Genomic DNA, 72,089 nt, shown 5'->3' with positions numbered 1-72,089 from the left:
TTATGAGTAGAACAGCAATGAACATGGTTAAGCAAATGTCTCTGTGGTAGGACAAAGTGTTCTTTGGGTATAAGCCCGAGTGGTCTAGCTGAATCTTTAGGGAGGTTTTTCCTTAGCTTCCTGCGGACCTGCCACACTGACTTCAGCAGTGACTGTACACGGTTGCACTACTAGCGGCAATAATGAGAATTCCCTTACTCCAGAGCCTCTCAGCATGAGCTGTAATTTGTGTTATTGATCTTGGTTATCCTGACTCGTCTAAGATGAAATCTTGGAGTAGTTTTGATTTGCATTTCCCGAATGACTAAGGATATGGACTAAGCATTTCTTTAAGTGCTTCTCATTGATTTGTATTTCCCTCTGTGAGAATTCTATTTAGATCTGTGCCTCATTTTTTTTTAATTTTGGGTTGTTTTCTTAATGTCCAGTTTTTTTGATTTCTTTATATATTTTGGATATTAGCTCTCTATCAGATTGGTAGATAGTAAAAAAAAAATCTTTTTTCATTCTGTAGACTACCATTTTGTTTGAACAATGTTGTTCTTTGCCATACAGCTTTTCAGTTCCATTGGCTCCACTTATTTCCTCTTTAAGTGTGCACACATTGGTAGAATTTGATCAGAAACACTCACATAGCTAATACCTCTGTCATACTTCTTCCTCAAAAGTTCCGTGTCCTACATTCCTCTCCTACCCTTTGCTTCAAGTTCTCCAAAGGATAAGAAATTCACTGTGTTTGGAGGACAGAGCATGTGTAGTTACGGGATTACAAGGTACAGCATCATATAGTGTGCACTGTAGTCCAGCTGTGTGGGGGTTTTCTTTATCAACTGATTTTCATAACCCTAAAATTAGCAGAGGCCACTGAACCTTGAGAAAAGTTCTCGCCTGCTTAGGATAGAAAACCAAAACCAAAACCAGAAATAAAACAAAACCTTGGAGATAGAACTCCCAAGTTTTACTGCCTCCAAAACAATCAGTATTTTAAACTAGTGCTTCTTGTCAGTATCTATCTTAAGTATGTGTGTAGCTGGCAGTCAAGAGGGATTTTGAAGCCAGGCATAATTATACTTGGGAGCCCAAGGCAAGAGGATTGTGAGTTGAAGGCCAGTCTGGGATATATTGTGAGATCCTCTCAAAAAAAAAATTCAGGCAGTATCATTAGAGTCCCTTGGGCTGTAACTGTGTGTCTTGAATGGTGGAAGAATTTTAAAGTGATTGGTGGTTAGCAGGACCAAAGTGGTGATTATTTCAGTGGCCTAGAAATGAAGTTTTGGGTAAAAAGAAATGACGGTGCATATTTGGGCAGAAATTTTTATTTTTATAACCAAGAACTTTCTAGGTGAGATGTCGGGGGTTAGTAGGAGAGAGATCTTGTACCAGTAATTTTTGTTGCTTTACAGCTTTCAATGTTCCCTGGAGTCAGAACCCTGCCTTGCCGTGGCTGAGTGGATAGCAACACTGTTATTAAACCATGGAAGGGGAAGAACAGGTCTGGTGAGAGGGTAAACTTAGTTCTGGTAGTGTTTATTTTGAGATGCCTGGGGAAGTTCACATCAACTTTTTCGTGGGTACTTAGAAACACAGCTCATTGGCTCCAACGGCAAGTCTGAATGGTAGCTAAAATTTTAGGAACTATCAGATTAAAGGTAACTTGAAGTACAACCTCTAAACTTGGGATTTAATGCTAGCTCAGACACGGTGTTTCCTTATTTGTAAGTGGATACTATCTAACTCAGTATCTTTGTGAGAGTTTAGGGAGAAAAATATATTGTCTGAATTTAGTGAGGAATTTTCTATTACTATGATTAGATTATAATAGAGTTACTAATGAAAAATTCCATTATAACAATTTTCAGTTTTTTAATGTTTGTGAATTTCATACATGAATATAATGCATTTTGATCAAGAGTATTCCCTATTCTCTCCCCTTTGTCTCCTCTCAACCCCCAACCACGATTTTCCTACCAATTTCCTACCATTTGATGTATATATTTTCAGAATGCACTAAGTAGACTTAATGCTGCCAGTATGTACAGGGATGTACGGCCATCGGCTGGACCATGGGTAGCTTCTCAGGCATCCCATCCTGGAAGAAAAGTTTCTCTCCCTTGTCCAGAAGCCACCAATAGCTCTTCAGCTAGGAGGTGGGACTTCATGAGATCCATTGTCTGTCCATGCTGGGGTTTTGGTTTGTCCAATCTTGTGTAGATCGTCACAATCATCCTAGTTCATCTGTGCAAAGCCCTCCTGGGTCCAGAAAATACTGTTTGGCTGTGGTCATCTGCTCCTCTGTCTCTTATGATTTTTGATTCTCCCTTTCTGCAATAATCTCTGAGCCTTGGGTAGAGAGGGTACAATGTCCCATTTATGGCTGCATGTTCCACAGTCTCTTATTCTCTGCATGTTGACCTGTCTGGGATTCCGTGTCAACTGCTCTCCACTGCAAAAAGAAGCTTCTCTGATGAGGTTGAGTGGTACACGAATTTATGGATATAATAAACCTTAGAAGTTGGTTTAAGACTGTGTCTACTTAGCAGAATAAAAATAGCAGGTTCTCCCTTTGGGAATGTAGCTCACCTAGTCACAGGTTCTTGTCCCCACTGACCAGGAATAACTACTGTTCTGTAGAGTGGGCCTTCAGCTCTATCTGAAAGCAGCTAGTTGTGCCCATAGCGTTCATGCCACTATTGCATCCAAGGGACTCTTTTGCCAGGGAAGTTGTTGCTTAGCTTTCACAGCTGACAAACATATAAGAGTGATGATTCCTTTCTCCCCGGGTAACATGTACAACACCTTCTGCCACTGAGAGCTATCAGCAGAAATAAAGCTTCTAGGCCAGTACCAGCTTGATTTCTCCATGCTGTGTGATTCAAGTATGTGGCATGTTCAGCAACATGGCCTTACTGTCAAATTCTGGAGGGCAATCAAGAGCAATGACCTGTAATGCATGAGTTATAAACCACTCAGAACAACAGCTACAAAGAAGTAACTCATTGCTGGCACTGAACTTTTTTTGTTTTTTTGTTTTTTGTTTTTTTGTTTTTCGAGACAGGGTTTCTCTGAAGCTTTTTTAGAGCCTGTCCTGGAACTGGCACTGAACTTTTAATTTGATAACTTATAGTATCTAGGAGGGTTATTATGCTCTTTGTTATAGTGTAATGCCATTTAAATTCTTTTTTTGGGGGGGGTAAAGACTTATTTATTTTTGTTTTACTGTATGGGTATTTTGCCTGCATATATATATGTGTATGCAGTGTCTGTGGAGGCTGGAAGAGAGTTCTGGATCCTTTGGAACTGGAGTTTTCAGCCACCATATAGATGCTGGGAACCAAACCTGGGTCCTCTAGAAGAGCATCCAGTGCTCTTAACCATTGAGCCATCTCTCCAGTCCCTGGTAGATTTTCTTTGTTAGGTTCTTTGAGACAGAGTCTAATGCAGCCTTGGTTGGCTTCAAACTCACTACATAGAAAATTCACCATGTGTTCATGCTCTTTTTTTTAAAAGAAGCATCTGAAAAAATTCTTTTCATATATGTATATGTATATATTTTAGGAATCCTCTACAGTAGTAAGATTCTATATGGTATTTCAAAGGTCTTTAGTGTTAGCTACCCTTTCTCATATTCCTTTCTTTACCCTGTACTCCCATCCCCCACTCTACTTATTTCCTCTTGTATTCTTATCTCCCTCCCTTAGACCATCCCAATGTTCCCTATTTTCCTGAATCCTACGGGTACGCCAATTTAAACATATACTCTAAGATTCTAAAGATTCTTATGGTATACGGCATAAGAGAGAGAACATATTTGTCCTTCTGGTCTGGGTTATTCCACTAAGAATTATTTCTAGCTCTAAAGTTTACCAGCACATTTTCATTTTCTTAACAGCTAAGTAACATTCCATGTGTCAATACACACACTTTTATTATGGCATTCCTAAGTTGATGGATACTGAGGGCTGTTTCCATCTCCTGGCCTATTGCGAATACAGCAACAACGAACATGGATGAACAACTGTACTCTGTAGTAGGAATTAGAGTCCTTTGGGTATATATGCAAGAGTGTTCGAGCTGAATCATTTGATAGATTTTCTTGCTTTTTGAGGAACACCCACATTGCGTTCTATAGGCTGTGGCAACAATTTACACTCCCACCAACAGGGCACTGCGCCCCTTTTCCTATCAACAGTAGCTTTGTTTTCATTTTCTTCTTTTAATTTGGATACCCCGACTGGGGTTAGATGAAATCTCAAAGTGTATTTATTTATTTATTGTTTTCTTTCTACTGAAAATGGATTTTTTCTCACATAAAATATCCTGCTTACGGTTTCCTTTCTTCTATATTCCCAGTTACTCCCCACATCTCTTTCACACCCTCTTATGTCTCTCATTAGAAAACAAATGTTTCCAAGGGATAATAATAAAATAAACTGTAATAAGATAAAATAAAAAAAACTGACAGACTGCACTAGGACAAAAACAAAAAGAAGGAAAAAAAAATCCAAGAAAAGACCCAAGAAACAGAGATCTACTCAAAGGCCCACTCATGCACATGCTCAGAAATCCCATAAAACACCAAACTGGAAATCGTAATATACACACAGAGGAAGACAAGGCTGACCACTCTCTCCATATCTCTTCAGCACAGTTCTTGAAGTTCTGGCTATAGCAATTAGACAACAAAATGAGATCAAGGGGAGTCAAATTGGGAAAGGAAGAGGCCAAATTTTTGTTATTTGCAGATGATATGATAACATATATAAGTGACACCAAAACTCTACCATGGAACTTCTACAGCTGATAAATACCTTCAGTAATGTGACAGGATACAAAATCAACTCAAAAAATCAGCAGCCCACTTATATACAAATGATAAAGAAACAGAAAAAAAAAATCACAAAAACATCACCTTTCACAATAGCAACAAATAACATAAAATATCTTGGGATAACACTAACCAAAAGAAGTGAAAGACCTGTTCGACAGAACTTTAAGTCTTTGAAGAAAGAAATTGAAGAAGATACCAGAAAATGGAAGCTCTCCTATTTTCTTGGATAGGTAGAACCCATATAATAAAAATGGCAATCCTACCAAACGCAGAACTATAAATTCAATGCAATCCCCATCAAAACCCCAACATAATTCTTCACAGACCTTTAAAAGAACAATACTCAACTTCATATGGAAAAATAAAAAAAAAAACAGGATAGCCAAAACAATCCCATACAATAAAGGAGCTTCCAGAGGCATCAATCATCCCTGACATCAAGCTCTATTACAGAGCTACAGTAATGAAAACAGCTTGGTATTGGTATAAAAAACAGAGAGGTTGACCAATGGAACCAAATTGAAGACCAAGATATTAATCCACACACCAGTGAAACACCTGATTTTTGACAAGAAGCTAAAATTACACAATGGAAATAAAAGCATCTTCAACAAATGGTGCTGGCATAATTGGATGTCAACATGTAGAAGAATGAAAGTAGATCCATATCTATCCCCAACTCAAGTCCAAATGGATCAACATCCTCAATATAAATCCAATATAAATCTACACTGAACCTGATTGAATAGAAAGTGGGAAGTAGCCTTAATACATTGGCACAGGGAGACCACTTCCTAATATAACACCGGTAGCACAGACACTGAGAGCAACAATTAATAAATGGGACCTTCTGAAACTGAGAGCGTCTATAAAGCAAAGGGATACAGTCAATAAGACAAAAAGGCAGATCTTCACCAACCCCACATCAAACAGAGGACTGATCTCCAAATATATAAGAACTCAAGAAATTAGACATCAAAATTCCAAATAATCCAATTAAAAAATGTGGTACTGATCTAAACAGAGAATTCTCAACAGAAGAATCTCAAATGGCCGAAAGACCTTAAAGAAATGTTCAACATCCTTAGTCATCAGGGGAATGCAAACCAAAACAACTCTGAGATACCATCTTACAACCTGTCAGAATGGCTAAGAACAAATCCAACCAATGATAACGTATGCTGGAGAGGATGTGGAGCAAGGGAAACACTCTCCTCCAGTTGCTAGTGGGAATGCAAACTGGTACAAACCACTCTGGAAATCAATATTGTGTTTTTAAAGAAAATTTGGAATCAACCTACCTCATGATCCAGCAATACTACTCTTTGGCATATACCCAAACGATACTCAATCACACTACAAGGACAGTTGTTCGCTATGTTCACAGCAGCAGTATTTGTAATAGCCAGAACCTGGAGATACCTAGATGCTCCTCAGCTGAATAGTGGATAAAGAAAATGTGGCCCATTTATACATTATAGTAAAAAATTTTTACTACTGAGTGGCAAAAAAAAAAAAAAAAATCACATCTTGAATTTTGCATGCAAACAAGTGCAAACTAGAAACCACCATCCTGAGTGAGGTAAGCCCAGACCCAGAGAAGATGAACGTGGTATGCACTCTGTCATAAGTGGATACCAGGTTCAATCAAGGATAATGAGCCTATTGCCTATGACCCTAGAGAAGCTAAGCAATAAGGAGAACCCTTAGAAAAAACAGATATAGATCCCTCTGGGAAGGGGAATAGACAGAGACTCCTGACAAATTGGGAGCATGGCAATGGGGCAGAGAAGGGGAGGAATGAGAGGAAAGGGAAGGCGAGGAGACCTCGAGGGAAGCAGGATAGTCAAGATGGAGGAAGAGACGAGATGAGAGCAAGGAAAGAGATATTTTGATTGAAAGAGTCACTATGGAGCTACCAAAAAACCTGTTCCATTCATTTTTAAAAAAATTTACAGTTTCTTTGATGAGTGATCCAGGACTTCTACCTTTTCTTCTTTCTTCAAGTCCTGATATTCTGTCGACCACCTGGATCACTCTGTTGGTGAATTTCTCTACCGAGCTTTTCATTTGACTTACTGATTTTTCCAGTTTTTAGTTTGCACTCAAAACTATTTTATTATATTTCATTTTTCCTACTTTTGTGTCCACTTCAGCATCATACACTACTGAGTTCTCTGAATACATTATAATTGCATTTTGAAATCAGTGTCTTGTTGGGTCACGTAATTTGCTTTGTTTAGGGACTTTACTATGGGAGTACTATCTATTTAAGAGCAGACATAATGCCTTAGTTATTCGCATTGTGTTTTGTGCTGAGACTTAGGCATCTGGAGTTAGGTCACTGGTTGTGGTTTTTAATCTGTCCTACCTTTGTTGGATTGATATTTTGCCTGTTATGACAACTTGTCAGGTAATGGGACAGCTGAGGGGTGGTTGAGTTCAGTCTTGGGGCCACTCAATGATGTGCAAATATGGTATCAGACGTGGTCCTTGCTCAGCTAGGGTCAGGTGGACTTGAGCACAGAAGAGTAAACCTTCGGCAGGTGTAGAAGATTTTTGTTGCCGATCCTCAGAAGTCTGTAGAAGGTTCACAGTGTTTTACAGGTGGTCCTTAGGTGTCAGGGGCTAGGCTCCAAGTGGGAGTGAGTGGTATTACCCAGGGGAGGTATGTATGTATGGAATTGTAACAGAGGTGGGGGTGACTACCTGGGGTACTCAGGCCAGTGGTCCTCAGGTGGCAGATAAGGACCACAGTGGTGTGAGAGTCATTACCTGGAGGATGTGCATTTAATATTCTGTAAACTTTTAAAGTTGTCATAGAAACATGTTTCACTATGGCATATCATAAATATGTATTATTAAATTCTATTCTGGTTCATCCCTACTGCCTAGCTCATCCTATTTCCCTGTTTGGCTTTTGTGTCACATAACTTATATTATCCTCTCATTTTCATAGTCCCCTTCCCTTCAGACTTCATTTTTTATCTCCCCTCTATCCATACCTATCCCTATGTGTGCATGTATTTATATCTATATTCTACACATGAGAAAACATGGGCCAGCTGTTTCATGTAATGATTCCCAGTTCCAGTCTAGTCTGCAACTGCCATTTCATTCTTTACAGCTAAAACACATTCCCATTGCAATATGTACATTTTCTTCATCCGTCTGTTGGTGGACATCTAGGCTGATTCCATAACTTAGCCACAATGCACAGTATCACGAGAAAGGTGATGAACAGATGTCTCTATAATATGCTTAGATTCCTTTGAATATATTTCTAGGAGCGGTATCGGTGGATCCCAAGATAGTTCACTATTTAGTTTTTGTGGAACTTCCACAGTGATTTCAATAGACGGTCCTGGGGAGACTGGACATCCATGTATATAAGAATGAAACTAAATTCATATTTCTCATTATGTACAAAAGTAAATGAAAGAATAAGAAATCTGAAATTTTCAAACTACTTGAGGAAAACATTTCAAAATGCAGCCATAGACAAGAACGTTTTGAAAAGGGCTCCAAAAGTTGAGGGAATAATTACAATAGAATTGCATTATAAAAAAAGCTCTGTATAACAAAGGAAACAATGAACAGCGTGAAGACACAGCCGTGGAACTGAAGAAAAATCTTTTCCAGCTACACATTGGACAGGGACTAAAGTTTAGAATATACAAACAACAACCAGCCAACCAAACCCCAAAAGCCCAAACTCAAATAAGCCAGTTAATGAACCGACAAAACAGAATGAATATACTTCTCAGAATACAAATAAGATGGCCAATCCATACACGAATGCTAAACATCCAGTCACCATGGAAATACAAATACAAACTACCAGGGTTTTCTCTCACCCATCAGAATGAGTATCATTAAAAATAAGAGCAAATGCCGCCGAGGATGTGGGAAACAGGAACCTTACACATTGCTTGTGGCAATGTGCTGGAGGATGCTGGGCTTTTGACTAAAAGCTTGTGGTGGATATGATGTTTCGTAACTCCTGAGGTCCTACAGCTCTCACTGGACTGGACTAGCATGCTGCTACTGCATGAGGAAGTCCACGCTACTCACCTTGAGGATGAAAGGCTCCACTGAGGGGATTCTAGTCACCAGACAGCACTAACAGCCAGCTATATGACACACTCAGTCAAGCCTCCAGATGAGGCTTGGTGACTCAGACAAGGCTAACCCAAATTACTGCTCTACAAATTGAGAGCATATACAATGGCTTGATGCGCCAGTGGTGGCTTGGTATGCAATAATTACATGTGTGAATGTGCCTCAGTGTCTAACACTGAGGATAAGAGTAACTTTAAATCATAAAATATAAGTTGGGTCTTGAAAATGTTCAACATCCTTAGTCATCAGAGAAATGCAAATCAAAACAATTCTGATATTCCATCTTACACCTGTAAGAATGGCCAAGATCAAAAACACTGATGACAACTTATGCTGGAGAGGCTGTGAAGAAAAGGGAACACTTCTGCATTGCTGGTGGGAATGAATGCATGCTGGTATAGCCCCTCTGGATGTCAGTGTGGCAATTTCTCAGGAAATTAGGAAACAACCTTCCTCAAGACCCAGTAATACCACTCTTGGGTAGATATCCAAAGGATGTTCAATTGTGCCATAAGGACATGTGCTTAACTATGTTCATAGAAGCATTGTTTGTCATGGCCAGAACCTGGAAACAACCTAAATGCCCCTCGACTGAAGAATGGATAAGGAAAATGTGGTACACTTACACAATGAAGTACTACACAGCAGAAAAAATAATGACATCTTGAATTTTGTAGGAAAATGGATGGAAATAGAAAACATTATTTAAAGTGAGGTAACCCAGACACAGAAAGAAATTATCACATGTACTCACTCATAGGTGGTTTTTAAACATAAAGCAAATAAAGCTAGCCTATAAACCACAATCCCAGAGAACTCAGACAACAATGAGGACCCTGAGAGAGACTCACATAGATCTAATCTACATGGGAAGTAGAAAAAGACAAGATTTCCTGAGTAAATTGGGAGCATGGGGACCTTGGGGGAGACTTGAAGTGGGGAGGGGAGAGGCAGGGAGGAGAGCAGAGAAAAATGTAGAGCTCAATAAAAAAATCAATAAAAAAATAGAAGTTGGGTTACTCTATAGGATGAATTTCTCGACTTTTAAGAAGGAATACCAGTTTGAGTCAGTGAGATTCTGTCTCAAAAAATTGAGGCTGTAATAATTTATTGTCTAGACCATTCATTGCTGTGACCAAATATCTGATATAGCAAACAGTAGGAGGTTTTCAGAGGTCTCAGTTCACACTTCCTGGCTTCATTGGCTCTGAGACTCAAAACATTACAGCAGCAAAATCATATGGCAGAATCATCTCATGGTAGGCAGGAAGGACAAACCAAGAAACGGACTTGAGACCAGATAGAACCTTCACTGTCATGCCCCCAAAGATCTCCCTCCAGACAGGTCTTGAACCCCGAAGTTTTTACACCTCCCAAAACAAGGTCACCAACTTGAGAGAAAATGTTCAACATCTGGACCTGTGGGGTATAGTTCACATTCATACCTGGGATGGTTTGTGAACATGCTTTATAAAGATAGGGTGATAATTCTTGGTATCTAAAATTTAAGTTTTAGAGCACCGTGAAATTTCAGTGAAGTTCTTCTGAGTTAGCAGCTCCATTTGACTTCATATATGTACAAACTAGTTTGCTTTATTGATACAGGGTCTCATGTAGCTCAGGCTGGTATCAAATTGCTATGTAGGCAAAAAATGGCCTTGAAACTCTTCTACCTTTGTACTCCTGGGATCACTATGCCACTGTGTTCACTGTATCTTGACATATCAGACCTTTCTTCCCAGCTGGCAGGTATGCGAAAGGTCATCAACAGCTATGATGCAGTGGATCAGTACAAAACCAGAGGCTAAATTCCGAGTTCCCATGTCAAATTGTTTCGGATGTTGGCTCAACTGCCTGTCAGCTGCAGTTTTTCTCTTTCTGTGTGTTCGCTGTGGAATGGAAGACAAGGGAAATGTCATTGGTTTGCTGATGCAATTAAAAGGGTTAGTACTTGAGGGCCGGGCGGTGGTGGCGCACGCCTTTAATTCCCAGCACTCGGGAGGCAGAGGCAGGCGGATCTCTGTGAGTTCGAGACCAGCCGGGTCTACAAGAGCTAGCTCCAGGACAGGCTCTAAAGCTGCAGAGAAACCCTGTCTCAAAAAAACAAAAAAAAAAAAAAAAAAAAAAAGGGTTAGTACTTGAAATGAAAACACTTTAAGGACTACACGCATCTTAGATATTACTCCTGTCATTATAGTAGGGAGCTACCTAGGTCTGGAAAGCAGTTATTACTGCTCACATGTTATTTTTGGGTTCTCTGTTTTCCCAGGTACAAAGTAAGGTTTACTAGGTATTTCCCATGGCTTATGTTCATTTTTAAACTCTGTGACCTGGTGTTGAGTATCTGTTTTACTCACATCTCAATTTTGTCTGTACTTTCCCAGATTTTTTAAAACAATTTTTCTCTTAGCAATTCTGTGGCCCTTCTAGTAATGGCCAGTTAGTTGTACCACCGCACTACAGTCACCTGGACCTGGATTTACGAGGTTGTGAGACACAAGTGGGGTGCTGGGACCAAACCCAGATCCTCTGCAAGAGCAACAGGTGCTCTCTAGCACTGAGCCATCTCTCCAGCCTCCACAAAAACACGTTTTAAAACTAATAACCTGGCAAGCACTTAAATTCCCATAATAATACTTTCCTGGCTTATAAAAGTTTATATCTCTATACATGGGATAAATATAATTATGCAAAATTAGGGAAAATACCCTTTGAAACAAAAATATTTTATTTCACATTTTACCACACACTATCTCCAAGGCTGGCAGTTTTGTCTTTCAGTATTTTCACTGCATTTTGAGTGGTATGTATACTTTTGTGCTTTATTGTTTTATTCCATTTCACACAATTACAGCCATTTAAGAGTGAAATTTTAACTATTTACGGAACACTGGAAGAAAAATTAGTTTCCTATTGACTGTTAACTTTTATTAAATCGTATATGCTTCATTCAGACAAAAGCATCTATAATTACAACATTACATTTCAAAATACATTTTGGTTAAAGTATGTTTCATACAGCTAATATTACAGAAGAAAATTTTTGCGCATATATGGATAGGCGGATTGTGTGTGAATAGGTTAAACGTCCATGTTGTATGTCTTCAATTGCTCTTGGGTCTCCTACTGAACCTGGACCGCATCTTTTTGGTTAGGCCAAAATCCCTGGTCAGCAGCCCCGGGATTCTATTGGTTTCCTTAGCATGGGACTGGCAGGTACACTGCCACCACCACTCAGTATTTTTCCCCACATCATTTTATTGACTCTTTGTGATTTCACATCCTGTAACCTCGATCCCCCACATTTCCCAGTCCTGTCCATATCCGCCCTAACACCCTTATAGTATTTTTTCTAACATGGTTTCTGAGATCAAACGCAGTTGTTTCTTGCTTGCTGCACTTTACTGACAATGCCATCTTCCCCCCCAATGTGGTTTTTAGTGGCTGCATAATACCATCACATACAAGTAGCAATTGACCTATAATGGTTTTTAGTGGCTGCATACATACCATCACATACAAATAGCAATTGACCCATAATGGTTTTTAGTGGCTGCATACATACCATCACATACAAGTAGCAATTGACCTATAATGGTTTTTAGTGGCTGCATACATACCATCACATACAAGTAGCAATTGACCTATAATGGTTTTTAGTGGCTGCATACATACCATCACATACAAGTAGCAATTGACCTATAATGGTTTTAAGGTGGCTGCATACATACCATCACATACAAGTAGCAATTTGACCTATAATGGTTTTTAGTGGCTGCATACATACCATCACATACAAGTAGCAATTGACCTATAATCTGCATCGTTTCTTGACAGTGGGGCAGAAGACAATATCGGAATATATACTATGTAGCTGCAGATCATTTTTCTATTCTATTCTATTCTAATTGGCCAGGACCTACCTATGCAAGCGGTCTATTTAACAGTTCTACTGTTGCCTACAAACTCCATTTGTTTACAAACTTTGGTTGGGATTTTCAAAATGGATTTTGGCGATTTCTTCACAAGCACAGATCTGAGTATGGTGGCTAGCCTGTACCCCGGCTTTGAGAAGCACAGTGCAAAGGCAGGAGACTCCCGATGTGAAGGTCAACCTGAACTACTCAAGTGAATTCCAGGCAGCCTGAGCGACTTAGCAAGACCATCCCAAAAACAAAATCCCAAACACATAGAATCTCGCAACTGGAAGCTCAAGTTAGATAATTGTGGTTTTCATTAATCTTAAGATAGATAAGGGCAAAGGGGCGCTCTTAAACTATCCTGACCAATAGCTGACACATACTTGAAGTTGGCAAGGGCAAGGGTTGGGAACAAGGTTGGGCGCAGCAGCTACTCGCCATGAAGAAGCAGCCAGAGGTTTGCAGATTTGACAGAAGACGGTCATGGTCATCTTCGATCTTCGGGGATTTTTGCAAGCAGGATGCTGGGGCCAAAGAAGGAGAGTGCGTGCTAGCCATGTGACCCAACTTCACTTTCAGGTTGGCACCATCAGAACGCTGCGGGGTACCCATCTCCGCCCAATCGTTTTCCTCCTCAGAGCCCGAAGACGTCTCTGGTCTCCCAAGTTCTAGAAGGCACCACAGAAAAACTGCTGGCTAGCCAACACCTGCAGCCTTTTCGGACCGAGTCTACCCTACTTTCTCTCCGTCGGCTTCCCAATCCTGCCTGGTTCTGGCGGGCCAAAGCGCAGCGCGCGAGCAACAGTTTGGTGCCCGAGCGAGCCTGCGAGCGAGCCTGCGAGCGAGCGGCGCGTGCCCGGGGGAAGATCGCGCCCGCGGCTCTCACACCTCGGGACGCACGCGGCTCGGGGCCGGGGCTCCGCAGCCGCCGGGTCGGCGGGAGGACGCACGGGCGCGCGCCGGCGAGGCCCGCCATCCACTTCGGCGCCGCCGGCCCCGCGGTCTCCCCCCGAGGCCGGCCCCGCGCGTCGCCTCCCCACCGGGGCTGCCCGGCCAGCGCATGCGCGCCGCGCTGCCGGGCGTGCCGGCCACACTCCCCCCACCCACTCCGTGAGCTTGTCACTTCCTGCCCTCGCCCCATCTCCGTCCGGGGTCAGTCAGTCGCTCCCTGTCGCAGCCGGAGACTTGTCTGCTTCCCCCTTCCTACCCTCTCCACGGCGGTCGCTCGGGCTGACCGGGGAAGAGGTGAGAACGGGCCGAGAGAGAGCGGGACTTACTTCCCTAAAGTTTCCCGAAGCATCTGCTACCCTCGCCAGGCCCCAGGTGGGGGGCCCCGCGCAGCTCCCCGCCCCTCTCCAAAGCCCGGTGGACCGTTGCAGGTGGAGCGGCGCTGAGTGGGGAGTCCCGGGCCTCGGCGCGGCCGTTGCCCTGGCGAGGGGCGCCTCGGTCCTGCCCGATCCGGTTCCAGCTCCTTCGGCTGCTGCGCCCGGCGGTTCCCTCCTGTCAACTGCCTGCGCCCGCGCGCCCGCCAGCTCGCCGGCCCGGAGCGCCGAGGAGGGCCGCCTTGAGCCGCCACCCGCGGCCCGGGGGACGTGGTAGCTGTGGCGCTTCCGCGTCCGCGCCTCCGGGGACTCTTTGGGTGAGTCGCGCCGGGCCGCAGCCTTTCGGTTCCGCGCGTGCTCCGGAGGCTGCGCCAGGTGGGGCCCTCCCGCCGCGTCGTGCGCCCGGCTGGTGCCGGCGGCCCGCCCGCCCGCCCGTTCCCGGGAGTTGAGTAAGTTGGGCGCACTTGGCGGCGCGGACCCGACCTGCGCCAGGGGAGACCCCCGCGACGCAACGTGCGTGGCGGGAGGGCGCGAGCTTCTCTCTCGGCCGCGCCGGGGCCTCGTCGCGCCCGGCTCTCCGCGCGCTCGCCCGCTCGCTCGCCCGTCTGTCGGCCCCGGCCGGCGAGGCCGCAGCCGCCTGCTCAGCCGGCCAGGCCTTGGCTTTGCGCTGTGCTGCGCTGCGCGCCCGGACGCTGCGTTTCCGGGTAGGGCGATGAACCTGTGCTGGGGGACTTGGGGCTGGAGGCCTGGCGGGCGTCGGTTTTCGTGACCGAGCGGAAGGTGCGGGCCTTGGGGTGGTAGAGCTGAGGGCGCATGGAGTTGATGGTCTATGGTGGCTTGTAGCCACAGCCTCCCCAGGAAGTTCGGGGACAGTGACGGGTTTGTGCTTCTGTCCGCAGCCAAGCCGCGATGAAGAGCTTCTCACGTGAAAAGAAAATAGATCGCAACCCATTAAAATGCCTTTGAGGGACAAATACTGTCAAACTGACCACCATCATCACGGATGCTGTGAACCAGGTAAGTCCCGTTTCCTGCCCGGTGTCTTTGCTCTCCTCCTTCAGAGCTGTCTCTAAGAAGCGTTTCCTTACTAACTCGGGGGGGGGGGGGGGGTGGGTGGGTCCTGTCTCCCCAGCATAAATCTACTTGTAATGCTAAAAGCCTGGACAGACTAGAGGTCTCCCTTGCTTGATCCCCCAGAAGAAAGGTGGCTGCAAAGTGTCAACCCTCAATCATTTCCACGAGATCAGTCAGCTGCCTTTCCTTTTTCAGGCTTCAGTTAGTGGTTTACTCCAAGCTCCGAATGTTTAAAACGGAAGAAAAAGGGAAAGATAGATAGGTGGTTGAATGCCAGCATTCATCTTCATGAAAATTGCTTATCACTAAATTAAGTTTCCCATGCAGTTTTTTTTTTTTTTAAAACCATAGCATGATGCCACCCCCCACCCTCTCAAAAGTTTAGTTTGGATCAAGAAGGTTGGTTGATTGCACTTGTAAGGAAACCGGGTTTTTTACATTTAAAAAATCTTAAAATGGTTTGGATAGAATTTATTGTAGTGTAAATTCCTTGGAATACTTAAGCATATTTAAGGTATTTAAGTTGGAGTGATTTGGTTAAATTTATGATATTAAAACTTTTGATTCATGAAGAACATTTGTGAATTTTAGTTTGATAGACATTGTACTTATAAGCTATTGATGGTTCTAGAACTTTGGCCTTAAAAGGGCATCATGGAAAACATACTGTCACTACAAATAAAGGCTGTTCTATTCCAGTTCAAAGACAGCTGTTTACCACTTTTTACTTTCAAAGTTACCAGAGTTGGCATGCTTTTTTTCTACTTTGGCTTGTTTTTAATTGAAATAATTTAATTATACTCATGTATTTAGATTTTTATCATAAGTTTATTTTAAATAATTTTTTTGAGAAGGGGAAAATTGTGGTAGTAAAGGGGAAGAAACTCCTGTTAAGAAAACGTTGCTGAAAGGGGTCAAGACGGTGATGGTGATACCCATGGAAGCAGCTGACCTGAGCTAGTGAGAGCTCACTGACCTCGGACTGATGGGCATGGGGTGGGGGAGGGAACTCGAGACCTGCGTAGGATCAAACTAGGTCCTCTGAATGTGGGCGACAGTTGTGTGGATGGGGCAATCTGTGGGGCCACTGGCAGTAGGACCAAGATTTATCCCTAGTGCATGAAGTGGCTTTTTGGAGCCCATTCTCTTTGGAGGGATACCTTGCTTATCCTAAATATAGGGGAAAAGGTCTTGGGCCTGCCTCAAAGTGATGTCAGACTTTGTTGCCTTACTCTCTCTGAGGAGTGGGTGGGGGAAGTGGGAAGAGGGGTGGGAGTGGGAACTGGGATAGGTATGTAAAATGAGAAAAGATCATTAAAAAACAATAAATTAAAAAGAAAATGTTGCTGAACATGACAATAACCATTTGGCTCCAGCCTTATGTCTATTGTGTTTACAACAGTAATAGCCTAATAAAACAGGTACCTCCAGGATGGGGACCTTGTTTTATTCTGCTCCTGACCCGGCTGACTTCAGTGCCCTTCCATGCTGCACATCTTGTATATCTGAGGTGAAGATGTATTGCATAGTATGGAGCTGAATAGCATTTACCAGTTTGCTCATTCATTTCTTTAGCAAGTCATTGCTGATCATGCCTTAGGTGCCAGGTAGTACCAAGGCAATGGGGTATAACCTGTGAGAAAGACAGTGCTTTCTTCAGATAGCTTTTGAGTGGGAAGAGATAGATTGAAACAAATAAAGAAGGTAATCCTGAACATGACTTATGGTACACATTGGTAATTAAGTATTTAAAAGGTGTAATGCCTTTAAAATGCTCTCTGGAATTTAATTTTTTAATGCGAATTGAATTTTTTCTTTGCCATTAACAAAAGTAAATATCATTAATTAAAATAACTAAAAGTTACTGCTAATTAATATTTGCTTCCTTAGGTAGAATTAAATACTTTGGGATGTTTATTTCAATGGAAAGCTAGGCATTTGCTGATTTTTAGGTTAGTTCATTGTCAGTATTTCAAGGAAGGTGTGTGCCAAGTGAGGAGGACATTTCCAGGTCTGAAGGAAGTATCACATGGTAGTGATCAAGATGCCCTCAGGTGGAGGATGCTTATTGATGGTTGAGAAATCCCTAATGGGCTTTCAGGGGTGGTCTGCCTTCATTTGGATTATGAACAGAGGGCGCAACCTTAGGTGAGAATGCTCCTGCAGAGACCATTATGCTTTGATGGAATGTGTCAGTTTATAGAGAGAGGTGGCATTAGAAGTTTGTCAGGATATGCATATTCTTAGAAATTTTTTTAAATAGAAGTTTTCAGAAGTTAAAAGTACAGTGGTAGAAAGACTCTGATGTAGCCTCCATGCAGTTAGTCATTTATCTGTACATGGAAAATCTCTTTTCTGCTGTCTTTACCTCCCTACAATCCCCTTTGCTACTCTCCGGCTACTCCCCCAATTTCTCGTTTTTGGTAAGCAAATCCTAGATATCATCATCAGAAAGATATTTAAGAAGCTGTTTTAAGGCCGGCAAGAACTACAAAAACAGATATGCGCTCTTGGAAGAGTATAAAGCAAAGTGTTCTGAAGGTTTGGGTGATTTTTGTTGAGGGAGATAATTTTTTTTTACATGTTTATGACCTGGGTGGGTCTCATCATCTGATCTTGGAACAGACAACAGGATATATAAGAGAACATTTTAGAAAGTTACATATATGTGTCTGTATACATATAATAAATACATATATAATTACTTATACACACATATATCTATTTGCAAATACATTTTAAATGAAAAAGTCTGTTTTAAACAGTGGGAGCTACACTTACAGTCTACTAAGTAAATGTGTCCCGTGCAGAGCCAAGACATCAGGCTTACTTAGAATATTGTCCTCAGGGTGTGTAATGTGCTCTGGTGGAAGTGTCCTGAGGGTGGTTGGTAAGAACTTTGCTCTAACTGAAGCGTGGTATTGTCACATGGCAGTGGAAGTGGTGTATTACAGAAAGTTTCTGGAGCATACACCCAAATGAGGAACTCTGACAAAGTCCGTTTCTCCCCAGAGCTCTTTATTGTTCTGTTATTTATTTTTTTTCTATTCTCTAATTCTCTGCTCTTACCCCTTATAAAGCCAGACCTTAGTTCTCTACAGTTGGTAGATTTTCTCTTTGTAGCTCATTATGTCTTATAGTTATCAATCGCTGTCATCCACAACTACTGGAAAGAGATCCCTCTACCTAACTCAGCACTAACAGACTGCTAATGAACATCTGCTGTTGGTTCTCTTAAAGACTGGTTTGACTTAGGTTTGTGAGAAGGTTGTTTCTGATGCAAGGAAAGCAGTTGTTTGTATGTGATAATGTGGGTGCTGCTATATCCCAGGGTGGGTTCTGATTTAATAATTACAGAGTTCCTTCTTTTGGTTATTTTGTTAGCACCATATTAGAGAAGAGGAAAAGAGACCTGAGTATTTAGTTGTTTAGTTATACCTCAGTAAAGAGCCACACAATTGACATGCAGGAGTATCTTCTGGAGTCTTGAATTCTTTATCACTGCAGTTATTGTCAGTGTTCTCAAACTGAGTTAGTTGTCTGTGTCTATTCTTTTTATGTACCTAAAGTTGGTGAAATGATACAGTCCTGAGACGAGGCTCCTCTTATTTGAGTACTTGAAGTATGAAGGAGAGTCTAAGGCTACATCTGTATGCGTAGCCCTGTAACCTCAGCTCCTCTGTGTTAAAAAATGGGGTTGCTCTCCAGGTCTAAGGTGCAAAGCAGTAGCAGCACACATCGAGCTGAAGGGAATTTGCTGCCCACTCACACTGAGGGAATGGTCCCTGGGTTATGGTGGACATTTTGTTATTAGTGGTAGGACATTATGAGAACTGAATGGCCAGTTTTTCTTCACTACAGCCTGCTGTCTCTCTGAAAACCGATAGAAAGACAGTTGTCCTTGTCAGCTACTGTGTCACATGATCTCGTTTTTCCACTCATCAGAGAATTTTGCAAAGGGGAGTGGGCAATAATGACTACTAGATATGGAAGTGAAAATTTTTAGTTTTCAGATGGAAAAGTTGCTTTACTTGTAAACGCCTGACTTGTGTGTTCTGAAGTAATAGGACTGTGAGGCGAAGAGTAAGCATCGTCCTCTGACCCACCCTGACAGAGCCTTTGCTAAACTCGGGTGTCTTTCCAAGGTAGCTTTCTCTTATCTAGACACATACCCATAGCAGCTACATTTATGTATTTCTGCATCTGCATAAATATATACTAATATAAATAGGTCATAGTCTATATCCTGGTTTTATTATTTAACAATACTGACATCCTATGTTGTCAGTACAGTGGACCTGGCTGGTGCTTTTCAGCTGTTATGTGGCATCTTCATAGCTTTTAGTTTGGTCCCTGTAAAGAGACTTTGAAATTTGAAGTCTCTCTGTAGTTATATTTTGTTTGTGTTTTAACAAATAAAGGTTGCCTGAAGACTAGAGTGTAGAGTTAAGCCACTAGAGGCCAGGCAGTGGTGGCACACACATTTAATTCCATCATTCAGGAGACAGAGGCTGACAGATCTCTGTGAGTTCAAGGCCACCCTGGGCTACACGAGATTGAATCTGTCTAAAGAGAAACAAGGTGACCCCAGCACTTGGGATCTCACGCCTTTAATCCCAGCACTGTAGAGGTGGAGACAGGGAGTGATATGGCTGGGCGGAGGAGGAATATGAGGCAGGAGGAGACAGAAGCTCAAGGCAGTCTGAGGTTTGGTGGAGACAGTTGTAGTCTGAGGATGCAGTCTGAGGACAGGATTGCCCTTTTGGTCTGAGGATTGGGTAGAGGTACGGTCTCTTTAGTGATTGGCTGCACTGCTTCTCTGATCTCTCAGCTTTCACCCACTAATGTCTGACTCTGGGTTTTTATTAATAACAATTAGAATTTGTACATCTCTCAGTTGAGTACAGTGCTACAGAGTACTTCATGAAAGTCTTGCATGCCTCTAATTGTATACTTGTCTATTGCTTTCTTAGGCAGTTGGGTTTGAGTATTGTCCAGGTTGTTTAATCAGGTGATTTTTAAGGCTTTTGGAAGTATTTACTGGATATGGTAAGCCACCATAGCCTTAAGGGTTTTTGTTAAATGAAGGTCTTTTCTAAGGGGAATAAAAAGGCAAACAGTAGATACTAAATGATGCCAAAGCAGTAAGCAGTTGCTGTTAGACCTAATAACTAGTCTTAATTGAGTCTTCAATATTGAGAATGATTGAGTTTTCCCTCCATTGCTTCATTTGTCTTATAAAGACGATGGTGAATTTTACATATATGAATATATATGATGTATTCTCATTATTAACATAATTATGACAAACTATTGTTTGATTCATTAGGAAGTGATTTAAATAACCTTTTTAATTTTTTTTTTTGTGTGGATTGGGTGTGTGTTTGTCTCCCATGTAGTTTATATCCTGGAGCCTGGAGATCCACCTTATTACAGCAACCACTACAGACATCCAAATCTGGTATTCAGCAATAATTGAGTGCTTTCGATCAGGTATGAACATTTTAGTTATTTTTTTTCAGACATCACACAGTAATTAAAAACTATCTAGAAGGCCCTGCCTATTGATTTTCTTTATAGTATACTTTGTCATATTTTTCAGGTGAATGAATAAACATTGGCCTGGTCTGGAAATTATTTTTCAATACTATCTTCTAAATAGTAATTAAAATTTTTTCTATAGTTAGAGGAATCTGGTATATTCTAAGATAAAATGCTGTTACTTCTTAAGGCAGTCAGTTATTCTGGTTCTTTTATAAAGTTGGGTGTAAATTATATTAAGATATGTGGAATATCATTCTAGATTAATTTCTTATTATTTCTGGTTTGTGGGGCTTACCTCCTGCTAAACTCTGGAGTTTTCAGTATCTTTAGTTGAGCACAGGATAGAAAAGAAAAAAAGACATGTTCTAGCCCTGATATCTTCAGATACATTTAATAAGCTTTTGTTTCTTTTTTTTAAAAATTTTATTTTACATGTATGAAATGTTTTGAATGCCTGTATGTCCTGTGTACCACATGTGTGCCTGATGCCCATAGAAGCCAGAAGAGGGCATTGGATCCCTTGGAGTGTAGTTATAAACAGTTATGAGCTGCCATGTGGGTGCTTGGATTTAAACCTGAGTTCTCTGGAAGAGCAGTGGTGCTGTAAACCTTGGAGCTGATCACTGGTCCAAACCCAAGCTTGTTTATGGTAGAGTATTACAGGAAGTTGGCCGTGTTATATTTGTGCAGTTATAGTCAGTGCTTTAAACTAGCTGTTACTCATTACATATAACGCAACTGAGAAGCAAGGACTTCTGTGTCCATCAGCGAGGTCATAGGCTGCTATAATTCTTACAACTCCCCTCATTCATTTTTCATAGATTTATGTTCTGACATCACTGTTCAGTCAAATATCAATAAGCAGATGAATACAATGAATTGGCACCTAATCTATGGATAGTTGGATCTCATCATTATTTTAAAGCTATTGCTTTAATTTTAAATTTAAATTTTAATGGAAATTTTTTTTCTGAGGTTCAAAGGAAAGCATGATTATGGTGTAACTGTGTGAATGGAGTTTTTTGAATTCCTTTGCTTCAAAGTAGTACAGGTGAGGGACGAGAGAGTTGTTTTCAGTGATTAAGAGTGCTTATAACCCAAGGTCAGTTCTCTGCATCCACATAGCAGCTTATAGCTGCCTGTAACTCCAGCTCCAGGGGACCCAACACCCACACCCTCTTCTAATGTTCACAGGTGATTGCATGCATGTGATCTGTATATATGTGTATACACACACACACCACACACATATAGTCACACACAATTAAAATCCATTATACATTGTTTTTTAAAGAAAAAATGTGGGGTGAAATAAACATTTGCTTTACTTTATGATTCAAAGAAGTAGAATATCCTCAGATTAATTTTTCTCTATCTCTGAGAACCATTTGTAGACTCAAACATGGCTTTTATGTCTGTTGTCTTAAGTATTATAATGCCTGTTATATGCCTATCTTTATGCTAGTATCTACCTGATTTTGAATTTGTTTTTTACTTTTGATACCCAGCCTTGATTAACAGGATATCTGTAAGTCAAAGTTGCCTATGATGAATATACAACTTTAACTTGTTAGGAGTGGTTTATATTTCTTACATAAGAGAATAACAATTCATTTTTGTTTGTTTTAGCAGCTTTAAAACAGAGATAAATATTCTTTTGTTCTTTGTAATGAAAATGAGAATAATGGTTTTCCCCCATTAAGTAGTATACCTGTTTTCTTTTAAAAATCCATAATTTAGAGTTAAGGTTATCTTTTACTGCCTTAGTTTATTACCATATTATTTTATATTAAGTTGAAATTGAGTACTTCATAAATGATTTATCTTATAAATTCTTTTTAGAAGGATATACCTATAGTGTATGTGTGTGTGTTTTTAAATTTTGGAAGGCATTCTGTTGCTATAAAGAGACAATCGTGACCATGGCAACTCTTAGAAAAGAAAAACTTTATTAGGGCTCACTTACAGTTCAGAGGTTTGGTCCATTATCATCGTGGGGGAGCAGTAGCTGAGAAGTGCACCCTGGTCCACAGGCAGAGAGAGACAGACATACCACCAGTCAGAAAGACAAAGAGACACATTATACTGGACATGGGTTGGGCTTTTGAAACTTCAAAGTCTACCCCAGCAACAAAGTTTTTTCAACAAGGCCACATTTTCTCCAAGAGGACACCTCCTAATCCTTCCAATCCTTTCAGTTCATGGCACCCCTGGTGACTAAGCATCCAAGTATATGACCCTACTTGGGCCATTCTCATCTAAACCACTACAAAAGGAAAATATTTAAATATGAAGTGAGTGTTTTCTTATTGCACTGTAGTCATCGAGTCTCTGTGTTCGTCAGTTCCTTGCTGTGTTGGTAAAGAATGGGGCAGTGAGATAGGTAATCTGGATTGGTGTCATTCCACAGCTGTTTATCTTTTGAAATGTGCTTGTTTAGTTAGGGATTTTATCACTGTGATAAAATACCATGACTGAAAGCAACTTGGTCAGAAAAGGGTTTATTTCATCTTACACTTTCACATCACAGTCCTTCATTGGAAGAAGTCAGAGCAGGAACCTGAGGACAGGAGCTGATTCAGAGGACATGGAGGGGTGCTGCTTACTGGCTTGCTCCTCGTGGCTTACTCAGCTTCTCTGTTATAGCACCCAGGCCCACCTCTGCTCAGGGAGGGCACCACCTACAGCAGGCTGAGCCCTTTCACATCAATCACCAAGCAAGAAAATGCCCCACAGACAGGCCTACAGACCAATCGAGTGGGGGCATTTTTTTCAGTTGAAGTTTTCTTTTTCCAAATGACTCTAACTTGACATAAACATAAAGTTAACATAAAGCTATCCAGAAGTATTTTTTAAAAACCAACACCTTAGCCTTGTTATTTTTAATATAGAAAAATTATGAAAATACTATAATTTAAATTAGAGATGATTTAGAAATATGCAGTTGTTCAGAGAAACTAATTTTTGGTTATCGTGTTCCATAAATCAGAAATTTTAATTTTGTCAAGACAATAATCTCTTACATATATAGCCAATCTAAAGTCTACTGAAGTAGCTCTTTGTAGTCCAAAGGTGATAAAGGGTAAGGTAAAATGGGCCACATGACTTGGGGTTTAACGTCCATTCTAACCTGAGGTTGAGTTCCTCCCTGACCTAGTCTTCTATAAGCACACCCTCAGTGACTCATCCCTTCCAGCCTCTTTCCACTGTATCTGGGTCACACACTTTGCATTGAGCAAACTATCCTGGTATCTGATTGGTGCTTGACAGTACAACTGTGAAGTCCGTGGGTCTGCTTAGTAAGTGATGGAGGCTAAGTCAGATGGATAGCAGTGCTGTAGGATCTGCGTTCAACTTCAAGTCAGATACTTGTCTTCAAATGCTGTGCCATCTTTGAGTTTCTTACTTTCTTCCTCCTACACTGGATTGTCTGTGAGCTGATACTAATTCCTACCCAAGCTGGAAACCCATAAAGGCCTCTGTGTCTGGAGGAGAAGTTGACTCATTTCACCAGCTCCTGTGTGCTACATTGACTGCAGGACAGTTTTAACCCATTCTTACTGCCTTAGAGTTCAGTGTTTGTGTTTGCTTTGCACTATTTTCCTGGCTTTAAGTTAGAAATTCTTTCTTACCTCTGTTATTTATTTCTATTGCTTGATTTGTAAAACAATTTAAGTAGATTTTTTAGTGGGGGGAGAAATGACATTGTGGATACAGCAGTTTATAGAGCAAAAGTAAGCTTCCCTAACCCTTTGCATAAGTGACAATTGCTGCATAGTGTGCCCTCTTCCTTTTATCCATGCATAGATAAATTTTGTTTCCTCCCAGTAGAAATGGTAGTAGACATACATTCTTGTGTAGTTTTGCTTTGTGGGTAGATTTGGTTGTTGAAATTACCGTAGAGTTAGATGTGGCTATAGATTTTCTGCACTGAACCCTGATGGATGACTTGAAACCTGATGTTTGCTTCCAGTACCAGCTTCTGGTACTACCTCCACCATGCCCTGTGTTTTCCTGGAGTCTTTTCATGCCCGAGTATATACTTGCAGGATCACACTTGGGATGCGATGTCTTCAGGCTTCCCTCCTTTTTCTTAACACATTTAGTTGGTCTTCCTTTCTCACTTTCTTCAAAACACAATTTTGAAGAAAAACCACACAATAACTGTAGATGTTTACTAAATATCTGTTAGGTATTTATTACATTGATTTATTTGAGATTATTATTCTTTGTTAGTCTCTTAGTCATTTTACAGAGGCAAAGAAACTTTAGAATGCCCTAAAGCTAAAACAGGAGAATGAGGGAAGTTGTCCATCATTTAAAACTAATCTTTAATATGAAATTGACATATTAAAATTTAAATGTTAAATTATTATATATATATATATAATTATAGAGAAAAGGTTCTATACATATGTAATATACTATACAACTATACACAGGAACTTCATCCTCCCCAGGAAAGAATAAATTATTAATTTGAAGTATGCTGGTGAAAAATAATAACTATTTTGTATAATATTCTTGTGGTTGTCTTCCTAGATTTACCATCTCGAAGTTACTCTTTTTCTGATTGAAGTAACTTTCATTGAAGTTAGTGTAAACCATGACTGAACTATGATGCTTATTTTTAATTCTAGATAAGCTTAGCATGGAAGTAAGGTCTGTGAGAGATATATAACAGAGACTACTCTGTTCTTTGAGGGGAATCTTTTTTTAATTATTTTTTGTCTCTGTGTGTATATACATACGTGTGTATACATGTGTATATGAATGCAGTGTGCAGTGTCTGAGGAAGCCAGAAGAGGACATCAGATCCCCTGGAGCTGGAATTAGAGGCCGATGTGAGCCCCCCGTCATGGATTCTGGGCACTGAAAGTAGTCATTTGAAGAGCTGCAAGTGCTCTCAGGCCTGAAACTATCTCTTCAGCCTCTGAGGGAATTTTTCTGATTCTTAGCAATTATAGGAAATTGAAATGGACTAGATACTTTTGGATTTATTATTTTTAGCATGCATCTTCCAAGTATGTCCTCTAGGATTATGTTCCTAGAAAGCAGATAGTTGTTCTAGTCTGAAGCTGTCAATATTGTGGAACCACATCCTTCTCTTATATGCTTCCAGTGAATTGAATAATATTGTATGTGATATTTAATAGAAGCTCCATTAAGTGTTTATTAGGGTAAAGTGAAAGATTCATCAAGTAGGCATAGTCTTAAAGCAATTTTATCCTTCTTATACATTTATTATTGTATGTGCCATTATTCCATTAACAAAACTCTTACCCTTTGGTGTTTTGTTTTGTTTTGTTTTCTTTTTCTTTTTCTTTCTTTTTTTTTTTTAAGATCCTGGTTGATGATCTATTAAGCAATTAGCAGTGACTTCTCAGGTGATTTAAGAACCTAAGCAAGAAAGAGAGCAATTTTTTGTTAAAGGAATGGTTCGGAGAAAATCAGCATGATTGTTTCTCAGGATTCAGAGTGAGACAAATTTTATGTTCTGTCTAGATGACCACGCCTTTGTCTCAGGTGAGGAGGAGCTGTAGTATGACAGAGGCTGTGTCTATTGTGACAAAGCAATCAGAAAAATGGTAGCTCATTCTGAATAAATTCTTTCTGTTCTGGGAAAGTATAACACATATAACACCCTAAATGATGGCTAAAACTAGAGGAAATCTTTTAATTTCTGTTTAAGCAATGAGACACACATCTTACTTTTCTTGTTTGTAAAATGTCTTGTATGTATGTGGAATTAGAAAACCTTTGATTATCAAGTCAACTACACATAGATTAAAAACAACGATATTCATAAATATATAGAAAGTTGTTAATGAAAGTCATCAGGCATTGTCCTGAGAATAGGAGTACAGTGGTGAGCATCAAAGATAACTTTTCTCTTAGGTATCTTAGCATAGTAGATACATAGAGCAGTAACTAAGTGCGAGATAGCGGGGAAGCTGGGCACTGACAGTGCATGTGGTCGCATCTTAATAGGAATGTCAGAGAAGGCATCCCGGCAGAAGAGACCTCTTCCCTGGATCTCAAGTGAGTCAGCTAGGGAAGGACATGCTATAGTAAGAATAACATGGGTGATGGCATACAAAGGACAAAGGAGTAAGAGAACATTTGTTGTATTTCTGACCTAAAAGAAATTGGTGTGCCTGAGTCAACAGTAACTGGTGTGTGTGTGTGTGTGTGTGTGTTTGCATTTTGAGGAAAGTGTTTTTATAAAACTGATAGTTTAGAGGAGATACTTCTTTTGATGCCTTTTGGGTATAAGTAACATACTTGCTATTGAATATAACTGTGTAACTAGAGTTAATTAAGAAATTGATGTCTTTCTTTTTCTTTGATTGATATGATGGAAAGATCCTAGTGAAGAAACTGGTTACCTAGTTTAAGTTTTTACTTTTACACTTCACTGTTTTTTATTAATTATAACCATGTTTATATAAGATTGGTAATACTTTAAATTGTTGCTATTTGCTTATTTAAATTTAAGTTGAATTTTAAAAAATTCTTAATTTTTTATTTTTTAAATTATGTCCGTATGTATATGTGTGTGTATGTGTGAGGGAGTATACAAATGAGTGTAGGTACTTGCATGGGTCAGAGATGTTGGAACCTTCTGGAACTGGAGTTGTAAGCAGCTGTGAGCTGAGATGAGGGTGCTAAGAACCAAACTTGGGTCCTCTGCAAGAGCACAACATGCTCTTAGCCACTGAACCATCTTTCTAACCCCTTTAGTTGAATTTCTAGTTAAATAGATTTCTTGGTTTTTTTTCAGCTGTTTTCCCTTCATTGTTCTGAGTACTTTTTAGAAAGATTTATTTGTGTTTTATGTGTACAGGTGTTTTGTTTGCATGAATGTTTGTATACCATGTGCATGCCTGGCACCCATAGAAGCCAAAGAGGTTGTTGGATCCCTTGGAACCAAATATGTGGGTGGTTGTGAGCCTCCACACAGGTGGTGGGAATCGAATCCAGGTCTGCAAGTGCAGTAGGTTCTTTTAACTGCTGAGCCATCTCTTGAGCCTCAAAGGTACAGCTCAGACTGGCCTTGGTCATGATCCTCTTGCTTCTGCCTCTTCAGTATATCCCCCTGCTGGTGTATTCACCACAGTAAGCTCTGGTGACTCTTTGTCGATTTATTTATTTTTATTAATTGATTGATTGAGACAGGGTTTCTCTGTGTAACAGTCCTAGCTGTAGACCAGACTGTCTTTGAACTGACAGAGATCTCCTGTCCCTGTCTCCCAAGTGCTGGGATTAAAGGCATGACCCCCACTGCTCAGCTCTGTTGACTGTTCTTAAAGGCAAGATTCAATCTCCATTTTGGGTATAGTGCATCTTTTAATTTAGAATTAGTATGTAAAATTTTCACTATTTTTCTTCCCACTACGCCTATATTCAGCTACATTTTGTGAAACTAAGTATATACCTATTATAGAGGCTTAACCCAAGTACCTCACATAGTTTGTTAATCACTTTGGGGCTAGCTATGAATCAAAGATAGCTGTCATGAAATTCTTTTGTAATGTGAAATGATTAGTTTTGGTTTGTTTCACTATGATACAAGGTGGTTAAACAAAAAGCAGATATAGCTCTTTAAGATAATATAACTAGATAGGATAAGATTTGTTATCTCTAAACACTTAGTAATGTTCTAATAACCTGTCAAGCGATATTTTGGAACAGAATCTTGAGGGATGGCCTATTTTTAAAATGTTGATAAAATATACTCTCAAAAGTTAATTGTAAATTAAAAATAGATTACTAAAGATTAGGTTAAAAGCATTGATCTTTTATAGCCTCTATAATTTTTTTCTTTTTATATATTCTTCATAAAATACATCTAGACCGCAGCCTCCCCTTCCTCCTCTCCTCCCATTTCTCCCCTCTCACTTCCCTCTCATCCAGATCCACTGCATGGGTCCTCCGTTTCCCTTCAAAAAAGAGCAGGCTTCCCAGTGATATCAACTTAACATGGTATAAAAAAATGCAGTAAGAGTAGGCACAAACCCCCACATCAAGACTGGGTGAGACAACCCAGGAGGATGGAAAGGGTCCCATGCAAAAGAGTCCGAGACATCCCACTCCAATTGTTAGAAATTAAGCAACCACAGCGTGTATGCAGAAGACCTATCGTAGACCCATACAGGATCTGTGATTGTTATTTCAGTCTCTGTGTGTCCGTGAGCCCTGCTTAGTTGATTATGTAGGCCATGTTCTCCTGGTGTCTCCACACCTCTGGTTCCTACAATCCTTCCTCCTCCTCTTCTGAGGGGTTCTCTCAGCTCCATCTAATGTTTGGGTGTGGTAGACCCTACAGTTTTAATTTCACTGTGTTAAGATTTGCATTCGTCAGTAGTACCAGAGTTTTATAGATAGTAAAATGCATGTTAAATGACAGAATATTCAGTACTTATGTTTTTGTAACAGTATTATTTAGGATACCTTGTCAATGAAAATAACAAAATTAAGGTATTTATATTAATTAGTAAGTTACTATAGCAAAGACCTATAGGAGGTAACAACAAAAAGTCTTGTTTGTGCTTTGTTCCTTGTGGATGCTTTAAAGAGTTGATGATTTTTGCCAATTATTCTGCCTTCTTATCTCCCACCAAAATGCTTAGTAGCCCTAGATCAGTAGCATTTCTTTATTACTAGAATTGAACACCTTGTGATTATAAATATGGTAAGCTTGGTTTTGGCTACTTTAAGGATTTATAATCAATGGATAAGACATACTGGATTATAGTAATTATATTGATAAGCAATTGGAATTGGGGTAAGAGTTCTTGTAAATGGAGGTGTAATTTTTCTGTCCTGACCACTCAGTCCCAAATAAACAAACCAAAGCTTATAATAATTACAAAATGCTCAGCCAATAGCTCAGACTTATTATTAACTAGCTCTTACTTTTCAATTAATTAATTTCTATGTATTGCCATGTGACCTGTGGCTTTACTGGTCCTCTGCTATCTTGTTTCTTGGGCAGCTAACTCAAGTCTCTGTCAACTCTGCCCTTCTTTATCCCAGTCGTCAGTTTGATTGTTCCACCTAACCTTATTCTGCCTTGCTATAGGCCAAACAGCTTTATTGCTAACCAATTAACATAACACATATTCACAGCACTTACAGAAGGATCATCCCACAGCAAGTTCTCATGAATAAAGGCTTGAGATATTTAAATTGATGGTGCTATCAAAAAGCCTGAGCAAAATTTTGCTTTATCACAAAATCGCATAACTCCACGTTGGCCCAGAGCCTGATGTAATATAAACTGAATTTTAAAAGGCTGTTCATAAATAATCCTGTAATAAGAATTTAGACCTTTAATGGATTGGGAAATGTGTTCAAAACTAAAATCCAAATCTCTTATTTTTCACTTCGATATTTAGAAAAGAGCTGGCAGAACCAGCAGAAAATTTGCAGGAGTGATGGGAAACATTCCCCCTCCTATCCTAGACCTACCAAGTCAGGCTCTCTAGGGAAGAGTCATGTATACCTTTATTCTCAACTCACTTGAATACTCTCTCGGATGTTAAAACCACTGCCTTTGTTTGTCTGTGAATTGATTGGCTACTGATAGAAAAAGGACATCATTTTTGTCTGTCTTAACTTGCCAAATCATAAAATATTTGCTGAGCATTTATGACTTAGTTAATAAACACTCTGTGGTAGAAATTGACATTGTCTCTATTTTGTTTTCAGAGTAACTGTTTTTGGATTATCAACAGTTGGCATATTTGATTGAAAGTGCAGGTCAGAGTTAACTTGTATGTATTTCTTTTCCTTCCAGGAACCAAACAGCTTAAACATATTTTGTTAAAAGATGTGGATACTATTTTTGAATGTAAATTATGCCGTAGTCTCTTTAGAGGATTACCAAATTTAATTACCCATAAGAAATTTTACTGCCCACCAAGTCTCCAAATGGATGACAGTAAGTTCTAGTCATATATTGTTATACATTTTAGAGTTAAGTATTTTTTTTTACTGCTTCTATGTATTTTTAAAGTGGTATTGATACCAGTTATAGATAATTTAGTGATGGAGAATAAAATGAAACACTTGACATTGTTATATTCAGTTTCCTAGATAGTACTTTTATATCAGTGCTTTCCACTTGAATTTTCCTAATTTATGAGTTTTAATCTGTGAATGTATTTATTTGTATTGAAGTAATGAGGATTGTTTTAGAATATTTATGCAGTTCATATAGTTTAGTTAGTATTTGAAAGTTACAATATTAATGCTGTCTTTAAGGGAGCAGTTTCATAGTATATTTCTTTCAATTTGACAACTTATTGCTAAATATGATCACTTACTTAGATTCTCTTTAAGTAAATGAGAATGCATCCAATAAATAGCAAAGAATGAGTAAATTACTTGATATTTTGGGAATGGCAGAGAACAATTAAAATATTTATTAATTTTTCTAGTGTTTTCTGGATCTTAATTTGAAGATCAGATAGATAAAATAAATATTTCATATTTGTCTAGAATTTTTTACATAAAGAATATAGTTATACTTATGGACAGTCATAAGATAATTCTTAATGATGTTTTATTCATTCTGGCTTATGGGAACTTGGATTGGTTTTGCCAATCTAAAACTTTGAGTCTAAAAATAATAACACTTTTGTGTTTAAATGTTTTTCTTCTTTTTTCTTTTTTGGTGTTTCAAGACAGGATTACTTTGTGTAGCCCTGACTTTCTTGGAATTTGCTCTGTAGACCAGGCTGGCCTCAAGCACAGATATCCACCAGCCTCTGCCTCTCAAGTGCTGGGATTAATGGTGTAGGCTACCACCGCCTGGCCATTTTTTATTGTTTCAGACAATTCATGTGCTTGTATTTGAGCTTATTGGACTCTTTATTATTGAGCTATAAATTAAAAAGTAGTTTAGAGGCATCAGTTAAAAATCTAACATTTTAATTAAAGTAGTATTTTATTCGTGTTCTTCATTGTATTTAGATTGTAGAGGTAATTTGTGTAGTGCAAGTGATAAATGGATCTGCCAGATTATTGTGCATTCTTCTTGGCAGTTCTGCATGTACTTTTATGAAAGTACATGCGTTACTATCTACATAATAATAGTAAAGCTTTACTCTTTACAAAACGAAAAAGGGCTGGGAAAATGGCTTTTGTCACACGAACCTGAGGATCAGAGGTCATGTCTCCAGAACCCACATGCATACAGGGTGGGCATGGTAGCATGCCTGTACCTCCAGCCTCAGAAAATGGAAACAGGAATCCCTAAAGCAAGAAGACAACAGGGCCCATTAGGGAGTTGTAGGTTTGCTTCAGAGAAGCTGCCTGAATAAAAACGGTGATTGATGGAGGCTGGCTCCCAGCACCAGCCTCAGCTCTCCATAGCATACATACCCCCCGCACCACATATGTAAACATACACTCATGCTCCATAGCATACATACCCCCACACGCACCACATATGTAAACACACGCTCATGAAAAATGAGGGAAAAGAAAAGAGGATTAGAACTGTAATGGATCATGTTGTGATTTCTAAATAGTTATTAGATTTAGTATTTGTAACTAGATTTTAGAATTATATGTGGAAATATAACTGATGCCAGCCAGCTTTGTTGCAGCAGACCTTTTGGTTGCCTGTAGAGGGGGTAGTTATTGTACAAATAAGTAAAACTAGCTTTATTTGTAAACTAATAGTTTTTAACCAGTTTTTTTTCAGTAAAATTTTGTCACGTTGAGAAAATTGCTTAAGACTGCTTTTTTTCTTTTTAGCCTTATACTATTTATGTTGACTTGCAGACATTTTTTATTTCTGTGAGATGTTCCAAGTGTCTCAGTAGAATTAAGTTACATTGTTTATTGTATATTAGCTAAAATAATATGATATCATATTAAAAATCATTTATATATAGTCATATTCTTCCTGATATTTTATCCATCCTGGGTTGAAAGAACTTGAGTTGTCTTTGGTACTCTTAAAATTTTCAGACTAAAAATAAATAATAGTATTTTTATCGTTTAGGACTGACCATCCATATGCTTATGTATTTTATAATAAGGGAACTTAGAAGGAGCTCTTCAGATTTTACTTTTCTCATCTGATGGTAAATTAAAGCAAAGTTTTAATTTAGTTAATAACTAGATTTTATATTCATAAAATGCTGAAAAGGAAATAGTGCTGTAAAAAGATACATACATTACTAAAACATAAGCTTCGTTATGTATTTTAAAATATTAGGGTTAGAACAAGTTAATTATTTCAGATTAAAAACCATTGTTTTTTTTCCCCTTAACAGACCTTCCTGATGTAAATGATAAGCAAAGCCAAGCCATAAATGATCTCCTAGAAGCCATATATCCAAGAGTGGACAAGAGAGAGTATATTATTAAGCTAGAACCCATAGAAACCAATCAGAATGCAGTGTTTCAATATATTTCAAGGACTGATAATCCTGCTGAAGTCACAGAATCAAGCAGTACCCCTGAGCAGACTGAAGTCCAAATACAGGAGACAAGCACAGAACAGCCGAAAGCTGTCCCAGACACAGATGCTGACGTGGTGGAAGTCATGGAGCCTCCTCCTGTAGAGACTGTTGTAGATGAAGCTGTGCCTCCCTCTGAGGAGCAGCCCCAGGAATCACAGGCTGACTTGGAAATGTCTGATAGTTCTGACCTTGGTCACCAGTTGATATGTTGTCTTTGTAGGAAAGAATTCAATTCTAGACGAGGTGTCCGTCGTCACATTCGAAAAGTACACAAGAAAAAGATGGAAGAACTAAAAAAGTACATTGAAACGCGGAAGACTCCAAACCAGTCTTTAAAAGGACGCAGTAAGAGTGTTCTGGTTTCATTAAGTAGGAGTTGTCCAGTTTGTTGTAAATCCTTTGCTACAAAAGCGAATGTGAGGAGGCATTTTGATGAAGTTCACAGAGGACTGAGGAGGGACTCAATTACTCCTGATATAGCAACAAAGCCTGGGCAACCTTTGTTCTTGGATTCTGCTTCTCCTAAAAAATCTTTTAAGACTCGAAAACAAAAGTCTTCAAAGGCTGAGTACAATTTAACTACATGCAAATGCCTCCTTTGCAAGAGGAAATACAGTTCACAAATAATGCTGAAGAGACATATGCAAATTGTCCACAAGATAACTCTTTCTGGAGCAAATTCTAAAAGAGAGAAAGGGCCGAATAATACTGCCAGCAGTTCAGAAATAAAAGTTAAAGTTGAACCAGCGGAGTCTGCAGGATCTTCACCTGCTTCTATTAGCCAGTCTCCGCAGAATGGATTAAAGGGAACAAATCATTCAAATGAGAAGAAGAACACACCAACAGCACAGAAAAATAAAGTTAAACAGGACTCTGAAAGCCCTAAACCAGCTAGTCCTTCGGCTGCAGGTGGTCAGCCAAAAGCCAGGAAACCAAAACTTTCAGCTGGCTTTGACTTTAAGCAACTTTATTGTAAACTCTGTAAACGCCAGTTTACTTCCAAGCAGAACTTGACTAAACACATTGAGCTGCACACAGATGGGAATAACATTTATGTTAAATTCTACAAGTGTCCTCTCTGCACTTACGAAACTCGTCGGAAACGTGATGTGATAAGACATATAACTGTGGTTCATAAAAAGTCATCTCGCTACCTTGGGAAGATAACAGCCAGCTTAGAGATCAGAGCTATAAAAAAGCCTATTGATTTTGTTCTAAACAAAGTGGCAAAAAGAGGCCCTTCAAGGGATGAAACGAGACATAATGATTCCAAACATGACGGCACTTCCAATTCTCCTAGTAAAAAGTATGAAGTAGCTGACGTCGGTATTGAAGTTAAAGTCACAAAAAACTTTTCTCTTCACAGATGCAATAAATGTGGAAAGGCATTTGCCAAAAAGACTTATCTTGAGCATCATAAGAAAACTCATAAGGCAAATGCTACCAATTCACCTGAAGGAAACAAAACCAAAGGCCGAAGTACAAGATCTAAGGCTCTTGTCTGGTGAGGAACAGTTACAGAGTTTTGTTCCCCCTTCCCCCTCATCGAACTAAAAAAAAAAATCATTTGGCCATAATTTATAGCTGGTTCCATTTTAACATATTTTCTTTCATAAATCATACAGCAGTAGGGACTGCAAGAGGGATGGATGGTTATTGCTTTTATCTCCCAGTGACCTTTATTCCGGTAGCATGGGAACAAAAGCTAATTTCAGGACTTGCCTCCCACAGGACAATGCAATGTAGTTGCAGGTAGATGACACGGGCCAGTGCTTTTGTTTTAATGTTGTAAAATACATACATTTATTTTGGTCTATGTTTACATAGAAATCTGGTGTTTAACTAACTTGTACAGGTTTAATTTGACTCAGTCTATTAATTTTATTCAATCTACTAATCCTAATGCATTGCAGGAGAGTTAAATAGATCAGAATGAGTTTATGAAGGAGATAATTATAGAAAAAACATTTTAAGACACTGTAATTATTGTAAAAATTTGTAGGTTAAATAAAGCGTAGCACTTAGGAAAAAAAAATCCCCAGTTGGAATATAGAAGAATTAATACTTGTTATTTACTTTTAGCTCACTGCTTCCCTGGGAAGGGGAAAGTTAGTAAACAAAGTGATTTTTTTCTTCTCCTTGGGAGTATATGTTAGTGAGTTTTGAAGGTTTGATCTATAGGGGATAGATTTTTTTTCCTTAGGTACATACACTTTTGTTTCCCTTTCTGTTTAATAAACTTGTAAGTGATCATTTCAATGTAGTTAGTATTATTCAGAAGTGATGGTGTGTGTGTGAGAATGAGAGAGAGAGAGAGAGAGAGAGAGAGAGAGAGAGAGAGAGAGAGGAGGAGAAAGAGGAGAAGGAAGAGGGAGGGAGGGAGGGAGAGAGAGAGAGAGAGAGAGAGAGAGAGAGAGAGAGAGAGAGATTGTGACCAAAAGGAAAGCAAAATCCCTATTTGGAAGAAAGAACAATTCTACTTTTTAAAGAAAGTTTTGGAACAATTAAATGTTTTAAGATGCAGTGTAAGATATGAAGTAGACTCCCAGTACTTGTTTTCATAAGCCTATATATTTTTAAAGTTCTCTAGCAGCGCCTTTGCCCTCACAATTAGACGTCTATGTACCTAGTATTAAATAAGCTTGAGATACAGGCTCTAATGCAAAGGCCTTAGTTGAGTGCTGATTAGCATGTTTTGTGGTTTGATTGTCACATTGTCTTTGTTTGGAAACTTGAGGTAAAACCATCCTTTAGAAGTCATTTTACTGTTGTGCAATTTTAAGACCAAGGTTTTATTGGTAAACTCAAAAGTGTTCATTTATTCCTATTTCTCCTCAGATAACTTCAAGTGATGTACGAAAAGGTTTGGAGTTCATTTTTGTGGAAAGACTTTAAGTTGTTAGAACCACTAAACGTCTTCACATGGTACTATGAGGAAAAAAAGAACATTTTCATAAATTTTCAACTGTAACTGCTGATTTCTGACTAAAACAATAACCATCTAACCAGTTTCTAAAGGCAATGCCCATTCCAGCACTTTTGAGTAGCTGTGATATTATATTTTGACTTCATAGACCTTGTACATATGGTCTACAATTTCTACAAAAATGTTGGGAATTTTGCTTTCCAAATAATTTGTTGATTAAAGTGATCAACAACCTGAAGAAAATAATAGTTTTTAATTGATTGAAACTTTGTATTTCTAGTGGTTTATTTCACTTTACATGCAAAATTTTATCTAGATGATATAGGTAAACATGATTTTTGTAGAAAGTATGTTAGGATCAAAAGACAAATATCAATATATTATGAATATTTAGTAGCCTACTGAATATTTATAATTATTTTGCATCCATTTATATTTGAGTTTTTCTTTAGCACTTAAAATGTTTGAAAGTTTTATTCTAAAATATATACTACAAAGAAAGTTCCAGTTCATTTTATGCATAGATCATTATTACACTTATCATTTGTAAACATCAGAAGTTTTTATGAAAATGAAACATTCCCCTATTTTTCTTTAAATTTTATATAAAGCACTTTAATGGTAGATGCTATCTTATTTCTCAGTTCCTATTTTTTAAAAGAACACATTTACTAATGTTTATATGAAGGTAATAAATAGCTTACTGATATTTTATAGATGCAGACAATCCATGTGCAACCACTTCTTATGTTTCTAGTTTAGTTCTTTAAATGTTGCTGTAAAAGGAAGATAGGGGTGTCCTTCCTAATTTTTTTCTCCCAAGGAAAAATTTTCAATGACCACTTTAGGTAATATTTGATTCCTACTGTAAAATTGAAAATAATGAATTCTTGTCCATCTTTTGTAATCAAGATTTTAGGAAAAAAGAAATACATCTATCTTTATGAAATTTTGGGCAGGTTTTTGTGTATCAATATTTTGTAATTTTAGGGAATATTTTATTTTTTAGTAATTTGTGTACTTATTTTAAAAGGTACTGCAGAAAATATACCGTGTTTTTATGTAGGTTCACAGCTGTACTTAGAATGGACCCTGTCCATCTGTATACTTTTTGTATAAATTTTTAAATGTCAGAGATCTAGAAGGTCATAATAAAATGCTTCTATAGTTAGCAAAACATTTACCCTTCTCAGTGCTTTGCACTAAAATATACTGTGAAAGGAAATTAGAAAGACTGTAATTGTTGCTGGAAATGTTCTATATTGAATGTACATGTTTTTGTTGGAAAAATGTACTATATGTGATGAAAATAAACCAGACGAAAAGTTATTTCAGCTAAATGTGCTTCGACATGGGTACATTGGTTGAAACTTAAATGTTTGATTATCAAACCTACTCAGAGACGATGAGCAGCTACACTTGAATTATATCCTGATAGTTTTATTTTAAGAAGTAATGATTTCTCTTTAATTTAAAAGCAGATAACTTTTTCACAGATGGAAACTTTGTACTTAGAGGTCTAACTTTAATGACTAATAGCATAATATATTTAGGGACCAAATGTGTAGTAGGTGGCATTTAATTTATAAACCATCTTCATTAGTTGCACATTATTAAACCTGTATTTTTGACATTTGCAAGGTGTTATTTTTTGTGCATTCCTACACACAATACATACTCTGTTGACCTTTTCCAGCCTGTTTTACTTGTAATTATTGTAGGAAGGAAAGAAAAATAGCTTGATGTTGGAGGAGGGAAGACACACTGGAAGTTCTTTACTTATGACCCCCTATTCAAAGTATGTTTCCCCCTTAATAATTCTTGTGCCACAGAAGAAGACCTTATAAGAAGAAAACACATGTGCCTTCCACAGAATTCCTCTAGGCCATTATGGAAGAAACTTGCCTAAAGTGGGAGGCCCTCGGTGGGGGCGTTTGTCATGGTAGACAGCAGGCTAAACCGGGGCCAGTTTAGATCACGTAAGGTATTTGAAAGTATTTTTTTCCTGTTCCTTTCTGACCTGTGCATCTACCTTTTGGATTTATTATGTCCAAAGCTTTTCTGCACATAGTCTGTACGAACAAATGTTGTTAAGACTTTGTTAGCACACTGCCAAGTGAGTTAGTACTCATCCGAAACTGATGTGTCCGGTTATAAAATCATATCCACTTTAGCTGCTATTTGATCAAGAGTTTTTTCTAAACCAGATGGTGCATGTCTATAACCCAGCAGTTAGGAAACAGAGGCAGGGGGAATTTAAATGACCGCTTTAGATAACATTTGATTCTTACTGTAAAATTGAAAATGATGAATTCTTGTCCATCTTTTGTGATCAAGATTTTAGGAAAAAACCAGATCTCTTTTTATGATAATTTGGAGGAATTTTTCTCAAGAGTTTATCTTCCTTCCTAAAGACACCTTCTCTCCTCGAGGGTGGGCGAGAGCAGAAACAGTCACACAGTTACACTGCACCTTGTTTGGACTGGGCAGCGCAGTGAGAACTGGATGAGTCTGGCTGACAGTAGGCAGGCGTCCATCGGAATGGACAGCCTGACAAGTGGATTTGTTGTTCTTCAAGAAGAACCCCCTGGAAAACATAAATTATTAATTTTTAATATAGTTTTGTTTGTATGAACTGAGCTTTTGGTTTGCACAGGCTGCTTTTTACTGCTAAAAGTACTTTCACATTTTTTAAAAGAAATTATTATACTGATTTGTAGGCAGGATGCAGCAGTGGAGGGCTGTGCAGTTTGCTATGACTTTGTTGTGAGAACACGGAGCTATCCTCTAGGTCTGTGGCAGATATGTTTGGAAACGGGCAGTATCATTTCCTGTTGTGACACTGCAAATGATCTTCAAATAGCATCACTACTGACAGTGGCATTGAAATGTCCCTATGAGTTAGAAATTAGGTTCCTAGGTTTCTTACTGTGGCCCGCAGGAGTATTTCAGATCCTTTTATTTTGGAGTTGTGGAAGTTATTTCTCTAATGGAATCCATAGTCTATAAGGATTATGATTTAGCCTTGGTTCTGAGAGTTGATCCAAAGCTAAGCTGTAGGATACATAGTATAATGTTGGCTCTGCTCTTAGACAAAAGCCCTCTAGTGCTCTGTGCTTTTCTTTGTACTCTGGTTTTGTGCGCTAAATATGTAAGGATAGACAATCTTAGAAGCAGTCGATTGGTTTCTGAAGCACATGCTAAAATGTACAATGAAAACACGTTTTCTTAAACTTACTAATCAGTATTTTCCCTTTCTAATTTATCTTTCCTCTCTAATTTGTGTCTTTATCTCTTTCTTCTGAGCTTCTAGCTCTTACCTTGCTTTTCCCCTTCAGTTTGATTAAAGGAGATCATTAGTCCCAGATAGCCAAACCATTTTGGGGAGGTAAGGATAAGAGCATGCAGTTCATTTCCTTCTGAAGCGCCCGTGTTTCACACTGAATTTGGGAGGAGGAGTGTCTTCCGCCTTCTCTACCTGTTTTTGATACCACACCTTCAGAAGCAAAGGAGAACTTCAGACCATAGGTGCATCTGGTTAAGGAAAAAGCCCAGAGAAAGCATTTGGTATTTGTGTCTGTTCTGCAATTAATTGGTTTGACTATATATTTTTGATGTCATGGGCCTGATTTGTGCAAGTTCCTGCAATACCTAACAGTATTTTTGGTTTTTACCTTGTAACTGGTGCTGGCCTCACATCCACAACTCTCTACCTTAGCCTCCTAGTGCTGGGAGTCGAGGTGTGTGTTACCATGTCTGGGTCTAGCGCTCTTCATTAGCTCAATATTGGTGAGTTTTGCTTTAGAAAATACTACCTCTACGAAGAGTTTCTGAGAATGAAGATAAGTCTTACTGATCACTAATATTTATGGAATACTTGTGTACCACACACTTGGCTAACACTTTACATGTGTAATGTCTCTAAACTACCAATAGACCTATGACATAAGACCCGTTTCTTCATTATTCCCATTAATACAGAAAGAAAACCGAAGCTTGGAGAAGTTCAGTAACATATTTATGCCGCATAGCCACTAGGAACCAGTGTACACCACTGGTTGACACAACCTCAACATTTGTACATTTTACCAAGTATGGAGTGATTCAGTACGTGGCTATCTTCCGGTAGCTGTGGCAGTAAGCTGGAGCTAGACTGGTTGGTAACATTTTGGATCCACAGATTCCTTCCCTTGTGACCTTTAAAGATCTACTCTGATGTTCTCTGCCTTTGCCATTTCACCTATAAAACAGTACTGGTGTGCTTCTCTGGATGAGTGTTCAGAGGAGATGGAAACTACATGCAGAATTCTGAGAACAGTGCCTGGCATGTTGCTATAAGGGTTAGATGTTATTTCTAGAAAAGGCTTGAGTGGCACAGTCAGCTGGGAACTTTATCATTACTACCAAATTAAGTTTAGATGGGAACTTATGCATTGGAAGAGAACTTTGTTACACACCACATCTGTGGTGTTTGTACCGAATAATCAGATATAAGGAGCTTACCTTTCTTACAGTTTTTTCATTTCTCTTGAAAAGATATTAGGGAGTATTAAAAAAGCATGTTCATTATACACTAAGCTTTGTTTTTATGGCCTTACCCTGTAACCATCCATCTGTTTCAAAAATCTCATTGCCGTCTGTTCTGTCACACGTATGTGCAAAATACTGACTGGGAACAAATATTAGCTAAATTGTTGAATTTTAAAAAATAAAACCTTATAGATATTTTGTACTGTTTGAAAGAAGCCATTCACTTGCTGAAGGAATAGAGTTTTCAGGACATACTGTCTAAGTCAGCAATGTCTGGTGTACAGCTGTGAAGAGATAAGGAACAAGCCCACCCAGTGGCAGTCATTGATTGGCAGCACTGCAAATTTCAGTTAAGGCTCTGCCGTTAAAGTGACCTGCTGAAAGAACTTACTCACAAACCCGACCAGCTTGATCTTGTTTCTGACATTGGAGCTTTCTTTATTATAACTTGCACCTCTGTGGACCTGGATGATCTTTGATCTTAAACTTAAGAAATATGGCTGTTTTGGTTATTTTTGTAGTGGTGCTGGGAATTGAGCCCAGGGCTTTATTAATGTGACACAGGTGTTCTGCCACTGAACTTCCTTTTTAGCCCTTTCTGTTTTGATATAGGGTCTCACTATGTATCTTAGGCTGGCCTGAATCTTATCCCCCTCAGCCTCCTGAGTGCTGGGATTACAGGCTCTTGCCCTTCACGACGATTCTGGTACTCAAATGCTGGTATCAAAACTTGTGTCTAGTATGTGAGGAATATTTATGGCAAATGAAATAATGTTTAAGTGACAGAATGATATGGTTAAATTAGCCACCTCAAAAAAAAAAAAAAAGCCCTGTTTTGGATGCTTAGCACTAATAACCAGCCTTCCACCTTGAATGTTCATATAATCTGTCAACACTTTCAGAGTATCTAATAATGTTATGTTCAGATGAAATATTATGTAAGTATGAACTTTAAGTGCATGTAGTTTTCATTATAATTGGGGTTTTGAATATGGAACTTTGTTACCTTCTATCTGGAAATATACTGAAAATAAATTAGCTTTGAGAAATAGAACTGTATCATTTAGTCAGACATTCTCAGCTCTGCAAATGTCTTTTAGAAATAATTGAGATTCTTGTTCAGTATTAAGGTGCCTTAGTCTTCAACTCAAAGTGTGTGCTAGTTGTGACTGGTAACTTCGATTCTGAATGGGAATAAGAAAGGAAGGAGTATCTCTAAGAGAAAAAGAACTGAAGCAGTAGGCATGATGTGCAAAGGTAACTGGATTCAGCGTGAGGTGGGGATGGGTAGGGAAAGGAGCGTCCTCTAATTTTTTACATAGAGGTAGTTATGGAAATAGGAGTTTCTGTAGGAGAGTTATTTTCATAGTTTTTGTTTATTAAATATATTGAGTTCCATGGTATGCTGCCTACTGGGTATCTGTGGACATCATGTTGAGAATATCTAAGCATGATCGGTTGTGTGACAGGGTTCAGGGTATGAGGTAGGCCAGTAGGTCTCACTTTTCCATCTTCATATCTTCCAGTTATCATTTTTGTGCTTGACTACCTTGACTAACCTATGTTTATTCAGTATGTTTCTAAGAAAAGCAGTTCACTTAGCACACAGTCTTCACACATGCACTTATGCACACATACAGCAAGGAGCTTTTAAAGGAGATAGTTTGTTTCTTGTTAATATTGAAGTTATAGAATTTATAACGAAGAGGTTCTATCTTTTGTGTGTGTGCACTTGTGCGTGCTGGTGTGTCTGTTTGTGCATGTACATATGCAGGCCTGAGGTTGATAGCAGGTGTCTTCCATGACTGTTTTTAGACAGGGCCTCTCACTGAATCTGGCTCTGCCTGCTTGGCTACACTGAAGCAAGCTTAGGGGATTCTAGCTGTTTCCCCACATTCCTGCCCTGTTGCATACACGGGCTGTCATGCCTGACTTTATGGAGGTGCGTGCTGGGAAATGAAGTCAGGTCTTCATGCTTGCACAGCAGACGCTTTACCGTTTCCTCAGCTCTATGTTGTTAAGTTTTAAGGTTTAGCATTCTTTTTGAGATCTGAGACTAGTAATAGGGGTCAGTAACAGTATCTCAACCACAGATGCTGCAAATAGGTGTGGGAATCAGAAGGCGTGGATGGCCAGCTACCGTCCAGTGTGCCAGTGTCTAAGGGTTGGTGTGTGAGTGCGTGTGCACTCATTAAAGTCAGATTCTTTCATTCCTTTTTAGTTGCAAGCACATAATTTTGTTTGACTTACATCTAGTAAGGAGAGAGGCTCTTCTGAAAGTTTTATGTGGGGAGTATAAGGGAGAAGGAAGTGACCGGGCCTTGTGAAAATCCAGTCAAATTGGCTTCACTAGATTTCCATTAGGTAGGTGATACGAAAATGGGGAAAATCAGTGCAACCTAGTGACTGGGTGTTGCTTCTCTTCTTGTAGCCCTTCTAAGACTCACTTAAAACACACACCTCACTCTCTGTCTTCTCAATATAGTTGTAGCTGACCATTACATCTGCTTCCTGCCATTTCTGCACCTTTTAGCTTGTAGCTTGTCAGGCTTTTAAGGGAAAGTGTGATTAGTTAAATTGGGTATAGTTAGCATATTTTTATGTAATGTCAGGGTTCTTCATAGGCTGCTAGCTAGTCTATAGTGTAGTAGTCTTTGGACAGATTTTTTTCTCTGCTGGTCTTGCCATGTGATCATTTTGGACAAGTCAGTGGCATAAAACATGGTCCTGAGCCCAACAGAAGGAAGCTTTTGCTGAGAGTATTATATAAAGGATAGTGCTAGACTATAAGAAGGATCTAATGTTTATGAAGACTAGTTTAAAGGCAGCCCATGTCCTTGATTGCTACATTAATAGTCCTAGCCAAAAAAGAAAATGTAGAAGATGGTCCTTTGATCAACACTGGCACTTCCTTCTAAAGTGTTTGATGCATTTCCATCTTTGACTTTGTAGTGTCACAGAAATCCTGGTATTTTAATGGAAAAAGAGCCCTTGTGTTTCCTATAGCAGCATTTATGTTTATAAAACAAAAATATTAGAAGCTATCTTCTACATCGGTTTGATGTAGGACTTTTATAAACTAATGATACAGTATATCTAAAGACTTGACATTCTGTTGCATTTAATATACTTGGTTTTCTTTGCCTTATTTAATCGTCAGAAACAGTTGTGACTCTTGTAGTGACCCCTGAAGTTGCTATCTGCTGAAGTGCTCTCTAGCACCAGTTTCTGTGTTATCTTCCCTGGCCATTTGTTGTTCATTGCCTTTTGAGGGGGCATTACTCTTAACTGTTTGTGAAAGGTCAGATGTGATATCTGTGGTAACGCCAAGATACAGAGCAGTTGTTAGGTTAGAGCAAACCATTATTTTATAGGGTGGAGTGTGGTGGAGTGCTGGAATTTGATGACATTTTCGGCAGAACCACTTGTTAGTTTGGTTCTTTTTTTATTGATTTTTATTGAGCTCTACATTTCTCTCTGCTCCCCTCCCTGCCTCTCCCCTCTCCCTTCAACCCTCCCCCAAGGTCCCCATGCTCCCAATTTACTCAGGAGTTAGTTTGGTTCTTGACTGTTATCTTATTCAACAATGTATCTTTCTAAGTTATGATCTCGGGAAAAGCCTTCCCTCACTTCATCCCTTGGTCCCGCCTTTCCTTTCTTTGTCCCTCCCTTTGTCCACTCAACATTCCCACTCCTTTTTCTTGGTAAACATTAGGCTGTAGGTGTATGAATATGCTTACAGACAAGTGTTGCCTTGTCTTTGTGTGACCAGTGTTTTGTGCTATACCTGGCACATAACAGGTGTTGAAATGGTTGAAGGAAGAACAGAACAGGACATCATTAATTTCTGGTTTACCAGTAGTCTACAGTCTATCTTGGCTTTCACACCATCATCTAATTCACACAGCTTCTAACCATGAGTTGCTATTCAGGTCTGCTGCTGTGACTTCCACCTACATTCTTTGTAGTCTTTGTGAGTCTCCCAGTTTATGCCATTGCTATTAAGTAATGGTCACAAGTACAAACATAGAGAAGAGCCATATTGACTGCTGATCTTGTAATTAATTGCAAACTGTGAGTATGCTTTTAATAATTTTTTAATAATTTATATCTATTGAGTTTTATAAAATACAGCTCACTTTTGCAATAAATGAAACTTATCGTCTCTTTTGAATAGTTTTCATATCTGCTCTTCCCGTTACCTGGCTAATCAGAATCCTGGAAAGTATTTTGACATTTCTTCCTTACACTCTTGATGCCATCACTGATCAGTGTCTCTCTCTCCTACTCCTGAAAACTTCACATTTGACTCCTGCTATCTCTCCCATTAGTAGTGTAGTGTAGACCTTGTCTCTTACATTCTCTTTAGTAATAGCCTTTTAGCCATTCTCTTTTCCCACTTCCTCTGTGCTGGTGCCAGAGCTGATTTTCTAAAGCAAAAGTTCCTCTGTGCTGTATGTCTGTCCACTGCTTGACTAATCAATGTTGCTTCTCAATAAAATGTCTCTCCCTGAAGTTCAGTATCCTCTTCTTTTCCTAGTGTCCTCTAATATAGAGTTTGTAATCAGCTTATATTATGGATCGATTTGTTTATTGTATATCTTTCCATTGAAAAGATTGATGTAAGTTAGATGTACACTTCCATGTTTAGCACAGTAGTTGGAACATGGCAGTGCTTAAAAAAGTGGGTGGATGAGAACTTAAGACAAGAATATTACAGGATCCTAAACTCTTCACAATCTTAAGACCTTGGTTTTAATGCTGCCCTTTCTGATATAATATGGACCCTTTCCTAACCATAGGTCATGACCCAGCTAAGGCAGCTCTAGAGTCACCTTTGTTTCATTCAGGTAATTCTCATTTCTGAGGAAACTCAGGCAGGTAGCAGGTCATTAGATACACTTCCTGTGCATTTTCTACAGAAATCTTTATGGGATAGGCAGTTTTGAAGATGGGGCTTGAAATACTTGTGTCTGTATAGGAATTCTGTATTCCCTAAGGTCAAAGAACTCACACAGGGCACACAGTGTGTACCTTCAATTTATTTAGCATCTTAGGAGATAATCCATTTAGTTTGTTATTTCTGATGACAGCTTTCCCTCAAGTTCTAGGGTTTAGTGGTGAAAAGGACTGAATGGTGACCTTTTCAGAAATGCACTTCCTTTATAAGCTGTGTTCCTCCAGGATCATTGCGAGTAGGTGAAGCTTAGAACACACAGAGTAGATCAGTGTCAGTGAATGCATGCGTTCACTTCAATGATTAAATCTACATGGACTTTTATTAAAAATTCATTTCCTGGATAATTTATTTTTATGAAATGTATATGGGTTTTTTTCTGAAGTATGTTTGTGTACCATGTACATGCCTGGTATCTGCAGAGGTCAGAAGAGGGTCTTGGATCCCTTGAAACTGAAGCTAACAGTTGTTAGCTGGGAATCAGACCCGGGCCCTCTGGAAGAGCAATCAGTGCTTTTAACCATGGAGCCATCTCTCCAGCTCCTCTTCTATTCTTCTCAGTACACTTTAGTGACACTTTGTGCCAAGAGGACTGTGCCAAGCATTTTAGGGGCCAAAAAAATGACACCATCTTGTTATTCACAACAAGTTTAAATGTAGACTTTTTCATGGCTTTCATCTGGGCTGTGCATTCTAAAGGATATTTTCATATTATATTTCTTAATCATATAAATTTTGAATTATCTTCCCTTTAAAACTTTATTATTTTTATATCCTTTGTTACAAAGATATCATTCCTGATTATTCACCTTAGAAATGAGTTGCCTGACCTCTTCCTACCTGCAGACCAACATTTCCGTTCTCCACCTGCTCTACCCCCTTACCATCCCGGTTCTGCCCTTCCTTTCCTGATTTGGGTCACCTTTGTGCACTAGCATAATGACTAAGGTGATAAAACTGTTCTAATGAGCTGTTCTGTGTTTACATGGTGACCACCTCAGACTGGAGCCAGAGGTTTTCTAAAGTAGGAAGCTCTGAGCCATACTCTTTCTACAAGACACTGCGGCCTCTTGTTTGGAGTTTCCCTTGTATTACCTCCCCATCTCCTCTTTGAGGACTTGCCTTCCCTGCCGTAGTAGATGTCCCTTCAGTGTATCAATCCCATTTTCTAATTTTTCCTTTATAGCAATTACTGTAGTGCTTTATAGCTACGTGTGTGGTGAGGTCTCCCTAACTACTGAAAAGGCCATTTGAGGGGGCCACATCCATTTGTCCCATGTCTTAGGTGCCCAGTACAGCATCTGCTACACAATATGTGACCAACAGGTAGTATTTGTGCAGGAAGTGAGTTTTGGATAGAGACCATCAGTTTAGTGATCTGCAGAACTGCTCCAAAAATATCCCATGACCATTTATTATTGAGAGAGGCATTGCTAAGCTGTATCTTTATGACTTAATTTAGATTCTACATACATTTTCATACTTAGATTGCATGACTCCAATAACAATCTGTGAAACTGTTTTCTCATATTTTGGTTGAGTAGTATGAATAATATTTCATTATTGGATGATTCTTACCATGTTGTTAAAAAAACTCAGAAATTTGTGCTTGTGGGACCTTGTGATTTAGAATGTATTTTTTTCCAACAAAGAGTCAGTGTGGATGGATCTCTTTAGAGCAGTGGTTTTCAACCTTCCTAATGCTGCAACCTTTTAATACAGTTCCTCATGTTGTGGTGACCCCAACCATAAAATTGTTTTATAACTTTATAATTTGGTACTCTTATGAGTTGTTATGTAATATTTGCATTTTCTAATGGTCTTAGGTGACCCCTGTGAAAGGGTCGTGAGAACTGCTGCTTAGAGACCGGCATCCTTCTTGGTTGACCTCAACCTCTGTAGAGGGAGGTTATTCATCTCGTGTAAAGGAGTTTATATAAAAACACAAATCACCATTTGCCCTATCTTACACTATAGAATGCTTATAATACTGTGAATACATATCTTATTTTCAAAGTACAAGAGGAGTTTGATATTTCAAGGAATTCTGTAAAGCCAGTTTCTTGGGTTATGTTAGTGGGTGGTTTAACCAGGGTATGAAGCTGAACTTCCTATGAAAAACTGAAACTGAGAACAGCATATACCTGGCCTTTCTCCTTGTTTGTACACCGTAGTTTCTGGTGGCGACAGCTGATGGCTTGCACAAGTTATGTCTTGTTTCAAATGCATGGGACCAGAAGTATCTCAGATTTGGGATGCTTCTGGACTTTGGATGTTTGAATATTAAACAATAGGATACCTTAAGAATGGGATCTAACATCAAAAATGAAGTTTATTTGGGTTCTATAGACACTGTACATATAACCTGAAGTTATTTGCTTAGTATTTTTTTTTTTTTTGAGACAGGGTTTCACTGTAGTTTTTAGAGCCTGTCCTGGAACTAGCTCTTGTAGACCAGGCTGGCCTCGAACTCGCAGAGATCCGCCTGCCTCTGCCTCCCAAGTGCTGGGATTAAAGGCGTGCGCCACCACCGCCCGGCTTGCTTAGTATTTTTAATGTAGTTACATTTTGATTGTGATCCATCATACGAGGCCAGGTTTGAAATTTTCTATTTGTGTTGTCATTGGCACTCAAACAATTTCTGACTTTAATTTTTGAATTAATATGCCTGTTGTGTTTTTAAAACTGTTGAAGCTGGGTGGTGGTGGCGCATACCTATAATCCCAGCAGAGATTTAATCTCAGGAGGCAGAGGCAGGTGGATCTCTGTGAGTTAAGAGGCCAGCCTGGTCTACAGAGCAAGTTCCAGCATAGCCAGAGCTACACAGAGAAACCCTGTCGAAAAACAAAAAACAAACAAACAAACAAACAAATCCAAAAGAAAAGAAAAAAGATGTTGTTTGTAACCCTCCTGTCATTAATTATCAGCCCAGACCCTTTTAGCTTCCTTTCATCAGCTCCCATGGAATTGGGTTCTTTTAAATTCCTCTCTTTTGTTTTTCATTTTGTTGTTTTGAGACAGGGTTTCTCTGTGTAGTCCTGGCTGTCCTGGAACTCACTCTGTAACCCAGGCTGGCCTCCACCTGAGTACTGGGAATCTGAGGAGTGCTGGGAATCTAGGCGCACATCACTACCGCCTGACTGGGATCTTTTAAATTCTCATCAGCAAAGATAATTTAGTTATTTACCTCTATAGAACACATCAGAAGAACTTGGAAGCACAAACAGAAGACTAGTTTCGTTTGGGGGCTATGATAAAGGACAAGGAGGTCACCACTATGAGAAAGTTGTTTCCCTACTGCTGATGCGCTGTCCTAGGCACAGGGGAGCAGTTGTTTGCTAAGCCCAGGTAACCCAGATTCCTGACTGATGAGCACGCTGGCTTCACCGCAATGGAAGGGCTGATTACTTGTCAGACAAGTTGTGTCTGGAGTTTGGTACTTATTTCCCTTTTAGAGAGTAAAAATTTGTTTAAACCTTAATGAGTAAAAGATGAAAGAAACTTTAAAATATCAACAGTGAAGTTAGTATTACAGTAATAAGTGAATCACATTTTTTTTGTTTGATTTTTAGACAGGATCTTGTTATAGCTCAGACTGGTGTGGACCATACTATGTAGCCTAGGCAGGACTTGAACTCAGATCCTACTGCCTCAGTCTTTCACATGCTGGTATAGGTATGCGCCTTGCTTAATGTGGCCCTCCTCCTTAGCAGTTGTTATCAAAACCAAAGAATTTCATGGACTGTGTATTCTACAACTTTCACTGTTCTGTATCATCCATTCTGAAGACATCGCAAGCTCAGCTTTCTGTGCTTGGGACACAGAGCTTTGCTAGGGCTCCTTCCAGGTGCTGTGAGAGAGGAGTGAACTGTGGGGACACAGAGGTGTAATCTATGGCACACTGGGGTTGACAAAGTCACTCCTAATTCCTAAATTCAGCCAGATTGAGATGAAGAGACTAGAAGTTACATTTAGATTAAGTGGAATGTGAGACTAGACAGTGGCCAAATTAAGATGTAAGTACTTGGAATTATGTTTTCAAGATTAGGAGTAGCCATTGAAAGATTTTAAATGGGGTCTTCTCATAGCACTCAGGAGAGATGTGGGGTGGAGCGAAAAGATGTGTGTGGTGAGAAAATCAATAATGAGCCAGTTTCAGCCCTGTAAATGTGATGGAACTTAAATTCATGTAAATGGCAGAATTTAGAGAGATGGCGGCCAGCAGTTTCAGGGGTGGAATTTGCTAGACAATGGAGATAAGAAATGAACTCTGACGTTTTCCAGTGTCAGGCATTTTGGTTGGGCAGAATTCTGGTAGGGAATTTAGGAGGAGGAGAGAGAATGGATTAACTTTTTTGATGTGTTGAGTTTGAGGTTCTTCTCCAGAACATTTGGGTTAGTGGTCAGGAGAGACTGCCCAGGGTAGACATTTAGGGTCTCTTAACGTTCATGAAGATGTGGAAGCCATAGGCTTTGAAGAAATTACCAGATAGAATAATAGAGTCAGTGTATCTGCTACCTCTTGCATTCTTTTGATTTATTTGGTAATTAGGTGACACCTAGCTTCTATGTTTCTATTTTAGTGGTTCATTTGAGAAATGGTGTCTGATGAGAACCAGGTATCTCTATGTCTGTTTTACCTAACAGTGCATTTGATATTACCTCAGAATTGGTACATAAGTTGTAGTAGTGTGAAAAAATGTGGGTTAATTGATGTGTTTTATTCAGAGGGCTTTTGAAGTAAATCTCTGATACTTACTTTAAAAGACCACTCCTTTAATGAGATATATTTTATTTCTAAAATAAGACAGTATGTTAGAATTCTTGGAATGAATAGATTTTTGTTGCTGTTGTTGAATCCCATAATTTTGCACTGTAGGTGTTTTGCATGAACAGTCTGTATGTCTCTGACCAGACAGAAATGGTCTGTGATTCAGCTTAGGCAACATAAAGTAGGGGGCAGGGCACAGGGACCTAAATCCGAATCCCAGGTACCCATGCTGAACAAGCCAGGAGTAGCTGGATGTACCTGTAACCCCAAGTATTGTGAGGTGGAGATGGCTAGATTGGTTCTAGTAGCTGCTAGCCAGCCGCGCTGAAATTGCAGGCTTCTGGGCAGAAGCAGAGGAAGAGACCTGGGCACATGCTCCTACACACTCATGTTCATGTACAACATGTTCCATATGTACATACTTTAAAGTAGGGTGAAATCCGTATGATTAACTAATTAGTATCCATAGCCAGAGCATAAGCGAAAAAGGATGCTTTATATTTAAAGACTGAACAAGTGATTGAAATATGCAAGTTTTATTTCCAGAGCTGCACCTTTTGGGCTGATGAGTTCTCAGATGTTAGGACACAGGCCATGCAGTGTCATATCCATTCCTCTGGCCTTCACCATGCTTTCCTTGTTGCACCTTTCTGAAGGGAGGACCTAGCAATAAAACTTGCCTTATCTTGGATCTGAGCAGTACAACAGTTCAGATGGATAGTTTTGCCCCAATACGTGAGGGAGCTGTTTACCCTCGGCCCAGGTCCTCAGGACAGTGGATGGCTTTTCAGAAGTCACAGCTCCTGTCCTGAACTCCATTCATCTAACACAGGACACCTGTTGGGCTATCCGCTTTTGGGGACTGACTTTAAACAGATTTTAAGGGAAGGATTCCCAGGAGACTGTGTGTGTGAAGTTTCAGTAGAGTAAGTTTTATGGGTGAGTGGTGACCTTAAAACTTAAGCTTAACAATAGAATGCTAACAGATATGAATTAAAAAAAGATAAAGATAAGATCTACAAAAAATGGGGGTGGGGGCTTGTAATTTTCTGTTCTAATGCCTTGAAAATGGTTTCTTTTATGTTTTAACTTTGAATTAATCACTGAATATTAGCATAAAGGCCTGATACCCCGTCAACAGCACAAAGCAGACTGCTGTAGATCTGTATTATAGCTATAACCTTTTACTAGAGTTTTACACATTTAATTTTAATTTTGTGAACATTGACCCTGTCCCTCAAAGCAGGCTTCCCTGTACCAACCCCTACTCCAGCAAAGCACTGGAGTATGATTATGAAACGATTATAAATGAAATAGTATGCTCAGGTGTTCAAAGTGTAACGAAAATCGTAGAGTCGAAGCTCAGAGCACATTTCCTGACCTCGCTTGTTTCACGGCATTTTTATATGTGTTGTTTGTTTCTTGCCTATTTGCCAATATTCTAGAGAGAAATTTTGTTTGGAAATTTTTTGCAAGGTTTATCAGTGTGTATCAGTAACAGCACACTTCAGTGTGTAATCGGTAGCAGCACACCCGCTCTTGGTCCCTCCAACAGTGAGCACCATCCATGTGTACTGTGTATTTGCCTGTACTTGGTTTCTTTCTTTACCTTTTTAAGATTAGTAGGTTACAAAAATAGAAGGTTTATTTGTTGTAGTTGTTGTTTTAATTTAGATGACTTTCTTTTCTCATGTAGTAAAAACCCAGAGTTATTTCATTCAGCAGGTCCAGTGCATAATTTTAATGGAAAACTGGCACCTCTTGGTTTCCTGGTTTTGTGCTGTTTGGGTGGAGCTGATTTCTGATTATGAAGGTTATGACAGGAAATAATATGAGGTACCTACAAGAAAACACTGGGAAAGGCTGCCAGGCATTCTGTGTAAGTTGTTTCCTCATGCCTCGGGTTCTGCCCTGCTAAAGAGTTGGACCTAGGTGCATGCTGACTTATGGTTGAGCCTACTCAGTTTCTTTTAAAAAGTTGATCTTATTTGTATTTATGTGTATATGCTTATATGTAAACATACGTGTATATACCCGCAGAGCCTGCATAATGGGTGTTGAATCACTTCAAGCTGGGGTCACAGGTGGCTGTGAGCTGCTCAGTGTGTGCAGCATTGGGTCCCAAACTCATCCTCTGGAGGAGCAGCAGGTGCTCTCAGTCACAGAGCTGTTTCTTCAGCCCTAGTTGGGGCTATTCATTCTCTAAAGAAAATTTGAAGAAGTAATTTTGGACCTTGTGAATGAACTTACTTCGTAGAAGCAGGCCATAAGAAGCTGAGTCGTCACCTTCCTACTGCTTCAGTCACCAGCATCACATTAGAAGAGCTTCCTGCTGGTGACTGCCTCACACTGTCTGTGGGCACGCACACGCCAGAGCCTGTCTTCCTCCACTGAACTTCCCACATCTGCCTTCCTAGCTTTACTTCTACTCTTTGTGCTGTTGCATTCATATTAATCTAGCCCTTGAGACCAAGACTATTCATCAGTCAAGGCAATGGTATACGTGGTTATAAACGAACAGCCACCAGGCCTGTTCTCATTCTCCTTGCCTTGCAAGGAAGCAGCTGCGTGTTGGTCTCTTCATAGTGCCTTCCTTACGCACTGCTCTTCCTGCTTCTGTCTTTATACCCGTCTATCCTTGCTATCTCTTCTGTCATATCTTGGTTTAAGAAGATTATAAATGGTTTTGGGAGATTCTTGGGGTATGAAAATAAAAGGGTGAGCTTTAGCATCTTATTTTAGGGTTTATTTTTAAAGTATCATAAAAGTCTACCAAGTCTGTGCATCTATTATTTGTTCGTTTATTGGGATGTGTATATTGGAGGCTATAGTTTAGATGTGCACTTGGTGCAGAGTAGAGAGAAGGGAAACACTGTCAAGTTTGCAAATCTGAATTTTCTTCCAGACTCTTGAGTACTCTGCTGTTTGCACAGCCTTCGTGGAGACTGCGGGCAGAAGTGTAAATAATTACACGATGTAAGCTGCCACAAAGTAAGGCTCACGGTTTTCTTTTGCCAGCTGACATTTTATGTACACTTGTTTAGCCATAATTCTGTTGAATATAGATGGAGATGTAAAGACTTAGTGTAACTTCATTTTAAAATGGAGAAAATTGATTGCCCAGGCCGTGTGTAGTTACTGAAGAACGGAAAGGAGCCGTCTTGCAAGGCTTGGTTTGTTAGGTCATGTGTATATCTATCTAAAAGAGTACACCGCAGAAAGGGTGCTGAGAAGATACGTTTTCTCTCTGCCACATCCATTCTCTTATTTTTCCTTCCGCAGGGGCAGGCAGTTGCCAGTGTCCTGGGCTTTTATGAGCTGTCTCATGCATACGCTACCATACACATGTATATATCATCCTAATGCAAATGGTACCTATCACTCACAGTTGTGGTATCTTTTTTTAAAGGTGTGTTCAAAAGTATATCTGGAAATTGTAGAATCCAGGTATTTTTATTTTTTGGTCCATGAACTTTCCACTTATGTATCAATTAGGCAACTGGTTTTTGCTAACCCAAGTGAATAGACTTTAATGAGTTATTTCTATTCTATTGAATCATCTTTGTTTTAATATATTGTACTGTTCACATTTTTTTAGAGAGAAAGAAATCATGGTTGTTGATTTATTTTATATTGAATCATGCTGATGTTAAAATATTTAGAGAAATTTATACAGCAGTTATTACTGCTAGTTACCAAAAATAGAAATTTGAATATTTACTTTTCTATTTAAAAAAGGAAAGAAATGGCAGAAGGCTGGGGATGTAGCTTGGTGATAGAGCACTTGCTTAAAGTGAAGCTCTTAGTTCAGTCCCCAGTATAAAACAAAGTAACAACAAAGCAAAAATCTAAGAAGGAAATAGTAGGAAGTTTTCAGAAAATTAATTTGCATTTAGATTTATATAAAGATTTGTATGGTAATGTGCAAATAATTAATCTTAGGGCCAGTGAGAAGCAACACTGCTGTAACTACCAGGCAGTTTGTGTGTGTGGATGGCACATGTATGTATTTGTGTGGACATGTTCATGTAGGTTTGCATATGTGCAGGCTGCAGGTTGGCACTGGCTGTTTTTTCCATTGCTTTCTCCATGAATGAACTCCCTGAATTCATCATTGACTGGGCTGGCTGGCTAGTGAGCTCCCGGGACTATTCTGTTTCCAGCCACCCATGGCTGGCATTCTAGATGCCCTGACTTTTACATGGGTGCTGGGGATCCATACTCAGTCTCCACGAGCCACTGTTTTCTGGCTCATCTAAAGAAATGACTGATGCTAGAGTACATAGTACCAGATTACTGCATCCGGCCTCACAGATCCTGCTGTGTGGATGCCACCGTGCCGGTTCTTCAGTTTACACTAGGAAGTATTGGGAAAGCAAATTATAATCAGTTTTTTTTAATATTTTTATTTTATTGAAAACGGATTTTTCATATAATATATTGTGATTATGGTTTCTCTTACCTCTGTTCCTCCCAGTCCTCCTCGCCCCGCTGCCCAGCTCCTCTCCCATCCAGATCCACCCCCCAGTTTCTTACTGGAAGACAAACAGGCTTATAAGGGATAATAATAAAACGAGATATAATAAAATAAGATAAAAACCAAACACGAGCGAGGCAGTGGTGGCACATGCCTTTAATTCTAGCACTCAGGAGACAGAGGCAGGCAGATCTGATCTCCCAAAGTCCACATTTCCTAATTAAGTTCATCAAGTCCCACAGTGTGAGCATTGGCTTATAAGAAACAGCCAGAACGCACACCTTTAATCTCAGCACTTGGGAGGCAGAGGAAGGTGGATCCCCATGAGTTTGAGGCCAGCCTGGTCTCCAAGAGCTAGTTCCAGGACAGGCTCCAAAACTAGAGAGAAACCCTGTCTTGAAAAACCAAAATAAATGAATAAATAAAAATAAAAACAAACACAGTGGGATAGGTCAGAAGAAAGAGACAGAAGGAAAAGAGCTCAAGAAAAGGCACGAGAAGCAGACTCAGACAGAGACCCACTCATTTACGTACTCAATCCCAAGAAAGCACAAATCTGGAAGCCAATATATATATATATATATATGACCTATTGAGCAAACAAACCAAAACAGAAAGGTAAAACTGAAAAGAGAAAGCTCTGCCATGGCACTGAGTGAACCTCCAAAGATACTGAATTTGTTGGCCATCTACTGCTGGGCATGCAGCCTACCCTTGTGATTTGTTTCCCCAGTGAGACTTCTTGGAGAAAACTAAATTTTCATATGCAACTAGTTATCAGTTGAAGATTGATTCTGGGTTATGGATGGTGTGTGTGCCCACTTCTTTCAGTTCTAGGACCCCACTGGTGTAGAGCCCCACAGGCCCTATGCACGCTGCGTCTGTCTCTGTGAACTCACATGTGCGTCCATCCTGACCCATGCAGGCAAAGTGCATGCTCCTCTGTCTCTGTGAACTCACATGTGCATCCATCCTGACCCAAGCAGGCAATGTGCATGCTGCATCTGTCTCTGTGAACTCATATGTGCATCCATCCTGACCCATGCAGGCCCTGTGCATGCTCCTCTGCCTCTGTGAACTCACATGTGTGTTCATCCTGACCCATGCAGGCCCTGTGCATGCTGCCTCTGTCTCTGTGAACTCACATGTGCGTCCATCCTGTTGATTAGAGGACCTGGTTCCTTGGTGTCCTCCATCTCCTCTGGCTCTCAAACTCTTTCCAGCTCTTCTTGCACAGGGTTCCCCGAGCCCTGAGGGGAAGGATTTGAAGGGGACATGCCATTTAGGGCTGAGCACTCCAGTTTTATTCTCTGCATAATGTCTGGCTGTGTATCTCTGTATTTGCTCCCGTCTGCTTCAGGAGGAAGCTTCTCTGATGATGGACGAGCAAGACACTGATCTATGAGTATAGCAGAGTGTCATTAGGAGTCATTTTAGTGCCACACATTCTTGTTGTGCTTGTTCTAGTACAGAAGTATTTTCTTTTACTCTAGGTCCCTAGCCTAGCTAGTCTCAGGTTCTTAATCACAGAGACAAGTGTGGGGTATGGGCTCCATCTCATGGAGTGGGCTTTATGTCAAATCAGGTATCGTTTAGTTAACTCCTTCCCATAAGCTTTGTGCCACCATTGCACTTAGTTAGCACATCTTGCAGGCAGGACACTGTTGTAGATAAAAATGTTTGAGGCTGGGTTGGTGTTTATGTTTCTCCTTTGTTGGTGTAAGCTTAGTTTCTTGATAGGCATTGAGTCAGCTTAGTGTGACATCTTTCTCTTAGGAACACAGTTGCTACTCAGACCAGACAGTTTAATTAGGCCATGCACATTGCCAATTTTTGCTTTCCTGATTTCTTTACTTAAGGAGGCATATAGATTATCTCCTTGAGCACATTTCTAAAACTATAGTTTTATAAAACCGACTTCAATAAAAACAATTTGAGATAATGTATATTATTGTCTCAAATGTGAATGGTAACTATTAGTACACACAAGTGCTTTGGGGTCTACCTCACTTTGTTAGATAGCTATTCTGTTTTATCTTATATATCTTTGATATGTTTCTGCCAATGCAAAAGGCTAGATCAGACTAGATCAAAAACTGATATATTCAGGTTTATTGGGCGTGGCTCCTGGGCAGGTTCACCAGTCCCAGAGAAGTCACATGCCCATGCTAAGGCAGGGAGGTTTATAGATCTTAGGGTGGGGTGATGACATGCCAGCTAGAAGCTGGGACGTGTCCAGGTATGGTCAAGAGTCCTGGCACTTGGGTGTCATTCTTTTGGTCAGAGTTTTCTCTGCATGGGCAGGGTTGGGGGAAAGTAGGGCAGACAGGGTTTCCTAGCTTGTGCAAGGGGGAGCAGGAGTTTCAACCAAACAATTATAATTATTTTCATTTTTCCAATCCTTTCTTTTCATTTGCTGCCTTACTGTTGGCTCTCTGAACCAATCAGGGCAAAATCATTTCACTCTGCATTTTTACAGCTATTTTGTCCTTAAGACATTTATTACTTTAAAATTTTAGTTTCTTGTACCCAAATACTGTATCACCCATGTTTCTTCCATCTATAATATTAATTTGTTGGGACATGTGATCTTAATGTTGTTGCTTGGCTTCATAATATATTTGATTTTGTGTTTTATTTGAGTAGATGTTGGTTGTGACTTCTTCCATCTAACTGCGCTCATTTTCATTTCCAGCTCTGATTTAATTCTCTCTTACACAGTCGAGAGTTGTTTTTAAAATGGAGGCAGTGTCTTAATGTAGGGCATTGGCCATAGTGTTGGGAGATGATGATTGGAAATCTAAGAGTAGAGACAGAACGTTGGTTAACTCAGCAGACCACGATGACGTCGCTGATCTGGCACACACACAGTAGGTAAATCAAAACCTTCTGCATGAATGCGAATACAGGAAAGATGATTCAGATGAGCCAGCTAGTCACCCTATCAATGTAAATGGTGTCAGTGTCCTGCTCCACCCATCTGGAGGATGGACTTTCTTTTTTTTAAGAGAAGCAAAATAAGAGTGGGAAATGGTAATCATTATAGACTGTGTTGTGAAAATACAGACCACTGTGCTAATGGTCTCACAGCAAGAATTAAGGAACAGTCAGAGATTGGAAGAAGAACTGATCATTTCAGACTATAGCACTCAGAAATCTTGATGTGTGTGTGTGTGTGTGTGTGTGTTTATGTGAGAGAGAGAGAGAGAGACAGAGACATAGACAGAGAGAGAATGAGAGCTTGGATAGTAGGAGAGGCCCCTCTTAATGAGTTAAGTGACAAGATGAGCACACAAATGGGAAACTTTTTTAAGGGAATAAGAATAAAATATTTGGATTCAAATTTTCTAAAATAATGGTCCATAACAGAAAACTGATGTATGTTTTTCACATACCGTGGAAAAGGCAGGCAGCGGTGCTATTCTTCTTTAGCATGTAACGGAGTGGAACTTGATGCCGCCCAGTGCATCCCTATTGTTTCCGAGTCTGTTTTAGGATCAGCAAATACATTCATTTCAGAACTGTGGAAGTCGGAAGACTCAGCATCCTCAAACACTGCTGCTCTAGCTTTCACTCCCGCTGAAGGAAATACTACAATGGAAGGAAAAGGGGCACAGACGCAGAGGGAAGGTCAGACGGCCCACCTGCGATGCCAGGCACACAGCATGGCTTTCCGGGTTGCCGAGCCAAGGACTGACACACATTATTGTTCAGCAGCAGCCGAGAAATAGGAACAGAATATATTTTCTCTGTACCACACAAACATTTTCTGACTTAGCAGGGTACTTGTTTGAATTTGATGGGAGAGGATATAATGTGTCGTGGAGGGATTTGGTTGTCCCCTTTATACAGACTAACTTATTTTTGGCAAGAACACTGAAATCCTGTTTGGGCTTTACATACCTTGGTGAGTCAAGGTTTTCAGTACTTGTCGCCTCGGGGGTATGGGTCAATTGACTGTCAAGATGAAGGACATTTCGCAGTAATACAGGCCAGACCTCAGATTTAACTAGTAAATCAAATCTCATCAGGACTTAGTACTGGTCAGTTAAAACCTTTTACATTACAGGAGTCCCCCCACTCCCGCCGCAGGAAGCATCCTGAAAAGTAGCCTTGTGAGGGAAGCAGCTGTTCTCCAATGTTTGTGTTCAGGAAGTCAGTCTCTAGGGCGTTTCTGTTCAAGCTGCTGCAGAATGACATTTTTAGGCAGAGCCTGAGACTGATCTTTGGCTCTCTCAAAGGTTAACAGCTATTGATTCACCTAGTGTGGAGACAGTGGGATGCTTTTATGAATCTGAGCAAAGGAATGAATGGCAGGAAATGAGAAGGCCCATCTGAAGAGTATGAGAAGAAAAGCCTTGGCAGGTCTGCAGAGCGATTTAGGTTAGCCTTGGTGTCTGACGCATCCTAATAAAGAGAAACTAGTTTTCTAGGTAATCCTCAGAAAAATAGGAACCTAATGATATTTATTTGTTGTTACTGTCTTAGAAAAGCTCCTGAGACATAATACACATTCCAAAATGTTAAACTGAAATCAGGGCTGGCGAGATAGCTCAGTGGATAAAGGTGCTTGCTACCAAGCCTGACAACCTGACTTCCATCATTGGAACCCACTGGTGGCAGTAAAGGAGTTGTTATTGGACCTCGACATGCTCTGGAATACATACACAAAGTAAATATTTTTTAAAAATTAAAAAATAACTCACTTTAAATCATTTGGTGATGGGAAATTAATTAAAATTTTAAGAGCTAATGCTTTCTTCAAAAGTTCTTACAGCCTTCTTTTTGCTCAGGAAGTTAGTTACCACCCATGTTTGGCTTCTTAGGATTTGTTCTTTTTGTAAATTTTATTTCTGGTATGTGTTTTTTTTCTTTTTTAAATTAAAGTTGTGCCTCTGGGCATGATAATTCTATCCAAAGCCTTCTGAGGCAGGAAACTTGCAGGGGCGTATGATTATGTCATCAACTTAAGCAACAAAGCGCATTCCCATAAACACCTAACCTTTGATTTGCTTAAAACCACATAAAACCCATCTGACAACGCTGAGGCGCTTTAGTCTGAAGTAGTTCTGACGCTCATGTTACAATGGATTTTCTAATAGCAAAGCCCTGGCACGCGTCTATTATCCCGAAGGACGATAGTTAGCCAGTAGTTCATTTACTCTTTCTCCGATTGAATGCTTTCAGATACCGGGAACATTACTGAAACTGAAACGCTAGTATTATCTAAAATGTTTGTTCCAAAAGTATGACACGTTTTTCTGTTTTCGGCATATCATGTTCTGAAGTCTGAGGAAATTACAAGTTGAAATTAGCCTGTGAAAAGCCCAGGAAACTTTCCAAGTAGAAATGGCTAGAATAAAATAAGGTGTAAGTTTATAAAAGATAGTGGTTTTGATTAACTGCTGAAACTTTAAAGGATAAACTACGCTGTAATACTGTGATTAGTACAGAGCTTAGGGAGAAGAGAAGCTATCTCCGTGAACCCAGTCTTTAAAATCTCTTTATGCCTACCACTTTGCTATCCTCTATAATCATAAGTGGGATAAAATTTAAAATTATTAATTTTTATTTTAAAAGTGAAATATACTTATTGTATAATTTTGGAAGTCACAAATAAAATGAAAATAAAAACTACCTGCAGTCTACTACTTGAAGAGAACAACACACTATTGTGGCTTTTCTTCATCATTTTATGAATTTGTGTTGTCTGAATACACACGTACATATGCCCAGCTCTACAAATGCCAACGGAATGGATTTCTTCATTGATCCCTTTCTCGTATTGTTAGGTACTGTCTCACAGCATTATTTTATTAGCAAGTTAGTTCGCAGTATAAGATTATAATACTTTATTCTTGGATATGAAAAATTTCCAATTTTCCTTCCTCCCTTTTCTCCATTTTCTGTTACGGATGTTGCACTGAACACTCTTTGAAGCTGTATTTGCATTCATAGCTATTCTTTGAAGGGTCCATTTAAAAAAGAATTTCTGGGTCAAGCTCACACCAGGGTTTGGTGACTGCATTTCTGCCCGTCGCGGGGTGCGGTGGGTGCCGGGCTCCTGCACGCGGCTTTACCTGGTGGGTGCGGGGGACGCGGCGCCTCTGCCCCGGGCTGCGCGGTTCCCGCTCGTTGCTAACCGGCGTGTCTTTGTCTTTCCTCCCTGGGGTCCGCTGCGCCCGTGGGGGCCGAAGCCTGGCGAAGCCGTCGCCCCGCAGCGCCGCCATCCTGCGTCCGCCCGCGGGCGCCGTCACCACGCGCCAGGCCGCCTCCAGCTGCCGCGCCAAGCTCCGCGGCGCCGCCAGGGAGCGCCAGCACCCGGCGCGCGCCCTCGGCAAGTCGGCCGCCCCGTGACGCCGCCGCGCGCTCCCGCGGCCGCGCGCCCCGCCGGACCTCAGGCCGGGGCCAGGGTCGCCTCTGCAGACGCCGCGTCCACGGCCGCCCCGGCGTCGTCGTCGTTGCCGGCCCGAGCTCCTGCGCCCGCCTCCCCTGCCTGCCCCTCCGGCCGCCGGGCCGCTCACTGCTGCGTTCCTTCAGGCCGCCTGCGAAATCCCGGCTTCTTTGAAACTCTCACCGCACACAATTCCTCTTCCGTATTTCTTGTACGGACTCCCTGTTCCCACACAGATTCTTCTCATTGTTAGCTCTTCGAAGCCGGCCCCGTTTTCTTCACCTCCAGGCCTCATTAAGCTCCACCTTCCACTCCCATCTCCAAGAGGATTCCTGTTGTCCAAATTCTCGTGGCTCTGGGGTGGCTAACAAACGCAGAGTTGTGTCAGGCACAAACTCTAGTGGAACTCGAACACTAGGCTTTCTCCTCCCTGTAACTTCAGCTCCAATTACCCCTCCTCTCTTTGGAATCGTCCGTGTTTCCAAGGATCTAGCTTGTCATCTTTAGAAACTGGATCCTCTCTAGAATATTGTCCCTTGGTGATCACGGGAATGCGCCTCCCAAAGGTGCTCTGGGAAAGCTTGTTGGCTGAGCCCCTCATGGAGGTCATGCTTCTCCTGGGCTATTCCCAGTGACTGGTCACGGTCAAGGTAGCTGTGACATTCATGTGACATACATGGTCCCTCAGTGAACTATTTCGGGGTGGGGGCCCCTCAACTCTTGGCTAAACTTTCTTAGGACCTCTGGCTTCAGTCTGTAGCCCTCCTGCCCTTGCCTTTCACAGGTGAGTCAGACCTCTGCCTTAAGGCACGAAGACTCTTTCCTCTTGTTTTCCTTTGTCAATCTCAGGTGTCCCCTTCACACAGCTGCTGCACAGTGACCTTTGTCTTGGTGTCTGCTGCTAGGACCTGAACTGACACACCAGACAATTCCACTCTCTCATCACCTTCTTCCTATCTGGAGCTCTTTGTCCATTGACCTCATTTTTTTCTACTGTTGGGCAGGCCATGCCTTGGATATATTTCCTTGACTAGCCCAGACTCCATAGTCCATTATAATCATGCCTTGAAATGCGATTCTCTCAGCTCAGTTTCTTCCGAGTTATTTCCTAGAAAAAAAAAAAAATGCAACCCTGATCGTCCATAAGATAACCTCTGTCTTGCATGAGCCTGACTGGTGCAACTGATCGTTTTCCTGCAAGAAAATCTCAAGACCCAACTGACCTGTTCTCCTTTCAACACTTTATTGCAGATCTGAAATTGGTGTTTTTCCTACGATCGTCTCAGTCCCCCACATCTAGACCTACCGTTTCTGCGCATGCGTCTCCTCAGAGTACCCCCTCTTGGTTCATACTTCCCTGAGAAATAAGAGTTGCACACAGGCACCCGCATCTTCCTGCTACAGTGGCTGGAAATGGCCTTCCGTTTCGTGACTGGAAAAGCTTGCAGGGCAGTCCCTTCTCTCAGCGCTGTGGATCTGGCTCTCTCTTGCCTTTTGAGGAACTTCAGGGTCTCCTCTTCTCTCTCCTGTTACCATCATTTCCCCTCCTCCGTTGTTTAGTTGCAACCAATGGCACATCTCATCCAGTTTCTCTAGTCAGAAACCCTGAGGGCCCCTTTGCTTCTCTTTGACCAGCTCCTTACAAAGCAGACCATCTATCGCATCCACCAGTTTTATCGCCCAAATATGCCTTTTCGTTTTTCGGAGAAAGGATCCCTCTTGCCTTTTCGTTTTTCGGAGAAAGGATCCCTCGACATAGTTTGCCCGGAACTCACTGTGTAGAGCAGGTCAGCTTTGAATTTGTAAGGATCTCCCTGCTTCTGTCTTCGAAGGCCCGGAATTATAGGTGGCACAATCATGCCTGACTCAAAGTCATCTTTAATCCGCCTCCTTCCGGATTCAGTGCCATCATCACTTAGTCCTGGCCAACACTGTCTTCTCACGACCTCTATGTCGGCTAGTCCTGCATGGCCTCTCAGCTAGCATTCTTGCCCTACCTCACTACCTTTTTGAGCCTGGTAGTAGTGACCTTTTCATCAACTGAATAAATTGTTGGTTATAGGATAAAATGGAAACTCCGTACCATAGCTTACAAAGCCGGCATATTCCGACCCTCTCTTATTTCTTCAACATCTTCTGTTCTCCTACTGTTTACCACGTGTAGCCATGCTAGCTCAGAGATCTTTTCCGCACCTCAGGGGGTTAGTAAATACTACTCTCTCTAAGCTGCCCTTCATGGCCTCCCTCTCCGCCATCACAGTGTAGCCTCAGGATGAGTGCAGAGTTTAGAGAGAGACCTGTCTGGAGCACCATACTGAAAGTGACCTCCCGATCATTTCCTCTCAGTTCTGTGTTTGTCATCTTATTTATTTGTTTATTTTGTTTTATTTCCTTCTCCCCACACTAGAATGTATGAAGGAAGCGACTGTGGCTGTCTGGATTCTTCAACACTGCATCCTCTGCCCATAGCCGTTTGGTACATATTAGACACACAATAACTGTCTGTTGAAGGGATAAATGGATACATATGCTAATTTTTCTGCTGGGAATTCATTTTCTGTTGACTTAGTAAGAGGTATTTATATATTAAAACCACTAATCATTTGCTTATTCTGTTTGTTGCAGACATTCTGCCCTTGTCCAGTATGTGCCAGTTTAATTCCTGATGTCTATGAGATACAGAAACATTGTATTTTTCACAACAATAAATATGTTTTATGAGTCTTGCATTTGGTGATATGTTTAAAAATATCTTCTCTCTGTCAGTGTTCCATGCATATTTCTTTGTTTCCTTTTATTTTTATTTTTTTTTAGATTTAAATATTTTCTCTAAATGGAATTTATTTTTGGTATAGGTGTGAGTATGGGCCTACATATTTATTTAGTTGTTACATCTTTATTGAAAATTCTTTTTTATTGTTTTGAATAGTTCACATTTTTGGAACATTAAATTCGTATACCTGAGTAGTTTCTGTGGTTATCACGTGTTTGTTGTTCCTGAAGTCCCTTGGCTGTTGCCATGGTATCAGTTGCTTTATTCTGTGTTGACAGTGAAGTAATATTACTTTTATTTTTAAAAATATTTTTGGTCTTTGGCTATGGTTTTTCATTTCTTCTCCTCAATTAGCTTTAGTTATATTTTGGTAAAGTCCAGAAGAAAGTCTACTGTCATTTTCTTTAGGATTATCACTTTAAGATTGTGGGTTGTTTGAGAAAGTGGTGAAGCTTGCACCCCGAAGTCTACTGAGGAACTTGTCATGTGTCAAGGTTACTGAAGGCATCTGTATGTCCTTCAGTTCTTTTTTAATGTGCTGTAAACTTATTTGTTATATTTTAGCTATTTTATATTTTGTTGCTATTTTACTATGATCACTCCCTCCCCCATTTTTAAGAGCTTTTTATGAAAGCTGTTCCTTGTAGGGACAATTGATTTTGTGTTTGATAACTTTCCAGATCTCTCGCTAATCCTTACTGATTCCTTTCTGCATAGCTGATCATTTAAAGCATCATTAATGATAATTTTGTGTTTCTTTTGCTATGCTTATACCTCAAAGGAATAAGGGATGGTAATAGCTGTGCTCTTATTCTGATATTAGGAATGCCATCAGTATTTTACCAGGTTTTAATGTTAACTACTCAACTCAAAATGCAGGCCTTCAGTCAAAGGAAATGGTTTTTTTGGTTCAAATATACCAAACATATTTTGGAAGTTCTTGTTGAATTATATTAAACATTCTCGGCAACCAGAGGTTATCATATGGTTTTATTTTGTGGTCTATTACCACAATACACTGTTATTAACTGATTTCTTAATACTGGGCTATTTCTGCATATGATAGAGTCTGTAATCATGGTGAACTTTCCCTCATTTTAAGTATAACAATGTTAAATTCAATTCCTTACATTTTAATTGGGGTTAAAATATTTATATTCATGAAAAATATTAGATTACAATCTTATATTTTTATATTCTTCTTTCTTAGCTTTAGAGGTGAATTTCTCTATTGTGTTAGGTATAAATTAGTACTACTATAGAGCTGTCTATTCCTTGATGTCTTGGAGGAACTCCCTCGTAACACTGTTTATAAAATAAAAGATAATTCTCTGAAAAGTTTGAAAATTTCTATGGTTTTGTCCTCTAAAGGCAACCATACTTCTTGAATAGCAACTTTAAAATTATATTTTTAAAAGAAAATCATGCATTTTCACAGAATTTAAAAATATGTTAGATTTCTGCATATATTTATCTTATAATTAAAAATATTTTTCTCTGTCTCTGTGGTTGTAGTGTTTTTCTTATTTCCCAACTCTTTAGTCTTTAGTTGTATATTTTCTTTTATTGGACTTGCGAGTCTTTTTAAGGAACTAATATTTAAATATTTTATTAACTCTTAGTTTTTCTGTTTATATTAGTGTAATTATTTATCTCTAATTTTTTCTTATTATTAAAAGTTTAGTTGTTGTTTTATGAGTGTTTCTTTGTAATTGATGACTTAGGTAATTTTTTAATTTCTTATTTAATAATAGGACATAAGATTATAAACTTACCTCTGGGCACAGCTTTATTCTATGGCCCCTTACTGTTGTAGTAACTGTCTCTATTTCATTTTTTAACTGGTGTAATTTGGAATAGTGTTCTGAGTTTTTTCCCCTGTTAATTCTGCTTTCTTTAATAAAAATAAGCTTATTGATATTTATGTTGCTATATTAATAAAGAGCCAATTTTGTTTGCAAGAAGTGAGATTAACTGTGAAATGGTTTTTATCTGAAGTAGCATACAGGCACCACCATAGAGTTTTCCTTGGGAAGATGCCGCTAACAGTGCGGGCTAGTGTCAACTAATTACAGACAGCAGAACTTTGAGACATCACCGATGCTAGTAGCTTACTGAAACAGCAGTTCTTCACTGTTCTAGTTACTCATGTCAAAGTCAAAAAAGATCTCGAAAATGTTTATGGTATCAGCAATCATCAAATAATATGAAATTTAAAAGGCCATCTGATAATTGGAAAATTTCCATTAAAATTTATGAAATCAGGAAGGCATACATATTTTTAATATGAATGTCTCAAATTTTGTTATTAGAAAAGATTTCTTCTAGATTTAGAAAAAGTAGTTTCAAAATGTTTATTTTTAAAAGTTATGTTTCATGTACATAAAGTAAATAAAAGTCGCCCATGATGCCGTTATCTAAAGGAAAGCACGGTTACAATTTTGTTTTATCTCCCTCTAAAACAATTTAGTGCACATCTCGTCTCTTTCTCTGGGACAGAACTAGGCTCAGAGTCTTCTCCAGCGACGTTAAAGTGTAAGGGAGTAGAGATGGTGGGCAAGTATTCATCCCAGTGGCAGTAGAGGAAGGAGGGACTCTTTGCTCTGGGTTCTGGTGTCTGTGTTGCCCTGTCCTCAGGTGTGGCTCCTGGGCTGCTGGATCCCCAGGTGTGGCCCAGTGCCGCAGGGTCCCTAGGTGGAGCCCCACACTACCCAGTCCTCAGGCGTGTGGCTGGTGCTGCCGGGTCCCCATGTGTGGCCCCTGTGCCGCCCAGTCCCCAGGCGTGGCCCTTGAAGGTTCTTCCTTCTACTCCTTTTGTTTAATTCCTCTGCTACTTATCAGAAGTACTTTCTGTTATATTTCAGAACTACTCTCATTGAGAACAGTGATTTTGCTTGATTTCATTTCTAATATTCTCACAAGTATAGTACCAATAAATATATGGATATGCACACATACCACTCAGATTTGGAATATTTTTACTTATTTGCAGATCTGGAGGTTTACAGACTACTTTTTTTTTTTTAAAAAAAATAAACAAATCATTTAAAAATTATGTTACAAGAGAAAAGTTTGTTTTAAATATATTCAAACTTTTCCTTATGCAACATTTTCTTTTAAGACGTGTTAGTAGTTTTTAAAATACTGTTTTTATTTGTGAGCATTTGTGTGTATCTGTGAGCATGCCATGTGTGTGTAGGTGCCTGCAAAGGAAGGAAGAGGGCATTGGGTCCCCTGGAGGTGAAAATGCAGGTGGCTGTGGGTTGCCTGATGTATGTGCTGGGAACTGAACTCAGGTCCTCTGGATGAATGAAGCACTCTCAGCCGCTGAGCCATTATCTCTCTAGCCACAAGTGTAGCTTTTTATGGCTTTTTGAAAAACAAAAACTGTTTACTATCAGCCAAGTGATTCTACGGTTGTTAACTCTCAATGGTTTAAAGGGAATGTTTATTTGGGGTGCCTCTTGTGTACTGAGGAGTTACTTCCTGAATTGCCTCCAGACTAAAACTAGGGAAGCCCCTGCTTTAGATCCCATGCTCAGTGGGCCTTATTCAGGCCTTTTGGTGACAAGTGACAAGTGTGAAGACACAGTTGACTGGAGGAATTTGTCTCCCTGGTACCGGAGCTCTCTTTAGTACACGAGACTCCTGGCATCCAGGGATGTCTTGCCTAACAAGCACCTTTCACTCTATCCCGTTGAACTCACCAGCCCAAAGTAAGTCTAAAGAGAGCTCTCTGTCGGGGTTGAAGAGGTAGCTCAGTGGTTAAGTGCATTGGCTGCTCCTCCGGAGGAGCTTGGTGTGTTCTCCGCACCCGCATGGTCTTAGAACTAACTCAGACCTTGTGATATCTGCAGGCACCAGATCCCAGGCATACATGTGGTGCAATGAGAGCTATCTACTGAGCTTGGTCACACTTTGGTTTTGCTTGTGAGGCCCTCTCAAGGGGAATATGCATATGACATTATGAGAGGACCAGGCCACTGCATTCCAGCACAAGACTCTGGGAAATCCAAGAATTCTTAATTTAAATGTGGCTTTCTAGTAAATTATGGAGGTGAATTTGTTGACATAGATCAATAGGACTTTTTTTTTCTTGAGACAGCGTAGTCCTGGCTGTCGTGAAACTCATGTAACTATGTAGACCATGCTTGTTTTGAACTCCCACGGATCTGCCTATCTCTGCTGGGAATAAGGGCATGCACCACCACACCTGGCTATTAGTGCATATTTTATGTATTTATATAGTGTTTATGCTTGTGTATCTGTGATGTGTGCATGTGTATGGGTGCAGCTGCCCTTGCATGTATGTTTGGAGGCCAAGGGTTGAGATAAGAATTTTTTCTCAACCTCTTTTCTTATATAGGTGTGTGTATGTGAATAATTTATTTGAAAATGCCATAAATGATAGTGTATTTTGAGCATACCCATCTCATACTCCACCACTGGCTGGTTTGTAACATGAAAGCATTTGGATGTGTGGCATATCAGTGTGCACTTTAGCGCCAGACTCTATATGTTTGCAGAGAGATTGATGTTTGAAGGCTAGAAGCAAACTGTGCACTCTTAAATAATACTCAGAAGTCTGGAAGTTTCAGAGGAAGGTTGCCATCTGGTGTTAACTTGAGAGACAATTCTGTGTATCATGACACTGCCTGATGGGCCCAAAAGCTTAGAATGAAGCACCTGAGTCTTTAGTCTTGGGATAGCCCATAAATTGGACAATAAGTTCTTTTTCAGGGACTCTCAGCCATAGTGAACTGAGGATCAGAGACCCCTACTCCCAATTACTGGACTGCAGAAATTTCCAGAATAGTTCTGTATTCTAACAGGCTTCTCAGTATATGACTGACTTTGGTTTTAATTGTTGTTGTTGTTGTTGTTGTTGTTGTTGTTGTTGTTCTTCTTCTTCTTCTTCTTCTTCTTCTTCTTCTTCTTCTTCTTCTTCTTCTTCTTCTTCTTCTTCTTCTCCTCCTCCTCCTCCTCCTCCTCCTCCTCCTCCTCCTCCTCCTCCTCCTCCTCCTCCTCCTTTCCAGTAAGTGGAAAGATCAGAATCAGGTTTTGTTTTGAAAATTAAGCTAACAATTCACCTCTTATACCCCATGTATAGCAGTACAAGGCTTTCAGCAACAAAACTGTAAAACATCTACAATGGCACAAAAAGATGTGCATGATGCCTTGAGAAAGTAAGACAGAGGGAGGGACCTCTGTGTGTCTGCAAGTTCAGGGAATGCTCAGGAAAACATATTTTATGTTTACCTAAAATACTTATATAATATACTTTAGTGTATGTGTACACACACCATTTAAATGAAGTTATATCACTTGGGGTGATGGTATTCCCCCAAGAGCCAGAGATTATCTGATGAAAACTCTAGTACTAACTCCTTTAAGTTGTTGATCAGAGGGATCTAAGACACTCTCAAAACAATGTAGGCCATTGTTATTGCCCTTGGTTGTCTCCCAGAACTTGATTGCTGAAGACAATACATATTCCAGAGATAGGAGGTGGAAGAATTGAGCTGCAACTGACCTGGACGTTTCCTTCCTGAAGACCAACTCTCATAGTATCTGAAGCTGCTTTGTGAGCTTCCCAGGTAGAAAAACTGTCAATGGTCCTATCCATGTGCAAAGCTGATGAACCACAACAATTCGGTAGGGCAAGGTACCCACAAGGGTGCAACAGTAGCACTTTTATCTTGGGACTAACCCACAGTCTTCTAATTGGACTTAAGGCTAGCTCAGTAGGAAAGAATTCATTATTGATACGTAAATCCGTTCAACTATCTATGACTGGTGAACTCATGAATCCTAGAGAATATGATACTGCCACTTTCTTAAAACAGCATAATTTCTAATTGCATTCTAAATGCTTATAGCCACAGATACCATTTATACCACTGGTGTAGGAGATCCTTCTGTTTATGTGTTGCTTTCGTTGGTTGAATAAAGGAACTGCCTTGGCCTTTTGATAGGGCAGAACTTAGGCATGGAGAAGACAGAACTGAATGCTGGGAAGAAGGGCATAGTGAGAGATGCCATGGATCTCCTGCCTGAGATGAATGGTGGTTAGAATCTTGCCAGTAAGCCACAGTTACGTGGAGATACACAGATTAATGAAGATGGGTTAAACTAATATGTAAGAGTTAGCCAATAAGAAGTTAGAGCTAATGGGCCAGGCAGTGTTTAAATGAATACAGTTTCTGTGTGATTATTTTGGGTGTAAGCTAGCAGGGTGGCTGTGTCAAACAAAGGGACACCCTCTACCATGCAACATACCACTTATACCATTCTATATTTTTATACCCACAGATAAATGTAGCTCTCACACCTCATCAAAGAAACTTATTTTTGCAATAGATGGGACACCATTACAGAAAAACACAACTGGTCAAAATGCAGAGAACAATTGTGGTGTGCCCAACCCCAATTGATAAATCAATAATACAACCCCTACATTATAGGGAGCATTATAGAAGAGGGGGTGGAAGACTGTAAGACTCAGGGGACCAGGAAGTCTGCTGCAAGATATATATGACAGGGAAGTGTAGTGATATTTTCTTTATGTTTTAACAAATAAAGTTTGCCTGAAGATCAGTGTAGAGCTAAGCCACTAGAGGCCAGGGGGTGGTGGCACATACCTTATTTCCAGTATTTGGGAGTCACACGCTTTTGATCCCAGTACTAGGGAGGTGGAGACAGGAGTGATATGGCTGGGTGGAGAGAGGACTATAAGGCAGGAGGAGCCAGAAGCTAAATGCAGTCTGAGGTTTGGTGGAGACAGTTGCAGTCTGAAGACAGGATTGTCCCTTCAGTCTGAGTATTGGTAGAGGTAAAAAGTGTCTCTAGAGATAGGCTGCTCTGCTTCTCACCATTAACCCCTATATCTGACTATGGGTTTTTATTATTATGACCAACTAGAATTCGTGCTATATCTGGTGCCCAACTTTTGGGGTACAGATTCTCAAAAAGCTGCTTGCCTGTGGCTTTTCAGCCACCAAAATAGGCCAGAGCTACATGTGGTAGGAGTCACTGCCCTGCTTGATAGGTTTACTTTCTTCTCTCCTGGTGGGCTTTCCCTTCTTTGCTGCTGCCAAACTAGGTAGGTACCTTGAAATACTGTCAGGCTTTTACTGTTCTACATAGCAGTAGTAAGCCTCACATCTTCATTATCATTGGTGGCAGATTTGGTGAGAAAATTGGGAATTATTAAAGGGAGGAATTAGTTAAAAGGGAAAGTTCTGCCCACATTAAAAAAATGCGAAACACAATTGTGGTAAAGAAAGTTAAGTCACTGTATAAATATCTAATAGAAAATTTTAAAATGGAGTAATTAAATAAAGGGATAATCAACCAGGATTGACACACTGTTAATTATCATTTGGATAATCCTTGTTGCCATTTTGATAATTCTTGGTTTATCTTTTAAAAGGTTGTTTGGTGTGAATGCCAAGATACAGGCTTTAGAAAAACATAATAAAACAGATCACAGAGATATTAAAATCCAGACAGAGGAATTTAATAGAGAACCAATTTTAGCATTGCACTATAAGGTAAGAGAGGAACAGGCTCAGGTTTTTATTCTTTTAATATTTATTTATTTATTTATTTATTTTGAGATAAAGTTTCTCTGTGTAGCTTTGTAGCCTGTTCTGAACTTGCTACATCGCCCAGGCTAGTTCCAACATCACAGAGATCTGACTGTCTCTGCATCCTGAGTACTGGGGTTAAAGGCATGCACCACCACTGCCAGACCAGCTTTAGGTTTTCAGACAACTAAACTTATGTCCAGTAACCTTACAGGAGTTGCCAAATGATAGAGAATCTGCAAGAGCTGACTGAATTCTAGTGGCAATGTTAGATTTAAGGAGATTCAAGGAAGCAATAGTCTTATATGGCATGCATTTCACGATTTGTGAAGCAGATATGAAACTCAAGATCAACTTGTAATAGATTTATCCTTAAATAC

At 39.8% G+C, this 72,089-nt stretch overlaps 1 protein-coding gene across 1 annotated transcript; it reads left to right on the top strand.

The window, feature by feature from the left end:
- The first annotated feature begins 14,992 nt into the window (after positions 1 to 14,992).
- On the top strand, positions 14,993 to 37,854 carry Znf800 (zinc finger protein 800). Its single transcript, XM_038319713.2, is given in 7 exon segments — positions 14,993 to 15,209; positions 20,666 to 20,692; positions 20,695 to 20,736; positions 20,739 to 20,759; positions 30,613 to 30,756; positions 33,104 to 34,796; positions 36,131 to 37,854. Coding segments are annotated over 7 exon segments (1,989 nt in total). The 5' UTR covers positions 14,993 to 15,148; the 3' UTR covers positions 36,132 to 37,854.
- Positions 37,855 to 72,089: the final 34,235 nt, after the last annotated feature.

Source organism: Arvicola amphibius, chromosome 2, assembly GCF_903992535.2.
Source record: "Arvicola amphibius chromosome 2, mArvAmp1.2, whole genome shotgun sequence".
NCBI lineage: Eukaryota > Metazoa > Chordata > Mammalia > Rodentia > Cricetidae > Arvicola > Arvicola amphibius.
Note: the sequence above shows the minus strand (reverse complement) of the source record. Positions and strands in the feature narration are given on the sequence as shown.